A 72089-nucleotide genomic window follows, 5' to 3' on the forward strand; every position below is an offset into this window, starting at 1 on the left:
CAGCTCCCAAACTGCATCATTATTATTTCTAAAAATGTTGCACATATGCTTTTGAATAAATGACTCTGCAATATTATATCTTCATTGAGTTCTAATGCTAAAGCATAGCTACATAGCATATGCAATTTTGAAAGAATTTTTAAGATGCACCCAAGCATCTTAAAAGCAATGAGTCGATTCTTGTCAATGCACTGCTATGAATGAACTATGGAATGTTCATTCTTTACATTTAAAATGTTTCCTCTAATTATTGACTATAATAATCTTCTTATTCTGTGTATAACTTTTTCTTTGTTTCAGAACAAAGAGCTTTTAAGAGCATGCAGTTTGATATTCTATACATATACCTTCTTTTCTGGCCAGGTCTTCTTGTTTTTAATTGCAGCAGATTGTTTCCAATTTTTAAATTAGTAATGTGATAGCTTTGAAGAGATGCGTAATGCACCACAAAGATGGATGAGATCAAATAAATGTGAAGTAAATTTCAAAACTGTGCTAATTCTTTCTGCTGTTTTGGCAGGGTAGAGTTAGTTTTCTTTACAGTACTTGGTATGTGGCCATTTTGGGCAGTTGTGCTGGAAACAGCATTGATAATACAAAGAAGTTTTAGTCACTGCTGAGCAGCACAGAGTCAAAGCCTTTTCTGCTCCTTACCCCACCACACCTGTGAGGAGGATGGGAGGGTGGCACAAGAGTTGAAAGGGCACACAACTGGGACAGCTGAACCCAGCTGACCCAAGGGGTATCTCATACCCTGTGCCATCATGCTCAGCATATACTTCTGGGAGAAGAAGGAAGGGAGGATGTTCAGTGATGGCATTTTTCTTCCAAAGTCATTGTACCTGTGATGGAGCTCTGCTTTCTTGGGGTTCCTGACACCTGCCTGCCCACAGGAAGCAGTGAATGGCACCCTTGTTTTGCTTTGCTTGTGTGCATTGCTTTTACTTTCCCTTTTGTACTGTTGCCTATTAAATCTATTAAATATAAGTTTTCTGTCTTACTTTTCCAATTCTCCCCCCAGTCCCTCTTGGGGTGAGGAGAGAGCAAGCAGCTGTGTGGGACTTAATTGTCAGATGAGGTTAAACCATGACATGCTATAATGCTTGACACACAAAATAGTCTGAAGAATTGCATTTTTATTTTGCTGAAGACAATTTTTAACTTCCAGCTGATATTTAAATTTTGAAATGATAAAATTGCAAAATTAAAAAATGGAACCAGTACTTTGAGAAACCCCTGTGTGTTTTCTTGTTATAAACAGGAAATCCAGCAATAAGTTATATTTCGCTAAGGATGTACACATGTTGTAAGTTGATGCAGAGATTTTCAGAGAGGAAGTTTCTGAAGCACTGAGTCCTACAGCTGCCTTGTTTTGAAAAGAATTTCCCTTAATCAGCAAATAGTTGGAAATTTAAGTCTCCTTCTGGCTGAAAACATATGGGCAAAAAAAAAAATCCTTCTCAGACAATAAACAGTTATGGAACACTAAAAAATAACAGTAACACTTGTAATAGATTTAGTAAGAAACCTAACTGTATGGTATCCAGTTAATGAACCTTGTGGGGTATTCCTGAGGATTTTTTACCACAATGCTTAGAAAAGAGACGTGGAGGAAAATCAGCACAACAGCTTAAATGAATGAACCCAGTCTGAGAACTAGAACGTTATTTTGTGCTGCCTGCAAAAACATCCTGCAAAGCAGAAAATGGCTTGTGAGAATATCTGCTTATTGGCCAATCTCATCCAGGAGAATTCTGCGTGTCTGAAGTTAGGATGCGTGCTGTGGAGGCAGCACACTGTCCCACACTTGGTTTCCTCTCCCACTTGCAAGCATGTGAAGTTTATTTTTCTTCCTTCTCTAGACAACAGCATGAGAAACTGAACACCTTTGCATGTTCCTGCACTGCCTGAGATGTATAGCAAACACTAATCTGTGGGAAATTATTTTTTGTGCTAGAGAAACAGAAGGGTGCAAGGTAAACAGTCAGACAAGCACTTTGTTCTGTCCCAGGTGCAATACGTTGTGAGCTCCCCTCCCTCTTCTTGAATACTCTGAATAAAAAGTTGCTGACACCCATCAAAAAACAAAAAAATCCATATCATGGATATGGTACAAATCCATATACATGAAGCAAAACACCCAGCTAAAGCTAGATTCAACAAAATTACAAGGGAAAAGAAAAAGAAGAAAGAAACTTTATAAAAAATGTTCATTTTCCATTAGGGAAAAGCGGAATGTAATGAATTGAAATAACCTTGGTTCAGGATTTATATCTGCAATGTAAGCAGAATATTGGTTAAAGAAAAATTGTGAAAATGTTGAACAGTAACATCTGAGAAGTTTGGGAATATCTACTGCATATACCTGCTTATATAAGGAAAACCAACAAATTTATGGAAACAAAGCTTAATTCGTCCAGCAAGTGCCATGTGTATCCTCCAGAAAACAGCTGAAAATATAGCCTGAAATCAGTGAAAAGACAGTATTCATGCTATATATTATGTTTAGTTGTCAGAATTCTTTACCTGGAGATTATAAATTTTCAAATGATGTTGGTATTCCCAGGATAAAAACAAGACTCACAATTCAAGAAATATCGTGGCATTTTTCAGTCCTACCTTCTGCCTTGATCTATAAAATTCTAAAATATTTTTTTTCTTTATATTGTATTTTCCAATAAAGTTGCTTAAGAAATATTCCTTGGTCATTAAACACAATGTATTTTAAAGACAGTTATAGTAAATCTAGGTTAAAAAAAATCTATGCTAAATGCCTTGTAAAGCAAAAGCAGTCATCAAAAAGAGACCAAAAAACAGTCTTCAAATACTTTAACTACCTCAGATAAAAATAATCCTTCTAATTTTTTCAATTGTGAAACTGTTTAAGGGTAAGACCATGCTAGCTTCTTTACACACACACACACACACACACACAACCCCCCACAGACACCCCCCACACACACAGAGCTGTAATTACAGTTTTAATAATGGTAGTTTTTTTGTCTTTCTCTCTATAACTGTGTATGTCACAGAGACAGCAGTGATGCTATAGATATCCAACTACCTCAGGTGTGTGCATATTCCATTTTAAGTTGTAAAGCAGCAGTGAAAGTGCTCAGGAAAATAAACTGCAGGAGAAATCCAAGTCTAAATAAAGGTGGAATAAGTGGAGATCAGCAGACTGAGTCTGAGAAATCAGACCTTAAGGATTATTACAACTGCTGCTTTTCTAGGTGTCACAGTAAGACAAAAGGAATTAATATTAATCTGTAATGTGCTCAGAATCAGATCTGCGCCAAGTCTTAAGATAAAGTCATCTTGTAACCCTTTAATCCCAGTGTGTTTCATGGTCTTATTAACCTCTAAATATTTTTGGCTATAAGTCATATAGTGGCTTGTCAAAAGATCACCAGGGGACCTGTGAAAAGGTTTTTTATTCTTAAATTTTTATAATTGTTCTAGAAAGTTGAGCCAAATTTCTCAATACTTTGGCTAATATATTGATCCTGACGTAATGAGGATCATTTATTCAGGATAACATCTTAATAATTTATCAAAACTCCCCCTTGTGAAGGAGAACAGCATCAGTACATGTTTTGAACAGATCTTTCTAAAGGCATATAATTTTTACTACATAATAAATCTGAGCTGTGATAAAAAACTTTCATGCTGTAATGAGTACAAAGGAAGAACTCAGATAGACTCCTAGTATTCGTAACTTTGATAAAGTTATGGTTATGAGTTCACCTTACAGATAAAATTAATGTAATTTGCCATAGCACAGAGTAAATTGCTATTCACCAATCAAACCTTATGCTTAGTTGTCTGGACTTCGGAGCAATTAAAAATGCTCTAATATACCAAATAATGACATTTATTAAAAATAACTTCTAAAAAATATTACATAATTTTATAAATTAAAAATATGTTATAGATACACATGGAAATATATATGTATACACATGTATGCATACATAATTTATAGAAAATCTATAACAGTCATATATGGATATATGGGAGTTTTTGTATGCATATATTTAAATATTCCAACAAATAGTTATGGTCACATAGGGCAGAAGCATAAAAAATGTATAGGATAACTGGGAATATCTTTTGATTGTTAATTTGAGAGCCTTTTCTGCTCAAATGCCACATCTATGTCAATTGTTAATACAGTGAGTAGGTTTATGTGTGTGTGTGTGTATTTTTACATATTTGTAAATTCCCTTTTTTCACATATTTTGTGATAACTATTCTTGAAATTTGAGCCAATGTCTAGTTGTTCAATAGTTTGGTGGATACATTGCATGAAAAGTCACAGCGGAGCAATTAAAACAATAAAGAATTAGTTGTGCCTGCCATAGCTGGCTTATGTTTTTTTCTGTTCTACAGATGACCCAGCATGTTACTGGTTCAGTAGTCAAATTTCCTCTTTAATAGCTAAAAAATGATCTGAAGGAATGAAGGCAATAGTACAATACTCTTGTTTTAATATTTTCACTCTCTCACTGGAGACTTCTTTCCACTTTTCCAAAAAATTATCTCCTGGAGGCATTCTGATTGTAGATAATTCCTGCTAACTATCTCTTCTTTGTTAAAGAAACACACAAAATTGTCCATGTTATAAGAAGCCACCCATAGGTCCATTAATTCCCTTGTAAAAATTTATTTACTATGTTCATATCTTGTTTGACATTGTCTTCTTTTAAGTCTAGTAGTGGCATTTTAAAAAAATTAATTTAAGCACACTGGTTTCTCTAAACATTCAGATATATTTTGGGGACACAGCATCTGTTTATTTACATTTTTTATTACTGGCACTAAGGAATTGATGCATCATCCTATAATATAATTTTGTGTATAATATTTAATGCATTTAGTAGAGAGGATAAATGTGGGCTGTGCTGAAATAAAGTCGGCATTTTTTTCCAACTTAAAAGTTTTAAAAAGTCTACAGGTAAAACTTCATCCCAAATTTTATTAAATGCAGTTTTTTTAATCATTAAATTCAATGAGTGGTTATACAACATTTCCTAGCATTTGCCAAAATAGTTTCCTGAGGAAAAACCTAAACTGCTCTATCAAGGAATGTACCCCAAACCCACTACTTGCTGTCTTCAAAATAGTATTTCTTTTCCAAATGTGCAAATGTAAACTTTTTGCATTTATCTCTAAATGCTGAGGAACAATGAAAATTAGTTACAACTGCTGTCAAAGAGTTTTCTCAGCGCTTTAATTTTAAGAGTGAATTGTTAGCATTTAATTGGTCATTAATTACATAGGATCATTAATGGTTTTATGATGCTCCTTCTCAGTGAGGTTTAAAATATTCATCAATGGCACCAGTAAAATGTCTTGGCTTCCTCTTTCTTAACCTCCAGCTAATTTAGCTGGTTAACAGACTGGATTTGTCTTAGTTCACCACGGATTTCTAAAACTAGTATTTCCAATGGCACTAAACTGGGAGGAGCTGTAGACACCTTCAAGGGCTGAGAGACTTCAACAAATCAGAGGATTGGGCAATCACCCACCATATGAAGTTCAACAAAGAAAGTGCTGAATTCTGCACCTGGGATGGAGCAATCCTGGATGTACAGACAGGCTGGGGAACGAGATGCTAGAATGCAATGTCAGAAAAAGGGGCTTGGGGGTCTGAGTCTACTTTATACCAGCAAGTTGAACATGGGTCAGCAGTGCCCTGGCAGCCAGGAGGGCCAGCCCTGTCCTGGGGGGCATCAGGCACAGCATCACAGCCAGGCATGGGAGGGGTGTCCCGCTCTGCTCCACAGAGCTGGGGCGGCCTCACCTCAAATCCTGTGTGAAGTTTTGGAATCCACAGTATAAAAAAGACATTAAACTGTTAGAGAGCATCCAAAGGAGAGCCATGAGGATGTTGAGTGGCCTTGAGTGGAAGCTGAATGAGGAGCAGTTGGTCTGAGACCATTTGGTCTGTTCAGCCTGGAGAAGAGGAGACTGACGGGAGAGAGAACTCATTGTGGTCTTCAACTTCCTCATGAGGGGACGAGGGGAGGCAGACACTGATCGCTTCTCTGTGTTGACCAATGACTGAACTTGAATGAATAACCTGAAGTTGTGTCAGAAGAGGTTTAGACTGAATATCAGAAAAAGATTCTTCATCCAGCAAGTGGTTGGGCACTGGAAAAGGTGCCTCTGTTGGGAAGTGGTTGTGGCGCCAGCCTGACAGAGTTCAAGAAGCATGCAGACACTGCTCTCAGGTACATGGCGGGGTTCTTGGGATGCCTTGTGCAAGGCCAGGAGTTGGACCCAATGATGCTGATGGGTCCCTTCCAACTCATCTTATTCTGTGATTCTATGAAATGAATTTACATGGTAAGTGTTAGGAAAAGAGGGAATGCTTTTAAATGAAAAGACAGTTTTAGATCAGATGTTAGGAAGATTAACTGTGAAGGTGGTGATGCACTGGAACCTGTTGCCAGAGAAGCCATGGATGCCCCATGCCATGAACTGTTGAAAGCCAGGTTGGAGGGGGGCTGAGAAGCCAGATCTAGTGGAAGGAGTCCCTGCCTATGCAGGGGGGTTGGAACTAGCTAATTTTTATGGTTCCTTCCAACCCAAGCCATTCTGTGATTCTGTGAGTCTATGATTCTTTGAAATGCTACAAATAAATAATAAAAAAAAATGCTGTCCGTTTTGACTGTATGGCTTCATAAGAGTGGCACATCTGCATACAGACCGTGAAGATTTTTGAGCTGCCTCTTCCGTGGGACATTTTAAAAGACTTAGTGAGGTTCTGAGCTTCCAGTGTTTGGTGTGACTTGATCTTTTCCTTTTTCTCACTTTTCATTCTCTCTGTAATAAAAGTTCACATTGATGTAGCATGATGAGCAAGCAAATCTTTAAAATCACCAGTTAAAGTAATTTTATGGCTTGCAACATGCTCTTGAATGCTCCTGGCCAGCGCATGCATAAATATTTGATGTTGTATGACAACATATGAATTAGGAACATAACATTAGTTTGAGAGTAGAAAAATGAGTTTGTGTACATTAAAGCCTGACTCAAATGCTAAATTGCACGATTTTCTTCTATGTGAAGTGGAGCTGTAAATTATTAATTGCACACGACACTGGAGCTTGTGTTAGTAGCCTGCATATCAATGTCTAATTGACCAACTTCTCCCTTCAGAATAAAGACATGACATAAGTGCATAAAAAGGGATTGATGGACTGTTGCACATAATTTCTGATTCACAGGTGAATGACTAACTAGCTGTTAGCTTGAATATGTGGCTCTCTTAAATTCTATGGCATTAACCCTCTGAAGAAAATTTTGAGAGATTATTCTTAGTCAGAGAATCAGTTCAGTATTTAGAGGAAATTCACATTTCCAAGTCGAAGGTATATTTAGTAATTTCAAATCTTGTCAGATGAATATTTAAGACTGAATGCAAATTTTCACAATAATGACTCTTTAGATACTATGGTTGATTTCCCATTGTCAAAATTTTCTGCAACTGTTCACGCTTAGCCAAGAACTTTAATGAAGAACATATTTCTGTGTCTTTAAAAAAGAAAAATATTCCTTTTATGAGAAAAATCACAGTATCTTACAGTGCACCTAAGAAAAACATAGTAAATTTTGCATATTTTTTTTCTCACAGATATAGTATCATTTTCTCTAACACATTACTTAAATTAATTGCATACTATTTCCATAAGCTTTTAAAATATTTGTTAGCTCACTGAAAAATCCATATTTAATGCTGAATATTGAAGATTTATACGTTAAAGTGTGTCGTTCCTATGCTTTGAGTGAGTGAACTCAATTTGACTGTGAGAAGACATGGTTAAAATAAAAGCAGAGAAAGAAATTCTTTCCTGAGAAAATAATGATTCAGGTAGACACTTGAGAAAATGGAGTGAAAAAACACAGACCTTTTTTCCAGTGGGAAGCATAAATGTGGATTTTTGTGTGAAGTTCTAATGGCTGAAGTTGTGACCCAGATGCCAATTGTCTTTCTGCTCTCAAGTTCCTGTTCCAAATGTCAAGCTACTGCTGCATTAAGAGTATCTCAATAAGTAAAATAATCACTAAATTTTAATCTCTCGAACAGCTGAAATATTTGGTGGAAATGTACCAGAAAATCAATGCTGAGGTAAATACAGCTTGAAATTTTTGATCAACAGATTTGTTTACTGGATTCTTTTATTGGACAGACTCACTAATATGTGAATATGCTTATAACAAGAATAGTAAACATCTTATATTAAGCTTACTTCAATCTATTTACTTTTAAAATATTAAACCTTTTAGAATGTCCCCAAACTTAAACCAAGACACTAAAATTAAGCAAAATCCAGTAAAAAATTTTTAAGTTTCTAATCTAGATTAAAGTTTATTTCTATCCATGTCAATCTTTTTTTACCTGCTTCATCTATGCCTATAATTGTTTTCAGATAAATTAGAAAACTGTAGTACTCACAAATCAAGTACTATTGTCTTCAATTTCCTCTGTGCAGAAAATAATACATTTGAATTATGAAATATGTGGTTGTATATTCAAGGTTTTTTATTTCTGCCTTCATAAGTTTATTGTCAACTGATTAACAAACATATATAGAAGCTTCATCTCTGCCTAAAAAGTAGGTAGAGATGGTAGAGAAGGTAGACAATAATATCAATGAATCTGTTCCACAGTTTTCAAGACAGTTGTGCTTTACCATGTTACATTCATGTTCAAAGCATTTATTTCTCCAAATTGTTGCACATTGTGTATGACAGTGGATGTTCTTAAAAACTTTCATGAAAGATTAAAAGCCTGCAATAAGGTTAAAAGATTATATGGCTAAGGAAAATTTTTCCTGCCCTATTACCCACAGTTTTTGTTCCTTCCCTACTTTTTACTTGAAACTGAATTGTCATATTTTACTTTCTCAGTAAAAGTCTAGATTTTTCTACTATACACAATACATATATAATAATATATAATCTAGTTATGATGATAACAACTTTGTGTTCTGAGCCTATAAGAAATGTATAACTACTATGGTAGCACACACGGTTATTTTGTATTTAGCTATTCTTAAAAACTTTATGAGCAGAGCTATCACTTAGATAAATGTTTATGATAGTGGAGCCCTGGAAAAAGTTAAAGATAGAATCTAAAATGTTAGGCTTTGTGCTTTCCCAGATCAACTGCACCTGCGTAAGCAGTATGATAAATTATATAATTGTTAGATGTGATGATTGTTTAGCAATTAAATGTAATTATTATATAACCATAAGAAGAATAGTGAGAAACTATGTTGGAAATTCAGAGAGGGGCTAAATTTATGTATACAATAGAACAATATAAGTTTAATAATTAACATGAAAGTTATGTAACGATAGAGTATAAAACATGATCATTTCGGATGTATGGTCGGAGTCAGATTTGGGTTGAATATACCCCTATTCCCAGAGCTCTTAATAAAAAGCACCGCATATAATTGCTCCGTGATTATGTGTTTTTGAACGCTAACATTTACACTAGAACATGTGCAATTTAAAATACATGCAGTACTAAAGCACCATAAATGAGTAAAAATCTAGGGCACACTTTTTAGGAAATTTTAAATAAATTTAATTTGCAGATTCTGAGATTCACAGAATATTCTGAGTTGGAAGGGACTTGCAAGGATCATCAAGTCCAGGTCTCAGCAAGGATGTGAAAAGCAAACAGAAGAATAATCCAGAGACACAGGGCTGTGAGGAAAGAAGACAAGAATAGATTAATAAATTTATGCCTAGTGTTTGAAATCAATATTTTGAGTTTAAATAAAGTAATGTTGAGAAATACTACATTTTAGTTTGAGAAGCTGCAAATATTAAGTTAATGACAGGAAAAATCATTCAGGTAAAAGTTCCAACAGGACTCATACAATTCTAGTAAACCTTTGCTATCACTTGGAATGAACAAACACTCGGGTTTAATACTTGAGTACCTTACCTCTAAAATTATGCCTGATTTTTTTCTAGTTTGAATATTGAGAATGAATTAAAAGATTCCAACTCCTAAACTATTTTTGGTTGTAAATAAAAAAGTACAGGTTAAGTACTTTTTGACGATTGATTAGCTCAAGGATTTGTTATGATATCATTATATGATAAGATGCAAAGGAATAAAGACTTAAGAAAGAGAAATATTCAGGAAAATCTGTGCATGAAGCATGACAGAATCAGGTTTTTTAAACCTTGATCTGCAACAATTCGCGTACTGAGAACTATCTCTACATCTGCCTTTTATTTTTTTAAATATTATAAAATGTTAATTATCTGCAGAAGAAACTGCAGATGTCTCACATTTTGTATTACATGTTAAGACCTTTCTAAGAGTTATTTAGTATTTGTTATCACAATAGTCTACTTCGCAACAGCATCCTTATCAAATTTCATTGCCCTTTACTGACAGAGACAGTAAGATCTCTTTCCTGAGAAAGTAGCCTTACTCCATTCGTTGATGCTTTTGTTTCTCTTGGCAATAGCAATAATGACCACCTCCGACTATTCAGACCACAAAACCCTGCTGGAGATAGACACAATGTTAAAATCTTTGAGAGTTTAAGGAGAAATCCCAGAAAGCCATAGCTTCGTAAGGCCAGAGATGAAAAAGGGAAGGATCTATGTTAATGTCTGCGAAGACCAGAAATCAGGAGTCATTCTTTCATTAACATAATATTTCCTTCCAGTAAAATACATGTTGATTTATAAAAAGCACTTAAAATAAATTGTTTGGATCTATTTCAACTATATAATCTCTCTGATATATTGTTAGCTTTAAATCTCTCTCTTGTCCCATTCTGAAAGACCTCATATTTATAAAAGTGTTCAAAGGTTCAAATTTAAGGTGCAACAGCAGGCACCTGATTAGTTCTGGACAGAATCTAATGGGTCGATTCTGAGCAATTGTAAGGAAGATTCAGAGCCTCTGAATCAGATTTCTAATATTTAGTGCTCTCATAACTCCTGCCTCTTATTTTAATGGAAGTGGCAATATTAATTCAAACAGGCTCATTACAGAATGAACTCACAGCACTTTTAACACTCACCACTGTACAGAAAGAACAGTTATTCCTTTGGTGCACCTACATTTTTTTCTTTGTAGTGAGATTAATTGTTCCGAGGTTAATATAATTAGAATGTGCAGTACATATTTCCCTATGGACAACAAAATGATGAAAAAATATATATCCTCCCTAGAATATGGAACTCATGCCACGCTAAGAAAACAATCTTTAAACCTAAAATAAGTTTCTTAGTAAGTGTTTTGAGTCAGTCCCAATATTTACATTTCAAGTGGACCCTGGCGACCAATAGGTGCAAGCGTGACATATACATGCATGTATATACATATATGCATTCTTTCTATAAGGCATAACAGCAAAATTAAATGAGAAATAAGATCCTTTCTTAAAAGACTGGGGTTAATTTAACCAGGAATCCTTCTCTGCATTTGTACTGGTAGAGAAGATTATTAGGTAGATACTAGCATTGCATTTGTCCTTCATACTGCTTTAGATCTATGCTTAATGCTTTTCCCATTTACTTTCAAAGAAAAAAAAAATCTATATCCAAATATATTATAACTCTGCCAAACTTTTTGCACTCAGCACTGAGCAGAATTTCTCTCAGATAATTTATATTACAATTGCTGAATATTCTAACAAAGCATCTGGGCTCTGATGTAGATAACTCAGTGGCATATAAACACTTTTGGAGTTCTTCAAGTTCCTGGCCTCTGTGTTCATCTATGGTAGCATCAGAGAGAAAAACATTTTTCTTGACCAGGAAAGGAACAGCAGGTCCATATATCATGGTGACTTTTCCTCTGTTTCTTTTTAACAGAGCTGTACTAGTTCTTTGTATATAACAAAGGGATATCTATAGGTAGTTGTAGCAATGTTGGAAACAACTACTTCACTAAGAATTGTAATTACTTATTCAAAAGCTTTTAAAATATTTTATTTTCAGTCAACAGGGGTTTATTGCTTTGCCCCAGTCTGAATTCTGGAGAGAATGCAAAGCAAGTAAGCTACCTCAGATCTTGTTTAAGCTGCAGAATTAATCAATTAACACGTTAAGATTTACGATTCAGTATAAAAATGATTCTTAGACACATGATGTACTTTCCCCTCTTTTTACCTTCCCCCTCTCTCCATTACTCTCTGGACAAACTCATATTGATTTATAAATCAATAGTCACGTGTTTTGAAAACAGAATAGAGATGTATTTTAAACACCAGTCTGTTTTTAAATCCTTAGATGTCAACAGAATTTCCTATGCTTAAAATGATTATTCCAATTCCACTGGTAGTATCTTTAGAACTAGAATAAATTTTTGATGTACATCCACTATTCTAGATATCCACAGTGAAGTTCTCTGTAAGCTTTACAGTGGCAAATACACAGCAATTGAAGACAGCATAAATCCTCAGGTTCACTTAAGAGCTTCTTAGGCACTCCATTCTGTATGCATATGCCTTTCTGGTTTTCCTTTGTAGTTTGAAACATTTTTGTGCTGTGTGGAGTTAAAGAAATTATATTATGCTATGTATATGAAAAGCATACAAAAGAAATAAAGGCATATATGTATATAAGCTTATGACAAGAGACATCTAACCATTATTGAATAGAAATTTGCAAGCAAAGTATTTGAATAAATACTGCCAATCTAAATGCACATACAGAGAACTCAAATATTTTAAAATCCAATTCCAACTGAAGGATCACTGAAACACACCAGGAAAATATGATACATTTTAACTTTTGAAAATAAATTAAAACATAATGAATGTGCTTGCACAGCTAACCAGATTAGTTTTCCCCCGGAGGAGGAAAAGTAACAGACCTGAGCTTTTATCCTCAAAGGAGTATATATAAATATTCAAATATTTCACATTTAAGTAGCTTACAGAATTGCAATAAGAAAATCATACTGAAATACATAAATTAAAGATAAAATTAAACAAATCTCATCTAATGGCTTACAATATTTTTCCTTCTTTACCATGATATTGTATGTAAATATCCCTCCACATATGAAGCAACACTACTGTGGTATAAATGTGGTAGGGATATTTATTACATCATTATTAGCCCATTACACTTGTTCCATCTGTGTGATTTTAAAATAAGAAAAATGTTTTATTTGTATATATAGAATAGGTAATCAAGCTACAGAAGTCCACACTGATATGTAGTATTAAATCAAACATAGAAACAGCAATAAAAAGAAAAATTGCTATGTCTAACAAGTTCTGTTTACCTGTGCTAAGAAAAATTTATCATATGACATGCTGAAGGACAAATGCTATGCAGAAGCACAGGACCTAGATTAGCAAATTGTTGCATGAGTGTTATGATCCAATTATAAATGATGCCTCTGCTCAAATTAAGGTGCAAATGATACCATAAGCCAAAGTCAATAGTACAGATTTTATTTAAGAGTAAATGGGAGGTAGAGAGACAGGAAGAGAGAGGAAGAGAGAGTGGGAGGGGGAATAGAATGTGAGCAAGAGAGAGAGAGACATTAAGCAAAATTAATTCCTGCAGTGTCCAGCTGGTCCTCCTTAACCCTGGCATTCTTGGTGGTGGGGGTCCCCAAGTTGTTTTTCTGGAGGTACCACTTTTATGCAGTCCAAGTCCTGGGCACCCTTGAGGCATAGATGCCACTCACATAATTTTGGATAGCACATGTGTAAGCAGTTTCTTCCTTTTTCCCAGTTTGCCACTGGGTGAATTTTTGTCTGGATAGGCTACCCAGATCTGCCTCACCAGGCCTGAAATAAACCTCTCAATTTTGTTGCCATCTGCCCTCATCTCAAGCTCTCTTGTGGTGACCTATCTTATGGGCACAGCATTCTTAAGTCCTCACAATGAGTATTTGTTATGGGACAATTACAGCAGGGGTTGTGGAGTTCTTAGCAGCAATTCACAGCAGAGGAAATCTGCAAAGGATCAGTCTTTGCAGTACAGCAGAATCCCTATGTGTTGCAAATGGAAACCTAGATAACTATTTTATGCCAGTTTCATGCATCCCATCACATTAGATTTACATTTCCAAAATGTTCATGTTCAAGATCACTAACAAAAGTAATTTCATCAATTCCATCAAAAAACCATTATATCAATGGTTTAATAAGGAAATTTTAGCACATGAAAATCTGATGCAAAGATGAGTCAGTATGCTAAGAGGGTAATACTTCTTATATTTCCACGAAAAAAAACAGAAATAGATAAATTACCATGAATTTTTGAAGGAAAGAGAAAAGCCTGGCTTGTATGTTTTTATGTGGCATTGAAACTAAGACAAAATGAGAAAGAATTTCCAAGAAAGACTGTGACACAGAACTAGTTTCTAGGACCCAAGGGAACAACACTAATGGACTATGAGTACTTTTTGCATTAATTTCTTTTGAGTATTTGTTGTTGTTGTTAACGCTTATATTGAGTGAGAAATTCTATTTCTACAATGACAAACAGTAGTGCTAAGATATTAAATAAATAGCTCAATATTTTTCATTATTCCTTTTTCATAGCTATTAAAACATTATTTTGATCTCATTTAGGAAGGGTTATAGATAATGAGGAAACATAGACTTTTGCTGATATATTTGAATTCATGGATTTATTTTTGTTTTCTAATAGCAGTAATCTAACCTGGAATTTCAAAGTCAATCCCTCATTATTTCTTATTCTCAGATGCTTATATGCCTAGGATTTTACCCCATGGAAATGCAGCATAGCTGTGATTTTAAAAATGAAAAGAGATTAAGCAGCTTCTGACACACACAATACAATTTCCCTTATGCTTTTTAATAGTATTTTAATAGATAAACTAACTTAAAAAAATTATCTTTATGTTTGAATCATATCATAATCTAAAAATAGCTGTAAAATAGCAATGACTATTGCTCAGTTGAGGCACTGGGAATGAGGCACTGGGTTATGCAAAAGAACAACAATCTGCTTACAGCTGGGGTGTGCCTCTTTAGGCCCTTTCCATAAAACAACACTTTATTTCAGTTATTTAAAAGGGAGATACCTAAATTTAAACTAATCACTCAACACTTCCTGTCAGTCAGCTGAGACAAGAGGGTACACACAGAGCTGAGTCATTTGATTTATTTTAGATGCTATTTGTGTGAATGACTCACCTTCTTACAACAGGTATTTAAGTCCACTGACTATAAGGGCATCCTAGGACAGTTAGTTCAGACTTTGATGTCTGATTTTTTGATATTTGGGCTTGAGAAGGACTCATCTCACTGTCTATGACCATAACACACTTTCTTTCTCACCTTCCCCACAGAGCTCAGCCGTTCATGCTCCGAAAATCAACAGCACAGCTCTGATGTGCTATGATTATGTGCCTTTGGCTCAGGCTGCCACAGAGACTCATAGATTGTGGGAAACAGCTGTGAGAAAGCCTGCAGAGAGGAGCCTTGTAAGTTATGACTATAGAGTTACAGACAGAGGTAGAAACATAAAGATGAAAGAGCACAAGTAACTGCAAGAATGAAGACTAAAAAGCACCAATGTGGAAAAGGGCAAAATCTGAAATGGGAAAAAATGAAATAAAATATGGGAGCATGTGGGTACCATTGAATTTTGTGGATGCTTTCAAGTTACTGATACTACAGATCTGCTCCTGGGAGCAGTGGAGACAAATTCGTCTTCTGGTTCATAGCTGCCTGGCCAATACAGACTCTATTGTCTATTCCTGATAAGAAACTGAAAGGTCTTAACAGTGGGATGAGAATCTGTGCTACTTTTTTAGTAATCCAGTGAAACCTAGATATCTTTTGTATTTACAAGCTAGGAAAAAATCACAAACCAAATCTGTTCTGTATTTTCAACAGAGATTTTTTTTGTGTATGGTTCTAGATGCCTAAAAAAAATGGCCCAGAGAGGAATCATAGTAATATGATTAACGAATATGCTGTCTAAAGAAATGTGTAAGGCAAACTCCCTAGTTGTATGGTTGAAGCTTATTTGACACTTGCACTCTGAAGCTTGTCAGGCAGAACTTCAATGGAGTAAGAAGAATGGAAGAAAATGTGCCAACATAAACAAATAATCAGAACAGCTCTCTCCCCCTTTTCATACTGATCTCCAGTTAGCAAACTGACATGAAATTGCTTCTTGTTCAACCTTCTGAGATGAGGCTTCTGAGAGGCTCGCGACTATGTCACAAATGCGATGTACATGGCTGTTGGGAGGAACACAATTTTTAAGAAACTCTTGAAGACTAAGAAATGGTGCACACAATGAATACTGAAGGACTGCAATACAAGCACTTATCCCACTGGACTGTAAAGACACCGCAATAGCATATTTGTACAAAGCAACTTGAAAGGTTATGAAACCTTTCTATTAACTAGTTGGTATGAAGGAAAATGTTAGTGATATCTGAAAAAGTGAACCTTGAAAAAAATTCTACTGATTGCTCAGCAGTTTCTGTCCCTTGATAGTTTTCATCTCACTAATTTTTGGTCTGGAAGTTTCTTTTAATGTTTATAAGCATATGTATCTTTTAATTTTAAATTCTTTAACCCCTTATTTTATACTATATTGAATTCTGGAAACTTCACTGGACAGAGAAAAATGTTGGCTTGCCAAACAAATACATTTTGTTGATTGTCATGTTGATTCTCAGCATTTCCTGGCCATCCATTTCTTAGTGTTATAAAATCCTCCAAAGCCAATATTTTTTGTCAACACCCTGCCATACTTTAAATATTGCACTGTTAAAAAAAATAAATAAAATAAAATTCATTCTTCTTACTAACGGTTTAAGTGGAGTAATTAGTACTAAATTTTTAAGAAATATGAAATATTTATTTAATATGAATAAAAACAAAATATGAATTTTATTTTTTTAATAAGACTGCACAGCTCACAAGATTCTCTACATGTCTGTATTACAATTTTATTTAAATTAAAAATCCCAAATCTGGAGTGGTTTGTTTGCTTGGTTGGTTGGTTTTGTTGTGCTTTGTGGGTTTTTTCCCTTGTTTTTTCTTGCTTTTTTTTCCTTGCTAAATGTCGGTATGAGTGATTAGTTCTGCGTAGCAATACAAGCAGTAAGTCTTTTATGATTCACAGGTTTGATGCCTTTTGGAAACAATTAGTGTGCCACTAATGGCATTAATACCAAAAATTGGAACTGCTGTATTAACCTGCTCAACCCTCATCCCTTTTTGCATTTGCTTATGTTATTAGCAACAAAAATTTTATCCCCTATTTTGTTGTTGAAAACTCATGCAACTGCTTTATGTTTTGTTGGATTTACATAAGGGAAAGAGGTTGTGCAATTAGAAAAAGTAAGTACTGAATGCTGTTAAAACACAGTGAAAACATTTATCTGAGCTCATAGGTATGATATATCATCATTTAGGTACTTAATTATTGCAACATGCGTTTGCTTTTTTTTTTAATATCATTTGAAGACTATTTTTTGTTACCAAGGTCAGATGTGACCTGAATCTTCTAACCTCATATTTTCCTCATTTTAGAGGAACATTAGATCACTTATCAAAATTGGTATTCTTTCTATATTATAAATTATTTAATTTATGATTTCATTTCTTTATGAACTTCCCTTCAGGATCAGGAAGTACAGCTGACTTGCTGGTGAATTTATTAATTTCATCAGAGAGAAAGAGAGAAGCTGGACATTATAGCTGAGTGTTTTATAACATTAAAATAAAACATGATAGTGTGTCTGTTCCAGGGACAAAGAGAGACTGATAAACTGCCTGCCCTTTTATTGTATTAGGGGTTTTATACCATCTGTACTTACTCTCCCTGGGAAATAAAAAATGATAAGGGTCAACAAGGTACATCCCAACTGTATTTCTTAATTATGGGAAGCATTTTTATTAGTGTTACTGACCTTGGGTATAATTAAAATCTATACCCCCACAACCAAGAGTCCTCCCTAAATTCCCTGAGGAAAATTCTATCTAATCTGACTTTTATTATTGTACAGCTGTCTTGACTTTAAACCCAGAAGGGAATCTCAAAATCAACAGATTCTGTTGGCATTCAAGGAAGCTGTTTGGGCTGGATGGAGCATATAGAAATATTTTCATTCCATTTTGTCTTAATTTTATCATCATTTTCCTTTTTTCTTTTAATTTATTTTTAGTATTTTTTCAGAATTAATCCATTTCTACAGCTTTATTTTTCTTTGTGGTTTTTTTTTCGCTTCACAATATATTAAGATTTCACTTTCTTTCGCTTTTGAAAAAAAGCCTGTCAAGTCCTTGCCTTTTATTCAATCACAGTCACATCTGCTTTACTAGGATACTTAGAGAAAAAGCAAAAATTTCTTCATTAGTAGTAATATTCTGGTCTATTCTAGGTTCTCCTGGCAGTATTAATGCAGAGACTGTAGTTTAGAGATTGTCATTATAATGTAGACTGATTTAACAACTGAAAAACTGATTTCTTTTAAACCTTTAAAAGTATCTGAGGCTAAAGAATATTGAAACAGAACTTATTTTCTATGCTGGCGAGAAAAATATTACAAGTAGGGTAGCCCTTATTACCAATTAATAGCAAAAGAAAGATGTTTGATAATGGATTAGTAGCTTAGTTTTGAGTTCTTATGAATTTGGATAGGATCCAACACTCTTGTGGAAGTGTATTTTAAGAATTTAAGGGGTTGTTAGCCAACACCTTTTGAGTCTAAGCAGTGGGCTTGCTGCCAAAGTTAAGGCAATGTAAAATGAAACATAAGAGTTCCTGATACATCTTTGTTCGGCAAGACAAGAACTTACAATTAACATCAGGCTCCCATGAATGAGTTGTGACAGTTGGTGGCTCATTTCTCATCTTGAAATTTGGTTTATAGTGAGTTGTTGGTGCCTGGAGTCTTACACTGGGAGGAATGTCCCATTCATGTTGGTGATTTCTTCCACACTCTGGGATCCACTTGGATTCCTTTCTGTCTTTATGTTTTCACACTTTGCTTTCTCCTCACTGACCTGCAGCAACATGTTATGTCTAAATTTAGTATATACAGTGCCTTTCACATATGTCACGTTCCAATACTGTTACTTCGTTCTCCAAAATAACCCCCAAACCAGTTTTGTCCAGATCTACATCTCTTCAAGGTGACCATTTGTCCTTTTTTACATCTCTGTGGTCCCCAGTGCCACCCTGACCATCCCACATGTGTGCTCCCTGTGCAGTGTCTTCTCCCCCTGCTTGAAAATCTCTACCATCGTGCCAGCTCTGTAGATCTCAGAATGGCATCACAGTCACAAAACCATGGCAGCACCATATGAAGACAAGAAACAGTGAAAGAAGTTGGCCAATTAGAAAATTAAAATTAGTCAATTAGAAAATTGCTGTCGCAGGAGCTATGAGTAAACAAAAAAATGCTGCAGGCACTTCAGCAGAAGGTTCAGACAGAGCAGACCTGGGAACCTTCAGTCCCAAGGTAGTGCAAACTCAGTATGAACCTGATAGCCTGTTACTGGCACGGGGCAAGGTGTGAGAGCAGAGCAGATTGTGCCAAACATGACAAAGGTCACTAATGTGGAGTGCTGGCCATGGCCTGTTAGGGGCACAGTGGTAATTGGTATGTGTTACACATGTAACATAGAATGTGTCCCAGAAGATGGGACTGAAATAATAGCATCTTTTTGGAGGATCAGGAACGCTTAAGAAGTTTGTTTAAAAAACAATCATTTAAAATTCAAATGAAAGTGAATAGAATATCTTTTGATCTGCTTTATGGTGTAAGATCTGATTTGAACTTGAGGCTGAGGGCTTCTTAGAAACTTAAGAAAATAAATCACACAAACCCTGTATTAAAACATTTGTCTGTATTCAATTACACGCACAGCTGTAAAAATCCAATATAAATGTTGTTCAATCTTAGCTTTCTGAGATTTCACCTAAACAGACAATTCTTCTAAGAAGCAGAAATGTGCAGTATCCTTGAAAGATAATGGTTACTGGAGCCAAAATACCCCCCTACAGCCCAAGATCACTGTTTGCTTCAAAGCAAAGCAATCCACTTATCTCAGGCCACAAGCTACCCCGAAGAGAAAATGATAGAGCTATCATTGCCTAGAGATGTTGTGAACACCCCATCTCTGAAAGTCAAGGCTAGGTTGGATGTGGCTTTGAGAAACCCGGTCTTGTGAAAGTTCTCCCTGTTTGGGAAAATTTAACTATTTTATGATCCTATGATTAGGACTCCAGTGAAGAAACATTGAATAATGAAAGTAGTGGAAATGTTACTAACAAATAAATGGTGTTTCTAGGAAAAGCAGAGGGTAGATTTAATCTCTGAAGGCATATTAGGAATTAAATGCAACTTCTGCATAGTTTTTCAGGTTTGGAGAAACACCTTCTAAAGGGGGATTTCTCATGCTACATATTTAATTTTTTGACCATCATAATCCTGAGCAGCTGCCACAGAAGAGAAGTTCAAGAAAGCCTCCTTGTCCTGCATTCTTATTATGACACTAATAAATAATCATAAAACCACAATAAATATCTACTTGAGAGCTAACTAACAAGTTAGCAGTAGGTTAGATTCTTCTATTAGGCTGTCCAAGTAGAAAAAATAGAATGCCTACAAGGAGACAAAGAAAAGTCTGGGAGCTCCAAGAAGGCCACATCTTTCCTCCTTTTGATTGGAAAAAAGGAAATAGATTATTTCACAGTTCTGGATGGTACAGAGCTGAGGCTTTCTTTCTTACCTTGCACCTGCCCAGAGTGTTACTTTTGCCTGCCAGAAAGGGAGATAGGACATAAGCCTTAGCCCTTTTCCATCTCTTACATTACTTCACTCTTTTTCTCATAGGAAATATCACACTTCTATGAAGTGTCAGACTTCCTTCTGTCAACCAAAATAATGAGGAGAGATTTTACCCCCAAATCACTGAGCATCCAAGGACAAACCAGTCCTACCTGGCACAAAACTGTTCACTAGAAAATAATATGAAGTAGCAGCTAGAAATAACTTTCCAGATAGAGAGATCATTTGTATATACAGTATCCTAGAGCTTCTCAGAATAGGGCATTTATCTTCAAATAAATAAAGCTATGAAGAACATCTTGTAGCAATATATAGCGAACTAGTAAGCAGTTATTTTTCTCCAAAAGCATTCAGTTTATGACTTCCAGCTGCTTATTTCTTTGCAGCAATAATAGAGTGCCAGGCTTTTATTTATGGCTCAGCATGCAGCTTTTAGCTGTTGATAAACAGTTATTAATAATATTTAAGAATAGACAACCATGTAATATACACATTGTTTTGTGCCAGAGAAAAGGTGGAAATACCACACAAGAAAAAAGTGGTTTTGTGATAAATGCTCCAGAAACAGTGTCTGAGATCAAAAAGTGAGTCTGATTCTGATTTCAGAGTGGTGAGACCATGAATTAATATTGGAATATATCACCTCCATTCTCATGTCAGATATGAACAACAGAAGCAAGTGCACCAATATTGGCATAAAATATCATAGCAGTGTAAAAACCTAAAGAGAGATCAAGAGAAGGTCTTAATGCTTCAGCCTTAAGATATTATTTTGTCATACCTAGAATGGTTTATGAACTGAACATTATATTCTAGGAATTATCAAAACTGTAGCATTTAACTGCATTTTGTTTGAAATTAATTCAATTAGAACTGTTGGACAGTCTGTTAAAGATTCAGGTAAAATAAATTTGACTATGTACTTAAATTTTAAAGATCATACACAGAGAAAACAAAAGTTCCTGATTTGGTGAAGTTAGATGTTTTTTAATATGCACATGCATAAGTAGCCCTCTATATAGATTTTATAGCTAGTCTTTTTATTTTTGTTATTTTTAGATGAGAAAGATACACTTTACTGGTAAGAGGCATCATGTGAAATTTAAAACATATTAGATAAGGATGTGAAGAAATCACTTCTTGGCACAGTGGCCAGAATTCTCAGTTTGAATTCTTGCAGTTTAAGAGAGAGAAGTTTCAAGAAGACTCCTGTAAATCAAACAAAATAAAATTAACAAAGAAAAAAAATCAATTTAAACTCCACATGCAAGAAAACTTTTTTATTTAAAGCACTATTCTAAAATATTGGATATAAAATTATGTAGATTTTGCATCTCTCTGTGTTTTTCCGTACCCTTCACATGGAGTCAGATTTTTTTCCATTACTTGTTTTCAAAATTCCCGCTGAGAAAGAATTTAATTGCAATGACAATTCTTCTCTGTGAGAATTAACTTATTATGAAAAATCAACAGGAAAATATGTATAAAACAAGGCCTGGAGTGGTTACAACAGTGGCAAAAAAGCTGTATCATACCAGCAGATACTGCCATACTCCACTCAGTGCACAGTGGGTGGCAACTGTACACTGGACATTAAAACCTCAAAGGGCCAAGGTCCTAAGAAATAAATAAGTGAAAAAAAATTGCAATTAATTTTTAAATTATTTAATTGAAGAAGAAGAAAAAACAACCATTAAACCACAGTGTGAAAAGTCTGACAGTATGGATTCTTTGTAATACTGCAATCGTGGTAGCTCTGCTGCATAGGTATGTCACCAGCAAGAGATAGTGCAAAAGCTGGATCTCGGACTTGGCAGATAATCTGCCTGGATATTAGATGTAGTCTGGGGAGAGTTCTGGTAAAGAAATGCTAATCTGTGGAGCTGATTAGGGTTGCCACAGCAAATTTGCAGCTGTAATGGGAAAAGAGAAAGTTCTACCTTTTTTTTTGCTTGAATTCATGTCAAATGCTGTTTACTACTTAGCACAATAATCCATCAAGTGATCCCTGTAGTATTTTCTAAATCTTCATTAAGTTTAACATGCAGAATGGTTATGGAGCTTGTAAACAGTTATGTTAATTCCCTGACACAGCACTGTTTCCTTCACAGAATCCCGTGAGAAGCATTGGTGCTGCACCTGTGAGAAGAGACAGAGATGCAGAAAGGGCAGGGACTCACAAAGTTCTCAATGCACAAGGGTAGGAATCAATTATTTTCTCCAAACATTTGAACAACACAGGAAGAAAAAAAAAGCAGATAGGGAAACATTTTTGCTACCTCAAGTTTACTTCTGGTACTCTTTTGTAAGGTTTTCTATAGCTGGTTTAACAACTTACTTCAGCAACCTGAATCCAAAACTGCAAGGCAGAATCAAATGGGTATTAGTATTCAAGGAAAGCATTATGTCCTCATAGGGAAATTGAGAATCTTCACAGATGACCATGAAAGGAGTGAATTTCATTACTTTTTCTCAGACACTATGATTTTGTTTCAGCTAAAAATTATGAAGCATGCACTGCTATTGTTCCTGCTATTCAGAATCAACTGCATGGAAATTGTCAGACAATATAAGGATTGCAGAAAAATAAAAGGAGTGTTTCTTTTGAAAGAAGTACAATTGCAAATGCTTCATGGAACAATAAATGTGCTATTACTGGTAAATATACCACCCAATCAGATCCACACACATCTAACACAACACAAAAGAACAGCCATTTAAAAACTATGAAAGAGCAAGGATATTGAATAGCCAAAAGTAAAATTTCCCCTATGACCAAGGACTGTGATAGCAATTAAATTTTAAGTAAGATTAGGCCCATTGTCAGAACTTCAAACTATTGGAAGAAAAAGTTCAGAATTTCCCTAGATTGTAGTAGCATCAGCAAGTACAAAAGTCATGTGAAAGACACAAAAAGTAGAGCTAACTAAAATACAATACAAAATAATTGCAGTATTATATTAAAAGTAATGCTTAGAATAAGGGAAATTCAGGAAACAGGTTTGTGAACATAGGCAGGATTAGTGTTTCAGCATATAACAAAAAACATGTTCCAGGTGAATAGTAGGGGCCTTCCCTGATATTGTAGAAAGTTTAAACATCTTCCATGCTATTTACTAAATATCAGAATTCCTTAGCTAAAAAGCCACATGGGTCCATAAGTAGTTTCATTTAATCTAATTACATTTCGTTTTGTTTCTTTGTAAACTTTCTTTTGTCTGTAACCAGGAAGTTAAGCTGGGCTTTGTCTTTAGTTCTGCTGAGACAGCTGCCTGCTATTTTCAGCCTTTCCCAAGAGGTAAAGTGTTGTAGTGTGTTTGTTAAGTTTATTGTATAGCTCCCCCATTTTGTATTGTTCCCTCCGTTTTATGTAAATGGATTTGCCCTTCCCAGTTTTCCCGCCATTGGCATTAAGTCCGTTAAGTTATATAATTCCTCCTCCCCCTTATTTCCTTATATGTGGACTTTCTTTCCTCCCTGGGCCCAGTCAATCACCCCCCACACCTCCCAACTTTCCAGAATCTTCTTCCCTCTGGGGGTTGTGGTTGGCTGTGGTCCCAGGGCCCCTCCTTTACTTTGTATTCATTGGTTTCCCCTTTATGTCAGTTATGTTAAGTTCATCCCTCCACCCTTCATGATTGGTTCAGTGTAAACCCCTCCTTTGCACACCCACCCCCTTTATAACCTTGTTTCACCCCTCCCCCCCCCCCCCCCCCCCCCCCATTTCGGGGTCTCTCCCTGGGGTTTTGTCTCTGGTTGCTGTCTTGGGTGATCATTAAACCTGACCTGACCCCATCGAGAGTCCAGCTCCTTATTCCAGTCACATTGGCGGTGAGATCGGTCCGCAGGCGAGCACAGTCCGAGGCCCTCAGACGCCGAGGGGTGCTCGCATTGGATTGCAGCTGGGTGTCAGCCTACCCTCTGCTAGCCGGACACTGACCACCCAGGCCAGATACACCCTCGCCGCAGTAAAGCAGAGCACCATGTATGTTCCTTTGAGAACTTCACACAGCCAGAGTGCAGAGGCAAACTCATGGCCAGTGTTGTCATGGGGTAGAGGGAACTGGACTTCTGTTTGTGCAGAAAACAGCCCAACAGCTGAGACCTTATAAAGTGAAAGCTAGTGAGTTACAAGCTCTTTCATTTTTGGTAGTGCCATTACGAATAAAACCCTAAGATGATTTGTAAGTATCGTTACAAATTCTGCAGTACATGTTACTGACTCTGCTGAGTGCAGCAAAGATGTGAAATCCAGCATTGTATCCGAACATCTCAGCTAAAAATAAAATTTGCTAATATTTACTTATCAGTATGATTTCCAGCTAAGAATTAAAATTTACAGAGTAGATGAAAATGAAGATGAGAATTTGAATAAATTAAGGTTGCTTGATAATTCCAAGGCTCTTGCTGTGAAATCTGGTCCCACTGAGCACGACAGTATAATGGGTTTAGAACACAGCCATTCTGGATTGCTGTAAGACACACTGACACCTACATGGGGGATGACAGCCTGTCACACTGATAGTGCTGATGGCTGCCACCAAGAGAGTCTTTATTCACAAGCAATCACAGACATCATTAAATACAATGGGTGGGCCTGCTACTTTTTTCAGGGCCAAATGGAAGGCGCAATTAAACCCACAGAGACACACATATGAAGTGTCAGAAGCTGTACAGAAAAAAGCATAAAAATATGCTAGCTTCCTTCCTAAAACAGGACTGTATGCAGCCAGCATCCTGTGGAGAAGGTATATGCAATGTAGTGAAGGATGAGAACATGAAATGTTATTACAGGGAAAGATATTGGAAAGATCTGCTAAGAATGGCACATTTTCAGAAACTTTTTAAGGCAAAAGGACAGTGATGGTTCCATCTTGAAACTATCTGACATTGGCTTTGTTAGACATGAGGGAAGCTTCTGGCAGCTTCTCACAGAAGCCATCCCTGTAGGTCCCCCCCTACCAAATCCTTGCCATGCAAACCAAATATACAACCATGAAAAGTGGTTATATATACCATGAAAAGTGTATAGGTATATACCATAGAAAATTATAAACTGAATTTTCTCCACATTAAAAATAGAAAATTATGATTTTGTATCAGTAAAGATAGCTGGAATGAATTCACAAGAGTTTCTTTTAAGCTACTGTAGAGAAAACAGATGTATAAAATAGAAGAAATCCTGTCCAAAGAAGCAACTTGAAAAATACCTATAAAAAACATCATCAAAAGATATGGAAAATCTGTTATTTATATTTGTATATATACACAACGAAATCCTTCATTCCAGAAGTAAACACAGTGGTCTCAGATTGGCAACTAATTTCATGTGTAAGAACAAGCATTCTACTATATAATAAACAAATTATCTTGTGGAGATACCACCAAAAGTGATAGTGTACATGCGACAAGTACAACACAAAAAACTCTAGAATATTTTTGGGATTCCTCAGAACACGGTTCTAAAACTCGATTTGTGATGACAAGAGACCAAATAGATTATACTTGTCCTGGACCATATCTAGCAGGGAAAAACCACAAATCTCTGCTTCGAAACAAGAAATTTACAGCTTCGGTACTGACGCACGGTTCTTTTCAGCAACAAATATACTTAATTTTGCATCTAATTTGCACTCTTAAAGCTCTTATTTACATAAGAAAGAGCTGAATGCACTTGAAAGAATGTGACATCAGAAATGCCAAATGCCAAGCTAACATTATAAGTTCTGGTATAAGACATTCTCTGGTAGTCTTAAACAATAGTCATAATCCAAATTGAACATGTGCAAAAGAAACAGTAGGCTATTTAACATATTATTAAAAAGACACAGTTGAAATGAGCAATCTACTTTAAGCAAAAGACTATAGCTGCCAATATTGCTAAATAAAATAATACCAAGAATTGGGCTCCATGAACATAAACTCCTTAGTAGTCACAGTCTGTACAGATCAACTCCCACATTGATCTCAGAAAAGTCCAATTACCTTTCTCTGGAATTGGAAACTTGGAGCAGTTCAAGAGTATGACAGCTCAGGGAATTTTCAGTTGCTGAAGGTTTGTGACTAGTTACAGAGAGCTCCTCTTGTTATTTTAGATGGTCTCTCAGCAGAGGACATTCTCCAGTCCCTTCCCAAAAAATTTATAGATTTAGGGAACAACATAAGGCTGGGAGTAGTTCTGTGTTTATTTCACCCATTATGGAGGGATGCATGGATGGGAAATAAGAGAGCTTTGTCTCTCCTGTTGTATGACTATCCAAAATAGTAAGGTAGCCTGCCAGGATTCGGGACAAGTCGTATCTGTCCCTATTATGCCAAACTATATGCAATGTCCTGTCAAGAGTATTCTATGAATCCTGTGGTTATCCATGAACCACTATGCCTATGTCTCTACTTGAGCAGCACCAACATAATAGGCAGCTGCAAAGACCATCAAGGACTTCAAAAATAGCCTATGATAATTACAGGATTACATCATTCCACTGTGAAACTCCCTGACCTGGGGGAGGTACTGAGCATTCCTGCCTGAATCTGAGCACATATATGAGGTTTGGGGACTTGGACTACCATGACCAACATTGCTCAATGGGCTCAGAGGAGAACCAGACCTTCCCCAGGACCACCACTTTCCACAAGAACTGCAACCATCACTTCAACAGGACTGCAACCACTGCTAAATCAGACTGCAACCACCACTCTGAGCAAAAGGGTGCCAGGTTGTACTCTCTGGGTTTAAACCTGTTCTTCTGTATCATTGCATTTATTATAATCTTTCCCTGAAATTGTAACTCTGACCTGAAATATCTCTCAAGGTATTTGTGTGCGATTCATTTCCCCTGCTGGTTTACTTTCAAACCAGCAGAATATAGTAGATGAGGTAATTGTCCATCTGTGAGCACATGTGAAAAAAAAATGAACTCTTGAGAAATGAGCAAGGTTATAATACAGTACTTGCCCAGATCTATAGAATGGACCCGTGCAGTCCAAAGATTAGAGAAGAAAAAGCCAAGTGAAAAGGAAAAAGAGAAGGTTGAGAAAGAAAGGAAATTAAACACTAACAGCAGTCAGGAATGAGGGTGGATAAAGGGATTACATAGAGCAAACAATAAATCCACATCTAAACAAAATCTTCTTTTGCTCTGTATATAGCACTAGGTTTTAAGTAAATACAACCACATAAATGTTAGCAATGAACTTTATTGGACCCCCATCAAGGAATTAGACTGCACCCTTTAATTACCTCGACCCACATTTTTTACTGAAAAATAAATTGAATTCTCAGTTACATAAAGCCCTTCTTTCTACCATGGAAAAGTTTTCTGCCTTTCCTTTTTAGGACCCCCTAAATGTAAAAAATGTTTTTTTACATTTAATCTTTACATGATGAAGACAAGGTTCATTATCAAAATCCGATTTTTCAAAACCAACTGTCTATTTGTAAAGACAAATTTAGCCTGTGCAAGCAACAAAATCAACATGAATACTTTTCAAAATATTACTGGAATTACAGTAATAAACTAAATATATATGGATATCCATCTTTACAATTTCTGAACAGAACAGAGATTTGGTTAGTGTTATCTTCGGTAATTCAAATCCTACAGTAAAATGATTATTTTAGAAACATCAAATAAAAAAAGTTTCAAGCATTGAAAATTCATTTGACGGAATGAGCTAGCAGGGGATAAATGCTAATTTTGTTATTTACTCTCAGTTAATGCCTTAGAAGATTTACTTATTTATGAGATTTTGATTGTACAAAGATATCTAAAAAATATTTAAAGTCATAGGTGCTGTTGATAGGGAATCAAATTTTATATTTGTCAGGGATGGAAGGAAGCTATTAAATTGCTCTATAACTTATTCAAATTCTTGATGGTAAAATATAACTAACTACTGCTAAGTTCAATACTTCTGTTGATTCTCATTAACTGTGGTAAGTGCAGAGGGACATCAGACCATGTTTTTTGCACATATGTAACTTACCATTCTAGGACATATAATGTGCATCTAATAGCCCAGCCAAAGAAAATCACAATTTTGGTGTGCAAAAAAAATTAAAGGAATCACTCCATACTGCAGGAGTAACAGTCTCCTCTCTGACTCCAGGTTAGTGACAAAGGAAAGATGCTTTTCCTTTCTAAATGTTTTGTTACCAGAAGGAAATAAATGTAATGCAAGGAACTGACAGAAACATGAAATTATTATTACCATAAAGGAAGAAAGGCAGATGTTAATTGGTCTTATTCAACAAATATTTAATATTTCTAAACAGTGAGATCTAATGGATTTCAGTCAATATGATACCAAAAAAAGTGTGTAAAAAATTAGATTAAATTAAGGAAGAATTTTTCCTGATTATTCAGAAAATATTTCAGAACACAATATTTGAGGACATAAATCTGTATTTCAAGTCATAAATGAGGAAGCATCTCAGAAACTAAAGTCATCCCACATGATAACTTTAGAGAATATTCATTAGTGACCAAACAACAGAAGAAAGTCTCAGGGGTATGCACAGACTTCTGAAATCCCAATGAGGGACAAGAGCCCTAAAGGACACATCTTTGAACAGGGTAAGTGTTCAGCCCCAGGCTATCAGCTACATGCCTTTTGCAGTGCTGCAATTATGTGCTCCCCAGGATGGGGTGAGGGTTATACATTCACTATGGGTGAATAATCTCTTAGAGAGGGAGACTGTGGTAGAACACAATGTATTTCACTTGAATAAAATCACCCATGCTTCAGAGCATGGACTTATGAGTTACAAATTTTTAGCAACTGATGTCTATAGTCACAGTCTTGCCTTTTCGAGTTATTTTCATAGCTGCAGAAATGCATAATCCAGAGTTAATTTAATTGAGTTGATATATAGACATTAAATTCATATATTTATTATAGTGTATAAACAACTTTTTGCTAATGTGAAAAGCAATGCTATTATGTTAAATGTGTTGCCTATATTTCAGTTAATAGTCTTAAATATTTTAGTGTAAGAATACATTTCTTTTTTTTTAATTAGGCTTGGACTAGTAATGAAAAATTATGATTGGAAAATGTTTAATGTAGAACAACATTGGTAAAAAGGGCTCATATATTTTACACTGAAAAGTAGAAACATTCATTTTGTTAGAACATTAATTGTAAAAAGACAAATAATGAAATAGGAGATTTGATATTAGAGAAACAAGAAAAATAAACATGCTGGAAAATGCACAGAGTTTGTTGCTGGTTACGAATGTTGCAAGTGGAATTCAATAGATGACAGACCTAGATTTCAAGGTAATTATCTTCACATTATCTTTTGATTCGCTTTCAGAAAAAACAAAGCTCAAAAAGAATTTAGAATGTGTGAAGGAAAAAAAATACAAAGACTTATAAAATATGAATAATAAATCATTTGAATAGTGGAAAGATAAAGCAATTCCTGACCAGTCTATGAAATAAAAAATGCCGCTTCTAAGTTTAAAGTGATCTCAAACTTTTGCTGCAGAGTGAAGAAATTGAGAACATCAGTAACTGGCCTCTTCAGAATAGGCAACAAAAAAGGTATTTCAGAACTCAGCATTGGGGTCTGGATCTACTTTCCTGCTCTGCAGAAGTAAGAAAGTCTGGAGTACCTCGCCAGAAGACACCTATGCTAAGTTTTGGCAACTGGAGAGGAGACAAGCCAGGGCGAGGATGTGCTTGACTGGTGGCATTCAGCCAGCTCTGGCTAATTCAGGAAAGTAAATTCAGATTATTCTGTGGAGGTCTGGGAAGAGTTGATGCCTGCAGAGAAAAATAGCAGCAAGTTTTTGGAAAAAGTGAGCAATGCATTTTGACACAGCCAAGGTCTTTGCTGAGCACCACAAATTGTGAGCAACAGTGAATGCGCATCTCAAGGAACTCTATTCCCTTCCAGACATCTGCACCTGAAGGTGTGAGATAACCAGCACACTCCTCTGTGGGATCAGCTGCTGTGAAAGACAGCAGTTTTAAAAAAGAAAACATCCACCTTCCATCATCCTCCTGGTGCACTGAAGACCTTAGTAGAAGGAGAATTGTTTGTTTCTCCATAGTATATCCCTGCTACTTCCTTGACTTGCTATAAGGCCTGGGCAGCACAGATGTGTCGGCAAGTTGTGTTATGCTGCAAGTGAACAACAGAACTCAGGGTCTGTGGGGATCCCTGTCTCTTTTGGAGGAAGAAGCAACATATTGGCAAGATGTGAGAGTAGCACGAGGGATTATGAGGGAGATATGCTAGGATTATGAGGGAGAAGTACCAGGTGTTGGGTGGCGAAAAAGGCTGGGGTTTTTGCTTGGTTTAGTTTTTCCTCTGACAAGAATTTTCCTCTTACTCTGAATTTTGAAAGCATAGCTTGGCTAGGAGTAAAGGACATCATTGCATGGCTATTGGCAATTCTCTGTCTCAGTGCAGAGTTCACAAAGCAGCACTTGAACTTCCATTACCTCCAAAACCTCTTTCTAACTTTCTTGATAAATGGACAAGATATGCAGATGTTTCCTGAGCTGTATTGCTGCATTCATGTGGTAGTCCCATGAAGGATGACCTGAAAAACAGTATATTTCCCCACAATACTTCTGTGTCCTTGGGAGAAAAGGTTTTTGGGACCTCCTCTAGCAGATAGAGGAAATGTAGTTATGGAAAAGTTGTGAAGGATGGTGAAACTCCAGCCCCACTCATAACTCCCAAAACTCATCACTACTCCTCCAAATCCATCCTTGGTTTCTTCCATTTACATAAATGGAATGCAGATGTTACTAAGTTGCATTTTACACATATCTATCAACTTTTAGAGGAAAATGCCTCTTTTATAACAGCGTTCAGAAAGAGTGTTTGGTAAAGCTTTTCAAACTATCCCTGCATTGCACTTTGCCCCACACTGTGCATTTTTTGAACCAAAAGATTCTTCTACTTTTTGGTTTGATTTTAAAAGAGTCCAGGAGTATTTTCTTTAACACTGGACATTCATGACATCAGAAGAAATTAACATCTTAAGCATGCTTCAACCTTCCCCATACTCCTCTATGTAATGGATGTGATGTGTCTTATCTAACAAAAAAAAAAAAAAAAAAAAAAAGGGAAAAAAATCAGCCTATCTTCTTTTTAATTATCTCTGTATTAAAGATATTTATTTTTAATCAGTTTATTAGCAGGACAGAGATAAATTGTGGAAGTTATAACATAGAGTGATATTAACAGAACCACAAGGAAATCTTTTCCACAAGAACCAAATGCCACATTATTGAGCTGCACAACATTTTACTTCTTCTAAATCATGATAGATACTTGCCTGAGTGTATACACTTTTCCTGAATTTCATTCCTAAGAAAAGCTGATGTCAAGTGATTCTAAATGCCTCATTCTGCCATGAGAAATTATTCAAACATTTTAATTTAGTACAAATTATGTTCAAAATCTAATGCATTTTAAATACAAAGAAAAGGAAAAAAAATCAAATTCATTCTTGAAGATTTTCTCCTAAGTTAGTTCACACAAGAACTGTTCCAAGCAACAGTAAAAGGAAGCAGGAAAGATGAAAATGCTATCTAATTGCAAAACAACAAACTTTGAGGGAAGACCTTAAGGATACTTGATAACTGATTTTGTCGGGTAAGTACAAGTATCTATATTCAGTCTACATTTACTTCCTAAGAAAATCTCTGTGTTTCTGTGCAGCTGAGACCCAGAGCAAATTGGCCCATTTGCTCATTGACAGATTTTATGGCATTCTTCTCCTGAAACACACACACAGTATTTTGTCTTAGAGACAAGTGGTTGGGCAAGAGCTGCATGCAGTGGGACATAGCAGGTGAGGGAAAGAGAAGACTAAAAGCCACAAGACACCTCAAGTCATTGTATCTACAAGAGATACAGCTCAAAGGTGGGCATTTACTTTGAAAACATCAATGCAGTGTCATCCTATTTTGCTTGGATAGGGTCATTTGCATTATGTGGCACACTCAGATAACACCTGGAAAAATATTCCATGTAACCTCTGAAATACCTTCTAGGTATTCCAAAGTGGGTCAGGTAGTGCCATGTGGGAGGTGTCAGTGGCTTGGTCAATGATCCTGGGCTTTCCAGATTGTGTGGAGCAGCTGTACACCTGGCTCTGCATGAATCAGCCTTTCCAAGAAAAGTGAGAAAAAGATAGGATAGAATAAAATAAAAAAAAATAGAGTGTTTCTGGTCAGTATGCCTTTTTCATGGTGGTGGCAGAACTGAGACTGAACACAATACCAAATCTCAATTGCATTCTGCTCATGAACATCTTATAAAAAGAAGTAGTTCCAAATTGCCTATGAATTGGCCTGCTACCCAAAGGACAGAAGAAACTGATGTCTTTCAAGAGATATGTGCATGCAGAGTGTAGTGGCATGCAGGGTACAACTGAAGTATACACAAGTAGCAATTGCATTATGTAATTTTACCTTCCTCTATAACCTCTCAATGTCTGTGAGGCTGTTTTATGAACTTAACAAAGGAATCTTTCTGACTAAAAGAAATAGCCCCAAAAAAAGTCTGGTTCATGCTGATTAGTTCCTTACCTACTTCAAGGAGCAGAGGCATAAACACTTTTTTTCTCTTCATGCAAAGAAAATGTACAAAGAAAGAGACATTCATTCACAGGTCCTATAACAGTTTAAATCTGGCCTGGATACTGGAGAAGGAAAATATTGGAATAGACAACAGCTATTCTGTTAAAATCTGGTTCTGCAGATTTTAGGTCCCACTGCTCCACCTAGAACTGGTAGATATGTACCTCGGTTTTGGATTGATACGTGGAGGTGAAATTTCTAAAACACTTACTGCAAGGTTAATTTTCCAGCTAATGTTTTGCTTTTTGACAAAAAACAATACAGGATCACTATAAGATTGCCCCATTGCTACTGCTAGTCTTTTAAAGGCAAATGACAGGAAACCTAGACATTGTGTTTTCAGATGTACAGGGGTATTCTTCTGTGAAGATCTTTGGATTATCTTCTAGATAAGAAAATTAAACTTGGCTAATGTAAGACCACTGAGCAAACCCAATGTACTAGATTATTAATCAATCGCGTATCACCTGCAGATGAAAATTATTTTCAATATTCTCATCATGAGAGTAGATTACTTAATGTGATCATTCACACAGTTTTACACTCTTTGGGCTTCAGAGGAAAAAATGTTGTAGCATCCTTGATTGTTCCTTCTTTAAAATGAGATGGGGCAAGGCAGAAAGGAGAATCTGACGTGCTAAGCTCAGATTGTGATCTCAGACTTTGGGCCATACCTACCATCATATTGTGATTTGATAGATTGTATTTTAAGCCTTCTTCTGTAAAAGTCCAATTGTCATCTCTTTGCTACTGTTACAGACATAGCATGCACATTTTTTCATACCTATCATTCACAATTTTGAGCAAACTCCTCTTAAAAAAACCCAAAATCTTTTATCCAAAAATAGAACAACAGAAGTGAGAGAGAAATTAGTGTAACTGATCCAATAAATAAGAGTGTTAGATAGGTAAGAAGTAAAGTTAAGGCTGTTGTACATCATTAGGCCAGAAGGAAATTTCAAGAGAACTACAAAAAGTACATATACACTACTTGATGACTCAAAATGAAGATCACCCAGAATGTTCTATAAATAGAAGTTTTCAGACAAAACACCATGAAGCCTGTAAAAACAAAGAAGTTTCTTCTGAAGAAAGTAATTATGTGCTCTGACGTATGAGCAGATTTTCTCCAGCACAAAGAATAGGAGAGGAACATCAGCAATGTACAACATGTCAGCAATGAATTCCATCACAATGGTATCCTGCCATAGCAAAACACCTCTGAAAAACTGCACTCATTGAATGCTTTATTTTCATATTTCAATACTAGTACTCTACTATTAAAGAGCAAACAAATGAATTCTTGAAGGAATTTCCCTAGCAGAAGTACAACTCTTATCCTGACAGTGTTAAAAGAATTACAAGGTTGAATTTTAAACCATAGAAAAAAGAAATACGACCTTTTAATCTATAAGCTTTGCTAATTATTTTTAGCCATAAAAACATTTTCATTCTTTAAAAATGGCCATACACAACAGTCATTTGTCAATTTTGAAACAGATTAAGCTATCTTGAAGTACATTATCTGATCACTTAGAATCAATTCAACTAATCAGTTAGTGCTTTGTTACAGTTCCTCAAAGCACTTTGTATTGTTTAAAATTAAAATTGACAATTAGAAATTTGATCAAGCGGAAAGATATTGTTTGCTGGCCTGGCACTACCATGATTCACAAATCATGGACTTCTATCCATTTTTATAAAGCAGTTTCACACCTGAAAATGCAGTTCCCTAGGCTTAGCTGGCTCAATTGTTTTCATGACTCACACTCAGTGCTTAATGAAAGCTCTGTGTTGATTTTCTTTATGGAAATGTTTGTATGTCTAGGTAGAGGAGGATGTCCTGCACTAATGAGCAGATATAATAGCAGATATAACAGGATGGCAGGATGAGGATGACTATTTTAAATGTGAACCTGTCATATTTATGGGGATGAAGATAAGATCAGCTGTTCTCACAGTTCTTTCTTAAACTTGGCAAATTCATCAGAGAGTTTCACAGAGAAGACAGCAAATCTGCCTAGCAGAAATTAGGGATCCATTTTAAGAGCAGCTAGGTAGAAGAGTTTCTTACTGGTATATCACAGGTGAACTTTCCCTCCCTTTGGAAGGCCAAGTATCTGACTTGGAGAAAATGAATCTTTGTTGAAATACTCAGAATAACTGGAGTTAACAAATTCTCTTCTGTAACAGAGATTTCAAGCTGTCACAACTAATGAAATAGGGTGAATGGTTTTTAATACTGTAAACAGCTCCCACAGGTACTGACAAGTGTTTCAGACAGTTGCTAATACAGCTCCACTGGTGTTATCATACTGTTGGGGAGGATGAAACAAGAAAGCCTTTTAAATATGACTGCCTGGCAAAAGATTTTGAGAATATAGAAACTATAAGCGAGATTGAAATGAAAGCAACCTTTGAGATACCTTAGATGTGACCAGTTGAATGCAATTCCCCCTGGAGAAAACAATTCCCTCTGCAAGCAGGCAAGCCTAAGAGTCAGAGCAAGCCTTGCAGCTTGGCAGATAGGGCCCAAAGAATAAGATTTAAAGTTTAACACGTAAACATAGTATGGTAATGTAGTGATTCTTATAGGTTGTGTAGAAATGTTATAAGATATGCATGCTGTAGTAGATTAGTTAATGAAAATCTGCATATTCAACACTGAAGATGATTTATTGTGTTGTAACGGGAGCTTCGCTCTCTTTTTGCTCTCTTTTGGGGCTTTCTTATCTCTCTTCTCCCTTATCTCTTTGCTTGCTGTCACGCTCCTCTTCACGTCCTTTTTTCTTTGTCTTTTTGTCTTCCCTCTGCACTTCTTCACCCCCTCCTTTCTACATGCTCTCTACTCTTAAACCTTTGCCGTTGACTCTCTTACACTTTAAGCCTCCCTTCTCTCGGCCCTGCTCCAAGCTGCGGCTGGCAGCTCGCAACAGGGCCCTGCACCCACGCCCTTTGTAATAAACTACAAGTTATATGACTTAGCTTCAAAGAGATCTCATCTCCGTCCATCCCTACCATGCGTGATCCCCATCACTCCTACATCGTACCTACTCAGTTCACCCAGTTCTCCTTCCATGACATTGTAATAAATATACCTTTTGGCAAATTTGACTAAGGAACCTCTTTGAAAATGAAGGCACTGCTTCAAGACTGATTCCTGACAAATGAGGGGTGGTGATGGTGGTGTCAGAGGGACAGAAAGAGATAAGGAAGAAAAAGAAACTCTTACTAAAATTTAGTTTAAAAACTCTAATTAAAATAACAACTCTAGCCATTAGCACTTCAAACTCATGGGCATAAACTATATTGCCTGTCCTAGACTAGGCATTATTCCTTGAGTATTTGCTTGATAAGTTCTTCTTTCAGAAGCAATAATAAAAATAATGCAAATTATTGCCATTAATCTTACTCGACTATGAGAAGACTGGGCAAGTAGATTCAACTCAGTGGCCTAAAAATAAACTTCCTGTGCCAGATAAACTCTGTAGATAGGAAGCAGAGCATGAAGAAAAGGGGTACTTTATTAAAGGTACTCTGTCTAGTTCAATAATTACTGAATATATACCCCCAGGGATAATGAGATGTATGAAATTAGGGCAGAAACTTGTAATTGAATTATTGGCTTAATATTAGAAACAGATATTAATATTAAAAACAGATATTAATATTAAAAACTAGAATGAGTATTTCAATATCTTAAAGAGATATTGGTAGGTTAAATCCCTTAAATCTAGGTAAACCTAGTAGCTGACAAATTCTTCTGAAGTCAGGAGGATTCAGAGTCAGAGCATGAGACAATTTTAAGCATTTCAGTATCAGTCAGGGTTGGAACAATGTAAGTTGCAAGAGTGTATACAGGTCATATTCATGGCCTGTATTCATATTTATATTAGTAACTGGAGGGAAAGTAAAAGCACTGGAGGAGGTATCACACTCTCTGGTCAGAGAAACAAGGATGTTTCACCATGGTGACAAGGCAAATGAATGTGGTTACCTGTTGCAAAGACACTCCCATAACTAGAACTGTGGTATCAGCACTCCCTTAACAATTTTATACTATAGAGAACCAGGTCTTGCATGACCATCATGTGAAAGTCTACTTCATCCATATCAGTCTGGTTCTTTGCTTCCAACTACATCATTGAAACAGAAGCACTTCATCATGAAGGTTTATCCGTATTTGAAGGGAAATACTTGTTTCTATAAGAAACAAGACTGTCCTGGGCCTACAGAAAAGGATCTGGCTTGCAAAAGTAATCTGTCTCCGTATAGGAGATGAGAACCATGCAGAAGGCTGGGCATACAGTATTCAGCCTACGGTTCTGGAAGCTTTCTGCACAAGACTAGAGAATAAGCTTAATTTTGGCATAGTCTATGCCCTTTGAATATATGAATATTTAAATGCATGGCCATTCTGATTAGCCAGTCTTGAGTACACCTTATAAAGAAATAAACTTTGGGGCTTAAAAAGAATTTAATTGTGGCCGAACTGTGTCAGTGGCACTACTATTTATATTGTTAGAAAGGCAAATTCTGAGAAGTGTTTAGAAAAACTGGAATAATTAGTTGAAAGGAACCACACATATTGAAAGATTAGTAAGAGGGAAACCTGGTTTAGATTTTTCTGGAAAGATTGCAGGGGTTACCTAATTATGCCATGTACAGAACTTCAAAACCCAAACCTGTGAAGATTAAATAACTGATGGCAATGGCAACGCTGTCTTCCAACCATCTAAGCAAGTTCATACAGGCTGAGTAAACAGTACAGTTGCCCTGTCACATTACTTCAGACATATGAGTATAGATCTGTTCAGTCTGGCATCCTAAAACGCTTATGATACTAATGACAGAGGATTTTTATTTTTAAAAGGAAACATGTTTATTGCTTCTATTTAATCTAGCATTTTGCCTTTGAGCCTAGTTTGCAATGTAGCTGTAATAATGCTTAGGAAACAGAATGGAGGCATTAATATATATCTTTATTAAGAATAAACTCTCACTGGAGCCACAAGGGAACATTGTCTTTTCTAAATTGTAGAATAATTTAGTTTAGGATTAACCATTCAAGTTCATCTCATTCAACCTCACAACGGAATCAGACCTTATTGTACTAATATATTGAATTAGCATTCATTATGTTATGTATGGCAATAAAGTATATGTTTTCACATTTAGACCCTAATGATTTTCAGTTAGAAACTGTACAAGGGAGAGAAACATGTTTTTATTCTGATGCTTGCACAGCTAGGGCTGTTGAAATAGGACTTAGATTCATGAGTAGGATCTCTAGATGCTACAAGGATCCAAGTAATAGAGTTAAGGAAAGACATATAAGCAGGGCATTTCACAGGTTGTCTAGCAATCCAGTTAATGCTCTAGCAACTCCTAGTCATATTGCCCGTATCTAACAATAGTTGGTCCAGCCCCATATAGATGCAGTAAATTGTCTTTTCCCTCATTAGGAAGACCAGAAGTTTACATGCTGCTACAATAAAATGAAGACCATAGAAAAACTACAGTAAATGATAAACATATTAATATTTAAATGTAATTGAAGCAAATCTAATCTTCAGGGTAAATCTGTTTTCAAACAATGTGTCAATGATATACCAGACCAAAGTTTTGTGGATGCTTTTTGCATCATACTCTAATACATAAAAAATTTGCTTCATTTTTAGTAAGCTTTAGCTAGTTAGTGGTTTCCAGCCCACAGAGAACTTTAAATACTGTTGACAACAGTGGTCAAAAAGCCATTATTTTTAATTCAATTGTACCTTTTTGTTCTTCTATTAGACTACAAGTAGAACTGCTTCTTGTTAGCTTTGTCTTTTCTTTCATAATCCTTCTTTTTGTTCTGATATTTGCTAAACTAGACGCATAAAAAGGAGTACATTCTTCTGAGAAGGGTTGTGCTCACACATGCATATATTCCAAGCTTGGAGGGAACTGGTAGCTGTGTTCTGAACTGAAGGTACAATTTTTCAGCCTTGCTGCAAAGAAGAGCTTTTTCAAGTTCTTTTAGCATAAATTCTCCCATGAGTACAAACACGTACATGTTACTTCTAGAAGACCAAACAAGAGCAAGAGCCTTCTACAGAGACAACAGCTTCTGGAAATGAAGTTTTGTTGAACAACTTCATTTATTTTATTGTTCACAGCAGGGTGTATTATTCAAGGCCAGTCAACACTGTTTGTAAGATACCATCCCCATCTTTGTCACAGGAAGAGGAGGCTTGGCAATAGCTCCTCTAAGTCAGTATTCTACTCCAGTTCAGGGAAGAATATTTATAGGATAGACAAACATGTTTACCTCTGAGAGCAGCACCAAGTGTTTCTCAAATTAGAATATACTCCCCGTCTTCCCTCTCAGTCAAGGAGGAAGATGTGATGAATATTGTGAAAATGAATTTAAATGCTCCTCAATATTGTCAAGTGAGACTGAAGGTGAGGCAGGAAGGTTTATTCATGAAAAAAAAAAAAAACTTTTATATGTAAGAAATTTAAAAAATAAGCTTTTACAATTCCTTATTTTTTTGTCAGCTTGCCGTAACAAGCAGTACCATGTGGGACAGAGATGACCAGATTATTACGTATTTCATCATGCAGAGCAATCTCAGTTTCCAAAATGGGAAGAAAACAGATGCAAGTGATCATGACAGGAAATGAGAAGCTGTAGTTAGTGTAATGCTGCCTGACAGCAGGTGGCCATAAGCTGCCTTCACATATCATCTTTTAGTCTAACACTGTTCCAAAGCCATATTTTTCCCAAGAGGAATAACTGTTCAAATGCAGGAAAAGAAATGGAAGTGCTGAAGAAAATGCATATTTGGCAGTGTAGTGACCTGTCAAAATGGCATTCAGTGCTGTTTATAGAAATGTACTCACAAGAAAATAAAAGCATAGAAAAAATTTGGTACATATGATACCAAGAAATCTGTGTTACGTTTCAGATTCATGAGATGAGCCTCAGGACAATTGTGTGAAATGATAAAAAGAAAAGATAACAATTTAGAAATTCATCTGCAATTAGCTGGAATCAGCTATTGCCAAATGGTTACACAGATAACACGTCTTCCCACCTACCAAAGAGAATTAAGAGGTGAAAATTTACAGCTATTTGGTGCATTGTTTCAAAATGTTATTTTTTTAGCGTGTTTGACAGAACAGGTTCTGACATTCTCTTGCATGGCCAAATATACCAATAGGACTCTGACAACAAGATTTCTCAAAAGACATTTTTCCTACTTCCAATGTAGTATTTTACAAAAAGTTTTGTGTGCCAAAAACATCTCTAGCAATTTTATTCTTCCCTGTTCTTAACATGAAAAATCTGTAACAACTAAAAATTAATATAAAAATAATCCTACAGGTTTTAGTAACAGCTCTTTAAAAGCCTATCGTGAAAGAGTGCCTAATTTTAATAGTTTTTTTCTGCAAACGACAAGAAGCAATTTAAAGAAAATTTAGAATCAAGTAAAATTTCTCTCCATATCTTCAGTGTTTCTGATATTAAAAAAAACCCAAAAAACAAATGGCATTTACAGTTATACTGAGCAAGGGCAAGAAATACGTATCATTTATGTTGGCCCTAATTTTTACTCTAAAGACTCACACTTTTTTGCACTCACTTGCAAAAAATACATACAGAAGAGCCATCAGCCAAAATCAGAAAGTTTTCCATATGTTCCTTTTACTTCAGTTTCTTCACAGAATATTTTTAAGCAGTATTTGTAAAGCACTAGGTGAAGTTTGTCAAGTCTTTTTAAGAGAAATTTTCCCCAATAAGGCAACTTTTGTGGAAACTAATGGTAAGAATTACTGAATATAAAGTACATATTGGAAGAAAAACACTCTTAAATGAAGGATTCTCACTAGAAAACTCATCACAGAGTAACCAGCTGTGGAACTATTTTAAGCAAAATTAAATAAATTTCTTTTTTTTTTTTTAATAATATACCCCAAGAAAAGTGGACAGAAAATTCAGATTAAAGGCCTGAAATTAGTCTAAAGCTAATAATGATTAAGAAAAAAAAAAAAAAAAAAACAAAACCAAAAAGAGAAAAAGAGTGAGTCAGATTTTTCTGACAGTTCTGTTAAACAGAGGCCATTAAACAATTAATTCTGTTGTTTCATGTTAAGTGCTTATTAGTTTCAAAAAAGTAATTTTCTTAGCTAATATAATTCCTGGAATTTTTGCACCATTTATAGGCGCATAGCATATGTATTAATTAGGTTGTTTTGATTTAATAATTAGAATTTTGTGTCAGGACAAAAAATTCATCTTTGCCATTTTTTACCATTCCACAAATGATAGTGAAAAATTATCTCAGAGGATTAATAGATATTTCAGTTCTTTAAGATTCCTTCAGCATTAGAGCTTTTCATCAAATAAACCTGGCTACAAAACAGAAGCTCCAAACAATACAGCCTTTTTTGCTCAGTTAATCGTACTGGGGAAGAAAAAAAGAAAGATCTAATAATTTTCCAGTCTTGCTCGTATTCTGATGCATTGCCAGACTGTGCTTTACATATCTCAGCTGATGAATGAGTATGTGTTCATTTGGATTTTATTTATAAGACAAATGCTTTCCAGTGCTCTATTACGCAAATGCTGATGTACTCAGAGTGATTTCTCCCTAAGAGAAATTAAATGCTTGTTTGACATTATTTATAAGACTTTCATTAGGAAGCACTGGCCAAAGGGAAGAGTAAATCAATGAACAAATTTCCATGTTGTTGCAACCAGACATCTTTTGGTACCCAAGCAGTACTTTTTTGAAGCTCATGCCTTACAGTACATTGTGCTAGGGAACAAACACAGCTAATCTCAATATAGGAACAGGAAGACAGCTTGTCTTAGCAGATAAGCCAAGAACATGAAAAATTCTTCCAAAATGCTCCTAAACATGATTGCACAGCACTAGGCATAGTCAGACAGACAAAGAGTTTTGCTGTTTCATAATTTGGTAGCACGGCTGCTAAAGTCCTCTCAGCTAACTACTTCCCTGTTTAGAATGAGAGACCAACATTCAGTATGATTGTTTAGTCCTTCTGTTCCTACTGCAAAAAACACCAATGAAAGTGGATAGCATTTTTAGAATAGGAAGAACACTAATTTTATTTATTGAAAAAGTATGCTTTTCACTCAGACAAAATGCAAAGTGTCTAATGAAGAAGCCCAACTAATCCAAAGTAGAATAAACACTGTAAGTATCAGTTGAAAACTAAATGCAATACCTTTGCTTTTCTCCAGTTCAAGCTTTCTAGTGCTTTAAAATATTTTTTCTAGGATAAACACAATGTAAGAAGGCATAACCAGATCCTCCCATCCACGTGACCTGCTTCAGGGAAGTATAGAAAAAACCTTTTACTCTCAGAGTGCTCTGTTAACAATTCACAGTCTCATGGGATCGTTGAGCTACACAAATGACAGAATCCTTCTGTTTTGAGCAGGTGACTGTGTTGCAGCAGTGATTTGAATTCCTTCTCTAGCAGACTTCTGTTAAATTAAAAACAGATAGATGAAGTGGGAACGAGCCCTTGGCTTTCATCTGTGCCTCTGACAGCTGTCACCACCCCCAGGGCAAGAGGGTCAGATCAGCTCATGAGCAGCCAGTTATCAGACTAACTTATTAAGCTAAACTGAATTTCAATACGGGTTCTAGGGTTTTCAAATAATTTCAATGAGGCAGAGAACATATCTGGAATAATAATATTAAGCAGTGAACTAGCCAGCTGAGAATGGAATATAAAGAAAATTGAAATCAGCAGGGAACAAAAGCATACAGCATTGATTCTTCTGAACATGAACTTCCATAATAATTCTCCCAATTAGAATCTGTTCACAATCAAAAGCGTGTTATGTTAGATTGGCTATAAAGTTCTTAAAAAAAATCAAGAGCATTTGGATCCTGAAATAAAAAGATGGTGGAGGTTATTTAATTAATGATGGATATCATTTCAACTTCACCCAATTCTTGATAAATGACTGAATTTTAAAAGTTTTAGAGTATCAGTAGAATTTATCTTAAAGCTCAAGTAACCTAGTTTTAAATTAATTTAAATTACGACTGCAGTCTCCAAAGGACTCACTCACTATTGGTGAGGTTGTATAGAAAGTGTTTCAACTCTGTTGATAAGGGAAAAACATTGGGGTTTTTTCCCAGCTCTACAGAATTACGCTATGTACATGAGAGCAAAGTTCCAGATGAAACATATTTAGTGCAAGTCCCAAAATCATTGATGTTCTTCAACAAGAAAAACCTACTTTATTCCAAATAATTTTGCTATGAAAAAGACAATATACTTTTCCCTTCTTCCTTCTAGTGATTTTGGGAATGATAATCAAGTAAAGCTCTTTCCTGAACTCAAGTCCAATCAGATATTGGTGAAAGTAACTTGTCCCTAAGAAAGGCCTCATCATTATAAATCCTCATATTTTTTTCCCTAAGCAGAGATTAGGAAATGCTATGTATTGGATAAAACAGGAAGCTTCAGTATCTTTAAACAGTATTTTGAACCATTAACCAGATGGAAATTACTTTCACATGGCAGGCAATCTGTGTTACTGTCCAGGTCCAAGCCAGCACATGCCAACAGCAGTGTATCCCTGTCACTGCAGTCCTCAGTGACATTCATGCCAGGTCATGAAATCCAATCCACATGTGGCAGGTGATAGGCATTGTAGTTGTAGAGAGACATTCATGCCATTGTATTGTACAACAGAAGTCAGGCACTGAGGTTCTTTCAGCCCACTCTATTGAAGCAAACCAATATAAACATCAAAAGATCAAAAATAGATCTTGTCCTGATGTGCTTCCACACCTCTAACTCATTTTCTTTCCTTTTAACAGAAGAGTTTGAAGAATTCTGACAGGCAGGTAAACTTTGATTGTTTGAGCTTGCTGCATATGCCGCTTGCTCTGTGATGCACTGTGGTAAGCAGGTTTCTCTCTCATGCAAGCAAAATAGGTTCATGAAAATCAGGCACAGATAAGTATGGGACAGAACTTCAGAGGCAGGACACATTCATTGTGGAGTCAAAATTCAGCCACTGATTTACTGCCTTATTTTCAAATACATTCTCCTGCTGGAAAAATGTTAATGTTCCTGCATGAAGACGGTTTTCATTAATCAGAGCTGGAAGGAGTCAAGATCATTTCAAGATGACAAAATGTCATAGTTCAATAATTAAAGTAATTTGTACACAGACTATTAAATAAAACAATATTTTGGGTCACAATAGAAACACTATGACAGTGATGCTTCATTTCTAAGGATAATATTTACTGTTTTCCATTGTTGCATGCTCTTGTGCAAGTATTTCACTGAAAGAAATATAGTGCAGTTCAAATTGCTCAATGCAAAGCAAGGCTTTATTTCATTTCATGCATAAGTTTAGAGTTTAGCAAGAGAGAATACAGAGAATTGTTGAGCATTCCTCCTTGCTCAAGATGTACAGATACAATGCAACCAGCTGCTTGTGCTAAACAAACCCCAGCTTGACTAAAAACCTAATATAATTAGATTATTCACTAGGACTTCCTTGAATCTATGTTCACAGTCTCTACCCTTTGACAGCTACAACTGTTGAGTCAGCCTAGAGTTGCAAAAATGGCACCTTGTGAAAGCTGCTACTACAGGAAAAGTTACACTAGGTGTTTAAACACCCCAGGGCATGTAGTGACATTTTCAGCACCAAGAGTATCCCTGTTCTTCCCACAATGTCACAAGATTTTCTTCCTGAGAGTTTGGGTTGAGCTGAGAGCCTGGAAATTAGATTTTAGTGGAACAGTAACATTGTCAGGATTGTAGGCTCTCTCCTATTCACATCTTGGAGACAGCACTAACTAAAACTTAGCAGAAACAAGAACAAGCAGAGAGAACCTTGTATTTTTTATAAAACATATTATCTCCTTCCTAAGAGCTTTAGCCAGGATAGGAGCAGACAATTCTAAGGCACATTTGCTTTCCATCTAAGGAAGTGACTTGATTTTACAAAACAGGAGAAACAACCAAAGGCTAGGACAGTCAAATGTGGTGCAGAGGTGTAGGCCCTGAAAAGGCCATCTTACAGCCCAAGGAACTATAATGCAAAAATCCAGTTTGCCATCTATAAATGCCTTTTTCTTTTTTTTTTTTTTTTTATTGGCTGCTTTTTTGAGTTCCTTTAGGGGTGTTTTTATTTGTTTACTTGTTTTGGTTTCTTGTTTGTTTTCAAAAGCTTTCATTTCAGTAAGCATAAACAGCTCCTTCTGAGGAGGTGATAGGAAAATGCACTCTTCGATTGTAGTCTACCATCTGAGGAATTTGGGTGTGAAAATGAAAAATACCTGGTATAGGTAGTCCACAATCAAAAAGAATCAAGGCAAAAGAAGTCATGCTTTTAGTTGTGTCTATTCTGTCTTGGAAAATTGCAAGATTTACATATTTTGCCCAAAATGTCCATCTAAACCTAACACTCCCATGCTTGCTTTGGTTATCCCACAACCAAACTTGCTCTCCTTAAATGTCTTAAAACTGGAAATTCTGTTGATGCAAGTGAGTGCTGTGGTCAATACAGAAGAGATCATGGCACATGCAGTGCCCAAAAATGAGGATGTCTACATTTTTAGTACTGCATTTGTCTTGAGACATAAGGCAAGGTGTCATGTCCAAACTAATTGCAGTTGCATTCTTTAAGTGCCTGAAAAGCAGTGCTTAATTCCATCTAGACTGTCAGTATGTCATCCAGGCCCCTTGCTTCAAGACTTTAATTTGGTTTTGACAACATACCAAGACACTCATGTTACTGGATCAAATTCTTTCAACCTTTTCTAAAGCAATCCTCCAGTTCTGTAATGAAATGAAGTCCAGTGTAATTGGTGTCTGCAGAATTTAACAGTTCCTTTTCAGGTCTCCCAGTACTGGAGATTAGCTGTGGTGCTGCACAACTATTGCAAATGGAAGTTGGCATTCTGGGTTCTGTGGTAGCATTTGGTGAGATAGTTGATGAACTTGGGACTGTGAAAGGAAAAAGTCACTATAAATATAGCTTACACAAATATTTGGCATAACTAGTGTCCCCAAAGTGTGGATGCTGAGAGACAGAAATGGCTAGTTTACCAGGAAACATTCTGGGAAATCTGTGAGAAGCTCAGAGAAAGGAATTAAAACAATTCTTATCTTAAGGCTCTGCAGGTGGTGTTTTGAACAGTTTTTTCTTATTTGATGTTTACCAAAGGGTGGTTCCTAATTAACCAATAGGTGACAGGTGTTATTAAGAACTAGTCAGGTTATTGGTGAACTGTTGCAGAGTGAACAATGTTGGTTATAAATATCAGGAGTTTGTAAGAAAGTAAGTTTTTATGCTTTCTGAAAATGCATGGGGTGTGTTGCATTCCTTCCCATTCCTGTCTCAACAGTGACACCAAAGTTCCTGCAGTATTCCATGGAAGTGAGCTATGAAACTGCACCAGTCTACCCTAATTCCTTGGTACAGCCTTTGCTCCTCTGGTTAATGAAAACAGTGGGTGTGCTGAACACCTGCTTATGAACTGCTTTATGTTGAATTCGTGACCTTTGGAAAACCTTGGGTTTTGGTTTGTTTAAATTAAAGTCTTATAATAAGTTACTCAATTGCTTGATTGCAATGCAAATAAAGCAAACCAAAGGGTCATGGCCTACATCATGCTTGCAGTAACCAAAGTTGTAAATGAGACCTTGTAAGCAGAACGGCACGGTATTACTTCTTCTCCTACTTATGTGCGCATCACACTGCCTTCAAGCTTTCATTCAAAGGAAACACTTGTGTCTCCACCAAGCACAACTAAAAAGGCTTTCTAGACAGTTCATCCACTCAACAGAATCAGTCTAAAACAGAATGTATCTGAAACAGTCTTTTCCTGAATAATATAATAGTGCCCAGTACTGTCATACTGGGTACAGCTGTTGCCTGCTGGAAAAATAACTGGGTCAAATACTGCTAAACTAAGACATATGAACCTTGCAGCTAAGGTGAGCAATGACCATTTCTACTTGTTTAAAAGGTCTCTGTTTAGTCCAAGTAGACCTTCAGACATATACCTCATCTTTCCTCAGAAATATAATTGGTATACACCAGGCATCCCAGACCCTGACTTTCACCATTATTTAGAATAACTTCTTTTCCCTAGTACCATGCATTCCCAAGGTTCAATTGTCTTCCTTGGACTTCCAAAGCTTAACATCAGCTAGATGGCCAGAGAGATGAGGGAGATTTCTGGAACAAAGGAGCAGCTGCCAATGAACAGCTTAATGAAGCAGCTTGGCAGTAAGTGAGCAGGATCATCAAGGGAAAGAGGTGGCTGGTCTCATTAGGCTCTACACCAAATGCAGAGTATTCATGTTATTCCCAGCCAGACTTGGAATTAAAAAACACATGGGCTCCTCACAGTGCCACAGAACACCTGTCATCAGTGGCAGTAAGGACGCTGCAATTTTCTGCAATTGACATGAGCACACAACAGGAAGGGAAAAGCCCTTCCTGTTGATGAAGAACCAGGGATAGCCACTAAACCAGCCAGTGAAATTCCTCCTTACCTCAGTTCTTCCATTCTCTTTTCCATTTACCTCTACTCATGTATCAAACACCCTTAAAACGGAAACAAGTATGATGTGAGACCCATCTGACACAAACATCTGACGGGACTAAATGTGTCATTCATTACTGGCAATTAGACAACCTTATGAGCAATAGCTATCTGGGGGTGAAAACTGCTGACTGAGTACATGGCATACAAACTCATACAATATAGCTGTAATGCGTGGCCATTTATGAAAGTAAAAATATGACCTCTTACTTGGAGCACTGTGTGTGTGATATTGTACATCACCAGTGTTACACTCTAGTTTAAACCATACCATTAGCTCTCAGCCTTAAATACTATTTACAGATAGTGGGAGGACTAAGTAGGCCCATGTAAGCCACATGCAAGACACAACATTATGATACATTAGTCACCTGGCTGAGTAACTGGACAGGAGAATCCACTCCCTGCTGAGCCCACGTGGCTCCTTAGAAAGAGTCTTTGAAAAGAGGGAAAAACAAAGCACAGGTAAGAGCATGGTTGTTTCTTTTCCCACGTGTTGCACTACTCAAAATAGCTTTGTGGTATTCCAACAGAAAGCGTCACTTCTGTCATTTGCCCACAGGCTGCCACACACATCCAAATGTCCCACTCAGGGTTGCAATTCACTTATGTTTTTAAGTGAACCCTCTACAGTTAAGACAATTTTACTTGTATTCAGGACTCACCAAGAACATTCACTACCTATTGCTTCCAAGAATCCTACTCTTCAAAGCCATATAAGTTAATATGGAGCCATAAAAAGTTTCTTTTTTCTAGCTGCATCACTTGGCTACAGCTAACAAATCCAGTTATAGACTCCCATTGAATTTCAAGTGACAGATTAGCTAGTATACTGTTAACTAAGTCTAGAAACATTACTGAAGATGAGAAAAAAAGCATTGCTGTTATTTTCGTTGAAGCTAGGAAGGTTCTCATAAACAATCACCAGAGAAAGGTGCTTCCATTTAAGAACTTCAAACATAAAAGTTTCAGGACAAGACAATAGAATCAGAGGTGAAGAAAATAATTTTCAAGTATCCAAGCTAAATGATTAATCAAAACAATAAATTCTTTCTTTACTCCAAAAACTGATATAAATTTCCTCTTTCACATCCTACAAAAATAGCCCCCACCTCCCCAAGTAATTTTAGTACTTTTTCAAATATTCATCAGTCAAAGAACTTACTCAAATCCATCCAAGGATCAATACAGCAGAAAATAACTTATCTACCTCTATGTACAGTGGAACTAAGGTCAGATCTGAACTTAAATGGAGCCACCAGCATGATGGGCACTGGGAATGTATGAGGGTCCTGACTGAAGCTGATCAGGACAATTAAGTACCATCAGGACATTGACAACTGGTTGGCATAAAATGAAAGAAAACCAAACAAATAAACACCCTCTTAATCTTTGGAAAAAAGTTAGTAAGTCAATTATTTAGTATTTCAAGTATTTTCAAATATAGTTTCTATTTCATTAAGAATTTGAATTTATGTATGCACAAAAATGTATGCAAGATGAGATAATCTTATCTTTGACTATCTGTATACAATTGCATTATTGTGATAATTAGTGGTGGAAATCATATTAGGAATGAGGGCAGGAGAAAAAGGGCATACTGGTTAAAAATAAAAGCTAATATTCCTTGTGTCGGTCTTGCCTGTGAAAGTAAAAGGGGATCTTCAGCAGGAGAAAACTTTCAAGGATATAGTCAAAAACTTTTAAGGATAGAGCCATGTACAGCGTTAAATTGGGGTGTATGTTTTTATCAGTAATTTTTCATATATGAATAAAAATATAGTAGCAACATAGCGGAAACAGCTTGTTGTCTTGATGATCTCCTAAAGGATTCAATAGTTTTATCCTGAAAAATGTATGAAGTTAATATATACAGTGAAAAACAGAGCAAAAAATTTATCAAGAATTGCAACAATAAGACACAGTAAGGTATAGAAGTAAGCAGAGTCTGCATTTCAGAGAATCTCTATTTTTGCAAAGAAAAAAAAATCCACTGGTACAACATGATAATATCAAGGCTGAAAGGGAAGGACACAGCTGACAAACACTGTCAATTGGTATCATACTGAAAAATGCAAGAACTAGTGGCTGAAATCATGCTATGACAAGCCTAAACACACTTCAGATGTAAGAGTTTCTTCCGTGATGATGACCTAATTTAAAAGCGTTTTACAAAATCAGCCCTCTATCTGGTGAATATTAAGAAAATATGTGAAAAAATATTCTTGAACTGATATTTATTACTGCTTATAAAATAAAAAAGGATGTCTAAACTGTATCTGGAAGAACAATAAAATAAAAAAAATAAAGCAAACAGCATATGTTTTGTAATGTCATTTTGGCCATGATACAGGAATCAATACATCTGAATAGTCTTTGAAAGAATTTTAGTTTAAATTTATAATGATATGTATAAAATTTTCATACAAACTCCATTTATCAGAAAGATGTTCAGAAGCTAGATATGTTTTTACAAGTGAGGAAAGAATGAAAAATATGCTTTAAATGCCACAGAGTGAATAAAATTCTAAATCCTTCCTCTGAATACGGACTTCAGTGTTTATTTAAGTTTTGTATTCCTCCTGAGATTTAAATAATTTTATATTGTTCATTTAAAATGCAATCTTTTTTTTTTTCTGAAGTATTGAGGTGATTACATTGAATTTTAATGATACTTATGATAATACTTAACCTGGAGGAACTCAATATTCTCTTTAAATGTTCTGAATTAAGTATTTTACAGAATTTGAAACCTATGTGTTAATTAGTTTTCTTTAGAAGAAATGCTGAAATTTTATTCTTTTTGGAGCATAATTTCCCTTCAACTCCTGCATACTATTTCGGTCACAGAAATGGTTGTGGTGTTACAAACGTTCTCCATGTGGAAAATACCAATGAGAGCTCAAGTCCTATTCACATGAGCACTTAAAATGTACTGTGAATTTGCGCAAAAGGTCCCATGGTGGCTGCTGCACTTGCAAAGGGCTGCCTTTCATGCATAGATTTAAGTCAAGGGCAGAGGTTACTCTTTCTTTACCAGACATGACTTGTGGAAGTCTCTTCTTCCCCTTCCTGATAGCAGGAAAAAGTAAAATAAAACCAGGAAACATTATTTCATTAGATTAGAACTAAAGTGCTAAACTGATGATGATAAGTCACACCTGCATAAGGACCTACCTTGTGGTCTAAGCAATACTTGTGGCCTAAGGAAAGAGGAGAGGATTAATGGGAAAAAAAATTTTACTTTGGTCTGGGGGTAGAATTTGAGATCATTTTGCAAAACTGCTGAATTTCAACCTGCCAAGTTGTACTTTAAGGAACTTAAAGTAAAAATTAAAGTTGTACTTTTTACTTTGTAAATAAAACAAAGTTATGCATTTTAAAAGAATTTCTTCTCCTAGCATTTAGAGTCTGAAGGACTAACTTGCCCCAAGTTTATTTTCTGCTGAATTTATAAATATCTGTGTACCTTCTCACAGCTACAGAAATTGAAGTGCTCTTTTTCTGCTCATTTTGCTGATTAGACCAGCTTGTTGGAGAATCTGGTAACTTCCTATAACTGCCAGGACAATTAAGGGCTACACAGCTGGACAATTCAAAGTCTTAGTTTTTGTCATCTTTTTTTAATTCAGCTTTTTCTTTTGCTTTCTAGATGTATAAATAAAACAGAAAACCAATTTTGAAGCACAAAGAACAAAATATATTTTAGTTTTATACAAATAAGCATACTGTCTTATCAATGAATGCTTAAGGCAAAACACCGGGCATGCTGGATTAACTCTTCTTGAGTTTAAGAAAACTTTATTTTCTCTATTATGTTATATATATAATGGTTTGGTTTTCAGGTTTGTTTTTTTCTTATTTTGTTTTGTTGGTTTTTTTTTTATGCTCTATTGGGTTTTTTGACAGACATCTATAATCACAATAATTTTACTCAGATCTCTAGTTAGTATATCCATATTTGCATGCATATTTATACATCACCTACCAATTTGTTTAGTTAGGGATATATTTTCTCTCTTTTGCACATGGTAAATCTCTAACATGAAATGGTTTTTTTCATTAACTTTTGTCTTTGATAAACAGTTTGGTCAGTTGATCAGTCTCCCATTGCTTCAACTGCAAAGTCATGTAACCACCCCCTCAATCTTCCCACTGCATATAGTGTTGACTAAGATTGCAATTTTTTTTTATAATGCTATGATTTTTATTAACATGGAATAAAGATTGTCAAACTAAGAGGATTTTTTTCCCTCTGGGGAATTATAAGTATTTTTTTACAAAAAGAGAAGGAAAATTTATAAGAAACTACAAATTGACCTTTTCAAGATGTGTGAACTGGCAGCACCAAAAAGTAAAAATACCAGCAGGATTTGGCAATTACAAGGAACAAAATTTAAAACAATATGAGTTTATTTTAATTCCTGACTTTTTATAGAACAGTTTGTAAACTGTCATGGGTAGTTTGTATGCTATTATGCTTGGTTGTAAGAACTGATGCAACAATGATTGATAACTACCTCTAAGCAAAATTCCCAGCCTCTTTAACTTCAAAAAGGTGTTATTCTAATTTAAAAAAAAATCACCAAATTAGGAATGAAAGAATGAACAGGAGGGCCAAAAATTTTGCAGAAGTGAAGAGATAATTAAAACCATTTTTCCTGAAAAGCAACAAATGAAAAACAGTTCACTAGTGAGAAAACTAAATTGAAAGAAAGAAAATATAAACACCATTCTTGTTCTGTTTTCAATCATGCAAGACTATGAACAATATATTGAGAAGAGAGAAAGAATAGCGTTTGTATTACTAACTAGAATAAATCACCATTCAATCCATATCAGTTCCTGCAGGAGGATGTAAACAAACTGTTCTGCCAGACAGGTTGCAGTTTTTTGAACAAATTTTGGGAAGCAACAATCAGATAAAGCCTTTTGTGATGCACTGGCAAATATGGTCTAAAATAAAGCCTGAGCATCTCAAAACTTCTTTCAATGCATGAGTCTTGACAAATGTGCACACACTTGAAGTATCGGAACATATTGAAATTAAAATCAGATTCTAGGCTGCTTCAAGACTGTGGCTATTGAGTAGGTAGAAGACTTCAGAATTGTTCTTTAATGGACTATATATATGGATCTGGATTTTGTTTATACTCAAAATTGCAGGAAATATCATAGCTCATGCAGGAGTGTTTAACAGCATGATCTGATCACTGATATTTCTGTATACCAGAAATATCTATAGTCTTTCTAAATTTGCTGAATATTTATTATTGCTTCTTTACAAAAACACTGCATTAAAATTCAAATTCTTTGGAATTTAACATTACTATATCTGTAAGCTTGAAGAGTGCTAAATGCACATTTGTTAATGTATGCATTCCTCTGAGATCACTCGTGTGTATTGGCCATTAAAATCCTAGAAATATGCAGGAAGACAATATAAAAAAATACAAATTTTTAAAAGTTTAAAATTAATGTTATTTCATTTAAGATTAGTAAGATGGGTAAAAAAGCCTTTACTTTTTAATTCTTTCAATTATTTTTTAATATAAAATGTTTCTCTATATTTTTATGAGAGATTTTTCTCTGGTCTCAAAATGGTTGAAACACTTTGAAAATATATTGAAAAGAACTGCTTGTAAGAAAACAATTCACTTGGAATGGAAATAATTTTTGTAATCTCTGTGTAGTTATAAGAAAGGAAATTTCTGAAATGAGAGAGCTGGAAAACCTATAGGGCAGTACTTACAGACAAAATCACTAAAAGTCTGCTGGATACATATTTAGGTATTGTTTATTTAAACACAGGTGAATTAATTGTTTATAGATAACAGAAAGTGACATTTAGACAAAAGCATGCAAATAGAATATTTTTTAAGTGAAATGAAAGACAAATGAAACTTAGAGAGACTGGGCATGAATAATTTTAAAATGCTAACTTAAAGTGTTATTGAAATGATTATCACACTACCCAAACTGGTCAGAAAATTTCTTAATGCTTCTGGACAGCCAACCTAAGAAAAAAAATAATTGCTGATATTTTGCAGTAAGATGAATACAGGTACTCTCTGTGCAGGGGAGGGGGTTAATTTATCTGGATTGTGTCACATGTGTTTGTGTTATGTTAGCTCCTGGGCTAGCAAATCAGAGAACAGTCAGTCACATTACTTCTGTCTGGGGATTATCTTGAATTACTTTTGAATTCAAGCAAAATTTTTAGCTGATTCTGAAATGTCCAGCAGCAAGGAGGAAATTACCTGTTTCCCAAGGACTGCTTTCTGAGATAAAAAACAGCTAAAAAATAGCACTCTGCACATTTCTATGAACAACAAAGTTGCATCTGCCAAAGGTGCTGCTAGTAGCTAGTAAGTATTAGTCTAGGGTCTGCAACTATCTCCTTGAGTTAGGAGGGGAAAAAAAAAGGAAAAGTGAAATATAAAGATTATATATATAGGAAAATTAAAAGAATGCATGAAAATACTATGCAGAGAAGGCAAAGTACAACAGATATATGATTTAAAGATGCAAAATATCGAAAGCGATACAAGCAGATATAAGGTCAGGATTGTCCAAGAAGTGAATTTGTAGATGTTTGGCACTGGCGGCTAAATGGAAAGCTACTCTCAGCACTTCTTTGTACAGTCCATAGATCAGCTGAAAGGTTTGCTCTGGTAGCTCCTGTGGGTGCCATCACTGTCAAATAGCTCATGCCTGCTCTGTGCCTAACGAATGATTTCTGGTACTTCACATCCACATTAAGTTTTGATTCAGTGGAAGTGAGTTCACATTGTTATTTTCAGACTTGGTTCCCTGTGAAGAAATTCAAGTGCATAAAGTAAAAGTGCTGAGACCTGAAGCAATATGAGACAACCAGGGATGATTTGAATTCATATCAAAGGACTCAGACAACTGGTATAGATGAGGAAACTGATTATCTTGTGAAGGAAGCAAAGACTATGTTAATTGCTGCCGAAGTTGTGCTAGGTGCTGAAGAGATATTGATTAAAGAAAAAATCTGGAAATTTTATGGTACATGTAGTGTCTCATTTAGTATCCTTTACAAAAAAATGTTGTTCTATCTTTTGGCAAGAATAAATTGGGAGACCTGGCAATAGAGGAATTGGAGCACCTTTCAAGACTATCAGAAACTTCTTGCATTTAGAATTTATTTGAAGGTTTAAGAAGAAAATATCAACTGAAATGGTGTTTAGTGAACTCTGAGCACAACATTTAACAGTAGTGTGGAAAAAATTCTGAAAGCTGCTTTTCCATTCTGATCATATGATGTAGGAGTTCTCTTCAGTTTGAAGCTGTGATGTTGAGAAAAACAAAAATATCTAATGTGAAAGATATTTAGCATGGCTAAAGTACTATTTTTCAGATCTGCTTAGTGTACAGTATGTGGAATTGTTGCCACCTGAAACATCTTTTCAAGCAAGTACCTTGTCAGGGTGAAGAGAAAATAAGAATCAGCACTTTTTGGCAAAAATTGTGCCATACTTGCCTTAAAATTTGAACAGAAAAATATGATAGAACATTGCAGGAATTTTAGGCCTCTTGGAAAAAAAATCAGTCATTTCCCTGCATCAATCAGAATCAAAGCAATATTCATGTAAATATTAGAATCCAGGTGAAATATTTTCACCATATTCTGAACATGACTTGTGCTGAGACTGGTTTTGCAGCTGGGTAAGCCTTTAGGCGAGCTTTGATCTAAACAAGAGTCTGCAGTATTCTCATTTGATGATATACACATAAAAATGCTGGTAAATTTGAATTAGTTCTAAACTTGATTGAAACTTCTAATTTCCATTTCTCAGGCAACATTTTAATATAAAATTTATGCCTATGAGGCAGAAAATTTTTACAAATGCTATACATCATGGAATTTGCAAATTGACTCAGGAAAATACTTGGCATCTTGTGGGAAGATTTCACACTTTGTTTACACAACACCTTCATAATGTTCTTGTTGAAGCTTGCTTGAGAGGCAGAGAGAGTAAAAATAAAAATATCATCACTTTAGAGTCATTCCTCTTGAACTTTTTATTTCCTTTTCAATAAGGCTATAGTCACCACTCAAATACTTTAGTCAGTGCAATTGACTGTTTGCTAGAAGCTGTGATCTGCTAAGTGACAACAACAACCAAAGCTAGCTGCATGACTTTATTTGATTTACACTAGAGAGTACAGATTTTTTTTTCTTTACAAACTACCACTGAATATAATAGACTATAGCTACACCACCTTCGCTAGTTTTGACCTGCTCAGAAATATGAAAATATAGTTACTAGAATTACAATATTTCTGTCAGTCCCTAGCTGTTACAATAGCTTCCTTCTCATCACTTGGATCATTGCTTCCATCACTGATAACGAATAGGAGTTTCACAAAATGTGCAGCAGCTCTATTAGTGCAATTGACAAACCATTTTGTCCAGATGCAGAAATACTGGTGATGTAACTGTCCAAGATCATGGCTTTGTAAAGTGATCAAGTACTTGCAAAAGGAAAATTGTGTTTTGCAAGGAAAATAGAAAGCAATATCTCAGTCTCAATAACTGTCCTAAGTGACAAGTGTGTTTATCATACTAGAAATAAAAGGAGAGTACTGTCTTTAAATCTGAAGTAAAATAGCACTCCTAAAAATGGTGGCAACTGCAACAGAGCTCTGAATCCTTTTCTGTTTCACAGTGGTCTGTAGAGGAAAGGGAATGTTTCCTCTTTTCACATCCATGAATGTTTTGTTAATATTGCTACTGCTACTTGTGCTGTGTAATGAAAGTCACTGATTTCTCAAGGTTTATTTGCTATATGTTGTCAACCCATCCTTTATTATTCAAAAACTCAAGAGATAAAACACTATGTCAAAAGATGACTTGTAGAAGACAGCAGCAATTGAAGAAAATCATGGTATGAAAGCAGATTCTGGTGAGGATTTTGTGCCTCTGCTAGGGTTGAGACAGCATTCTATTTTTTGAGGTGTTTGAAAATTACCTGACCACATCTTTTTTATATAGTACATCGTTATTATCTTGATCACAGAATCATAGAATGTCCCGAGTTGGAAGGGACCCACAAGGGTCATCAAGTCCAACTACTGGCCTGGCACAGGACCCCCCCAAAAATGTGCCTGTGAATATTGTCCAAATGCTTCTTGTACACTGCCAGGCTGGTGCTGTTACCACTTCTCTAAGGAGCCTGTTCCAGCAGCCAATCACCCTCTGAATGAAGAACCTTTTCCTAATATCTAAGCTAAATCTGCCCTGACACAGCTTCATGTTATTTCTTCTGGTCCTGTCACCAGAGAAGAGATCAGCGGCTGCACCTCCACTCCCTTTTATGACTAAGATATAATTGCCATGAGGTCTCCCCTCAGTCTCCTCCAGGCTGAACAGACCGAGTGTCCTCAGCTGCTCCTCATATGACTGCATCTCTAAACCCTTCACAATCCTCGTGGCCTTTCTTTGGAAACTCTCTAACAGCTTTTTACCTTTCTTAAATTCTAGCACCCAAAACATCACACAACACTTGAGATGAGCACTCCACTGTTCTATGCCCACACAAGCTATACCACTTCTATACCACATTTTTGTTTCCCTGATGCCTGATAAACAGAGGAGTATTCCAATAGCAAGTTCTAGTATGAAAGCTCTTCCTTTCCTTTGCTTTTACTTTACTGAGATCATGCTTTCCACAGTCATTCTACATTCAAAATCTTGATTTTACTGAAGAGAAATCATTAAAAAGAAAGTACCAGAGGGAAAGCTAGAGGAAAACAATTTTAATTATTAAAGACACCTTGGGGATGTGTCTATTCTAGTAAATTAAGCATTACCAGGGACATTTCTTAAGAATAGAACATGAATATTCTAGGAAGCTTTTTCTCTGGCAAAATTTGTTTCAATCCAGCTAATATTTCCCCTAAAATTCTCAGGTCCTGTTCACATTTCAGGGATATTTCTGTTTACTAAAATAGATATTACTATGTCATTTTGAACTGTGAGGCTATTGCTTCTCAGGGTATCCTTCAAGCTTTTTGTCTGCCAGGCTACACCCAAGGCCTCACTAGACACAAGCACTATGCTATAAAAGTCATTTTTATTAAGAGATGGCAAAGCTGCCTTTACACCCTTTTTTTTTTTTTTCAAATCATGCAAGATTTGAATATATATATATATATATACACAAGTATAATATATATATAATATATATAATATATATATATATATACAAGTATAATATATATATAATATATATATGAAGCAAGCATACATATATATAATATATGTATACTTGCTTCAATATGATTTTAGAAGGCCACCAGATGAAATATCCAGGGCTCTGACCACAGGGAAACAACACAGGATATATACTTGGCAGGTTCAGTGCTAATCACTAGCGTAAAGTAAAATTATATATTAGGGTGATCACTATATAAGAAAATAAATAAGAAGCATTGTAGATAACAGAAGATTTAAGATAACAACTCAAGAAAATTGCTGATCAATGAGAAAGATAGTGAGGCAACCGCAAATATCAAATAAATAACAAAACTGGGGACAATGGAGAAAGATTAAACAGCTACAAATATAGGTGTGGTTTGGCAATATCTTTTAAGCAACCTTGCACTGGTGAAGACACACAAGGAAAAAAAATTCTTTCTCAGGCTACCTACATATGCCTTTTGCTGTCAAAGGAGAACAACTTTTTTCTACTAATGCTGATTAAAGAATGCCTGGACAAGAAAGACTGAACTTCTTAATAGTGCCCTTCATATCAAAATAGTGTGAGCATTGGTTGCTTTTCTCAAAGGCAGGAATTAGGAATGGAGACCAATACCAACACCTTTTTATGAGGTATATTGATCTCAACTTCTTTCGTGGTCAAAAGCACCCATTGACTTTTTCTCTCAAGTAAGATGTTCCGACACTTACTTCAGCCTATTCAAAGTTGCCTAAACGGGTGGAGGGTAAAGCAAGGCAGCTGGGCAGTGGGATCCCTTGATTTTTTCAAGAATAAAGAGATTCTCTACTCATTATATAATGATACTGCTTAATGAAGTAAATGGTCCTAATTTTAGCTTCCCATTCTGAAAACATCTGTGCACTTCTGAGTCAGACAACAGGACCATGAGCTTCCTGGTTCCTGTCATAGTCCTGATTAAAAAAAGACTCAAATTGCATTGAGTAAGGATGCTATTGGTAGGGTGTGGGAGGTGTTATTTAAATTTTGAGCTTCATAGTACTTTCTTGTGCTGAAATTAGACACTGCACCATCACTTCTGCTTAGTTATACGTTTGCTTAAAAACATGCGTAGCATATAAAGTTACTCTGAGTGTAATCTTGAACGATTGTATGTTACCTTACATGAACCCTAGAGATATCTGAGGAGATCAATATTTTCCAGAGAAAAAAGAAATTAAAGACCAAGAAATCTGAGAATTTTAAGAGGCAGGAAGTTTCCTTTGCAGCATAAAAAATGGCTACCATCCCAATTGCAGCAACTATTCTCTTTCACAAAATTATCTGTGTTCTTATTCTGAGTTTGCCTGCTACCTATATTAACTTCCAAAGTTGCTACAAGGTTATTTTCACATTTGATTTAGTAGAATAGATAATAATAATAATCTGTGTTCCACATACACTGTGACTTTGTAGTCTTATAGTATGTTTTTTCCATGATATAACTAGTATGGCAAAAAGAATATTTGATTTGCAATTCCAGAGGAACTATTTGCCTCTATTCAAGCTGAAAATAAAATCCAAAGCTGCCATTAGGTAAGCTGGGAAAACTTCCTGGAGTACTCTGCATCTGCTAATATAGTATTCAAAAAAAGATGTTTGAAGAGTCATGGAAAGCCTTCCCAGCATCCTACAGAAATTAATTTTCTTGGTGCTACTGCTCCTCACAGACTAAATTCAAACTGAACATATGGACCATGTTAAGAACAAAATGCCTCACTTAAGGATATATATACATGGAAGAAGTTGAATTAAAATTATGATCTGTTCTTATCTGCTGTTGAGTCAACCTGATGGGTAGTGGTTAATTTGAGTGAAATATATTGCCACTTCATTTTACTCAGTGTTCTTTAAAACAAACAAGTAAAGTGACTTTTTCCCTTTTTTTGTGCTTAAGGGGATGGGAAATGTTCTCATTTCCCCTTAAAGTGGAATATGCATTTACTTCAAACTTGGAACCAGTGTCAGTAGCATTCTATAAAGAGCCTTTTTTCTTTAAAAGTTTAGGTATTCTGTTTTGGAATGTGTATTTCAACTGTTCAGAGCATAATTTTTAAACTACTGTTTTCTCTTCACTTTTCATTCAGTTTGCATCACTTTTTCCCCTTTAATCTCTGCACTTTTACATGCTGCTGTTAGAGCCCTACTTAATAAATATATAGAATTCCTATTAATTTCAGTGGGACTTCCTCATGCCAAGATTTCATCAAAGTTTTCAGAGTAATCTGTAATATATACTGGAATTAAAGAACATCAAATACACAGTTTCTGCCTGTAGTGTGTGTGCCAGCCTGTGAAACAAATATATGTACTATTAACAAACATGCATAATCAAGTTGGGGTTTCTTTGCCTATTTTGCATTACATTATCTCAGAACCTCACAGTCACCTCTTACAGAAAAAGTAAAAGCATAGGGCAAAAGAGAAATGCTGTAAAATGAATGAGAAACCTCAATTCTGAAAGGTTTTTTTTGTAATGCTAGAAGTTCAATAATTCCACATCAAAGGATTTAAAATACCCAGGTTACAAAAAGTACACTTAAAGTATATGAAATACACACAAATAAGAGCTATTTAAAGTTATGGAGATATTAATCTAACATATTATATAAAATGATTATTGAACAAAACAATTTGCAGTTGCTCTGCATTAAAGGCAAAAAATGTCACAAACTTTATTTTGAAAGTCATTCCTTACGTTATTCTGACTGAAGGAAGTTCATGGGTCACTACATTTTGTGTTCCATCTGATAGTAGAATTTGAATAAAAACATTTTTCAAGCCAGAAAACTAATGTGACAGACCTAATCTCAAAATTATTGCCTCCTAAAATCATCTGAAAAGAAGTTATGATAATATTTGTATCTATCTCTTAAGCTTTTTTAGGGTACTGCATAGTGCTACCTTATAGTGGCATTTCTTGAACAGAGGAAGTCATCTTATGAGGCAAAGTAATTAGTAAGTGTTTGCTGAGAAGCTTTATAAAATGGAAATATCTTAAAAACAAGATTCTTGATTTACTTGCTGACGTAGACAATCTTTCCCACAAATGTGGGAAATGTTATTTCCCCCATTTTAATTGATTTTGTTGCTTTTCTCTTGTTAAGAAAAACTTCAAGTAGGATTATTTTCAGCTGTATTGATATAAGAGAAATATAGTTTATCTGTCAAACAAGTGAAATATACTTTCCTCAGGAAAAAGAAGAATCTTTTTCCAGAGCAGATACAGTTTCACTTCTTCCTGGGTGACTTTTTGCCTGCATTAACACTTCCCTGCCAAGGCAGAATATCTGATAAAGATTTTTAAAATACAACCATACTTCTACATCCCCATGTGTTATTCTATCTTGCTTTAACATAGTTTTGATCACTGCCTGCCCAAATTCCCTCTAGGTCTCTAAGTCCTTCTCTTGCTGCCCGTATTGTGTCTCAAGTATGAAAAGTTTACATGATGGCAAACTTTAAAACATGCCATAATCATGGTGCCTCCTGTGGCCAGCTGAATTCCCTCCTAAAGTTTGGTGAACCAGAGATTTTATTCCACTGAGACTCTCAACTAAGTAATGGCCATGATCATTCCAGGTCAAACAAGTAGCAATTTCCTTTAACTGAAATGTCATGTTGTCTCATGGCAAAATCTGTTCAACTTTGATTTGTTAACGTTAGGCAGGAAATGCAAACTGGTACATGATGAAACACAATTTTTATGTGCACTTTGTTTTACCTAAATGGCAAGGCAATAGGTCATTACAGATGTATTCAAGGACGTCAGGTAGGCACCACTCCTCCAGAGGGATCTTCAGATATCTTTTACAAAATCTTCATATGGGAACGAGCCCTGGTATTAAGGACAGAATAAAAACAGGAAAAGTGTCCTCATCTGAACTGGTTCTGTTACAATTCTGAATAATCCCTTCCAAAGATGGATAGATTTTTGTTCTCATCTTTCACATAATACCAGTCTTACTCAAGACCTAATAAGTGTAATAAGCACAAAAAGTAATCCTTCTGGTTTCTCTGAGCCCCAGAATTAGATAGCTCCACTCTTTAATAAGAAGTCAGTATATCCCTTGACAGTACAAGTCTTTTAGCTACAGCTTTAAAATCTGCGTTTGAGAATTGGCCAGACAAAAGTCAGCAACATTATGTGTCTATTTGGCCATCTATGCACTTTCTTGATTAGCAAATACCTTTTGCTACCTTTCCAGGCTTTTTTTTTTGCAGGGACTTGAAATCACTTTGAAACTCTTATCTCATTAAGGACTAAACAATTTACTTCTGAAATCCTTTTTTGCTGGAAATCCCATATGAAGAGTAATGCATGGTTGCCTCGACAAAATCACAATATTTGCCTCCTGTTTAAAGACTGTATATCACTATTAAGTTATCTTTTGAAGATGTAAGACTAGTTAAACTACTTATCTTAACATCTGTGTACAATTCCCAGCAATCAGTTTTGGGGTTTTTTTCTGTGTAAATCTGTCAGGAAGAAATTTATACTCCTGAGGGCAAAGAGACTCTAAGTAGCTCTACACCCAACTGTGTATTCAGTGTGGGATTATCTCAGCAAATGCACTTCTTCCATGACTAGAACTGATGTTAAGATGAAAAAACTTATTTCAAATAAGATTTATAGCTATTTGAGAAATTAAATACACTTAATTTTAAGAGAGTGGTAGAAAACCTGTTTCTAAAATTTTGCCATTATCACATTAGGCAGATTGACATTGGAGCAGAACCATGCCAGTCATTGACCTAAAACCAAAACTTTGTCAGCTTGGCAGGATGGACCCGGTGAGTGTATAATAATTCCTTTTCTGCAAAAACTCACCTATACACCGAACATTCAGACTGGAATAGCCCACAGGGTTCTTGGTGCACTCACAGCCTTTGAGTTTTTCTTTTTGCTGTCTTTAAATGTGTTGTTCATTAGATGGTATAGGGAATTGATGAATGCACTTCCCAGATTACATAGGTTACACTTTTGAGAAATGTGATTGTAAAACTAATAAAATACTAGTTTAATATAAAAGCTGTAAACAGAATACATAACCAATCCTCCCCTGCTCCCCAACACATTTTTTTTTAAATTGAGCTGAGTAATTCATAAGCAAAGATGTCTAAAAAGAGAAATTAAAGTCTTCATTGTGAATGTTTATTTTATTCCAGTTGAACCAAGTTCCTTGTCTCTGAATTCCTTTACTGAATGCAGCTTGATAATTCAGTATTAAAGACTATTTTTCAGGAGAGACCATGAATTCACTATGCACAGCTTGCAAAATTAAAGCAATATTGAGGCATTCATATAGATTTCTGCTCATCAGAAATCAACCTCTGGGAGGTTTCACCTTCTCCAGTTATGCTGAGGTTGTGTAACACAGCAGTCAAATAATACTGTTCTGTACTCCAGAGACAGCACAGTCCTGTAGGACCTATGGATTGTCCCATAGGCCAGTTATAAACAATTTTATGTGAGAGCAATTTTTTCTCAAGCACTGTCATCCAGAGGTCTCTGCCAAGAGCTAACACTTTCCCAGTGTCATTAGCTGATCATGTTTCAGACGCCAGAGCCTGTCATGGGAACTGTGATAATAATGTTCTACAGCCTTTTTTGTGCACCTATTCTGACTTCTGTCAGTCATCAGTCTCTCTGGGCTACAGCAACCTACTGCTGGAAAGGTGGCAATTGAGGTCTCTCAGGCTGTCAGTCAGTTCTCCCTCTTGCAAAAGGTACCCCTGGGGAGCACTGAGTCACACAAACCTCCGTCCTGACACCAGATGTCTGGAGCCATTTGCAAGGTTTCCATTCTTGCCCTCTGAACTTTCACTGCGCCTACTAAAAGCATTCCTGCTCTATGGTCACACAAGGCTTGGGGCCCATCAACGGAGATTTATTTATTGTCTAATGTCATGATACCCATGTTTTCTGGAAAAATGAAAAAAATTTTAGCTAGCAACCTCATTCTTCCTATATGAATCAGATCTCTTAACAGGTCTGAATGCCCATATGAGTCCTGAGAAAATGTGTCTACCCCATGCTGGAGGGATAAGCCCTGGACTGCTCAGGTCGCATGGGTTGTTCAGCCAAGCATTATCTGCTTAAGGATGGATGGAGGTGAAATGTGCATTTGGTCATCTCACTGCTCATTTTGGGAATGACATTATGTTCTATCAAATCTAATGATATCAAGCCAATTTAATACTGCCTTTTCACTCCGCGAGGAAGTGAACTCTCTACCCAGACAATGCTCATTAAGTACAAATACTCAAGCTACAATTTTTCCTCCCTCCATTATCTTCTGCTAGCAGTCACAGTACCCAGGACGTCATAAGTTCCTGATGCATTTCCCTCTTAGAGGAATGTAGGTTGTACCAGAAAACTCAGCCATTTTTCAAATGTCCCTTATAGTGGTTTAACAATACTCCTATGATCTTTTCTCTCAGTACAGCTAGGGCTGCAGCTACACATTTTAGCAAGCAATTTACATTTTCTCCCCATGCATGAGAGAGCACTCGGCCTTGTTTGCTGATCTGTTGCTTCACAGTTTGTGGTTTATTTCATAACCTGCTAGTCCCATTTCAAGTGAAATCTTTGAAATGAGCATGTGCTATGTAGACGCTCACCACTAGGACTTAGCAGCACCAGCATGGTGATTAACTTTTTTTTATGCATTTTTTTACCCATCACTACTTAATGCTAAACTGACAACCTAATGCATCCTCTGACCTCTCCATGTGTAGAGACAGAAGCCTGAAGCAAATTCTGCCCTTTTGTACAAATCTGCTATATGGTGTTGAGGTCCTCATTTACAACTGAGAACTTTAACTTGGGTTTAGGATCCCTTTACCATTTTTGGGATGCTTTGAGCTCTTCCATTTGGTAACCAGAAACCAGAGAGAACTTCTTGAGATGGAATTATGACTACATCTCCAGCGTAACTCAAGTTGTAATCTGCTGTCCTATAGACACTCTTCCAGCAGAGGTACAGACATGTAAGATAACAGCGATGTTGCCAGCTGACAAGGAGAGACTGCTTCCTTCCACACATTGTCTCATCATTTATTTCCTGGCTTAACATTCTGCCCTGGTTTGCTAGCTTCCCAAATGAAGAAGAAAGACACAGATGTCAGCTGCAACTGCAATCTAAGGGGATAGCTGCCTTTTAAAATTATGAAAGGAGACTATCTGCAAGATAAAATTGTTTCTGCATCTGGGACACCTGTAATCACTACTATTTGTACTGAGTCATGCTGGTTCCCTTTACCTCTTAAAGCTGTAGAAGGGAATGGGTGATACTTGGTTTACTGTATATCCTTCTAAGGGTCCTGATTGCTGTTCTGCAAAAAATATTACACTACTATACCAGTTAATCTGTAATTGATAAGTTCTTCTGTCTTAAGGAATATAGAGGCTCCATAAAATGCATATGACCCAGGAATGAATGTCAGCTGCGTAGGCTGATACCACAAATACCAGCAACACCCTGCATTCTGCATAGAGGCCAATGTAGAAGAGAATTCTTATTGCACCTGCACAGAATCTGTGTAACATTTTTATGATAGCATCCTCAGCAAGTTCACTAAATAGATGTAACATTGCCAGAATTATATATACCTAATAAAAATTATATATACCTATACAAACCTCAAATAAGTGCACACTTCCGCACGGGCTAATACATGCATGCTTGCAACCTAAGCTGTTAAAATTTTAAACTTTCTTTTTCATGGATGTAAAGTATCATTTGCTGATTTATAAGATTTTTATGTATCTCAATATCTTGTTGAAATGAAATATTTTTTTACTATGAAATTTTGTTATGATTCTACAAAAGTGGCCTGAAACTAAGATGGTTTTATTACGTTGCCAAATACACTTATGCTGATAAGGCTTGTCATACATTGGACATTGGTATGTAGGACCTAAACTGAATAACCAGCTCAATAGCATGATATCAAAAGACAACAGGTTCCTCCGCAGCAGAAAGACAAAAGGAACTTCTGACAAGCTCCGTACTATCCAACAAAAAAGAAGAGTGCATACCAAGGGGATTGTTCAAGGGATTTTTTTTTTTGTGCAAATCAGTAAACAAGCACATTTATCACCAGCGCAAATTACTAAAACACAGATTCTATTTTGCTATACACTTATATAATATGTGATCATTAGCAACAGTTTCTGCTGCCCCTATCTTTCTTCTGCTGTTGTCTTGATCACCTAAAACAACACCTCTTAATGTAATGGTGCTGTAAAATACTGACAACTTAGACTTTTAGATTATGGTGCTGAGGATCTCTATCATTCTTGCAGAGCTGTGGGATGGGCTGCACTGTGCTGAGGCTCACAGCAGGAGTGCCTCACAGTATCCGCTCTTCACACATGCAAGTTTCAACCATCCTGCTGCTCTCCTCATCTGGCAGCAGAGAAGGATACTGGTATTTAGTCTTTCTAGGCTGGAACCCACTGACTAGCATGAAGCATATCAAGATAATCGTTATGTGGGTGGTATAATGTTATTTTCTGCAGAGGTGCCTGCTCAGCCATCCACTAGGCAAATGAACATGTATCAAACCACTGAGAGCTCAGCTTTTGTTAATTAATTCAGCAAAGACAATTGGTAAATGTGTGACTAATTTAGTGTGTTTATTCAATTGGTACTAAAACTTCAAGGTAACAAAAAAAGAAGACTGCAAAGTCTGAAAAAGCTCCAAAAGTGAAAACTCTGACTTCCTACATTGCATGTCCTCAGGTGTAGCTACATTTATACATTGATGGAGGGATAACCAGAGTAAATATCAAAACTAAGAGCACCACTGAGACAACCACTATGATGGGGGAAAATGCAACATTTCAATACCGGTGGAGCAGACAGTTAAATATCCAGTATGTATTGCTAGATGCCAAAAATACCAATCATTAACAGATGCATAGAAATTCTGAAAGAGAGCAAAATTTAAAAATAGCAACTTGACTTTTGAAGTAATCTAAAATATGTGATAATCACTTTGCTCATAATGTGTAATGGAGAAACTTCAATGCACTGTCTAACATTACACATGTATCACTTCAGGGATTAGTGGAGCATCAGGGTATCTAAAAGAATTATCATCAGAGAGCTTATATATGCATGCCTGTTTAAATGTTCCATGTTTGCATGGTGTGGTATCATTGTTGTCATTGTACTGAGAAATTCATACCTCAAAAAATTTAGTGGCTGTTGTTACTTCATTAACATAGTCCCTGTCATGTTTAAGGCAACCTGTTAAATGCTTTTTCTGTTATATTTGTTGTTTGAAAACTCCACACCATTAATTTGTCCCCGCAAAATTCTAATTGGTTTCTATTTGTCTATCACCCTAACTGTTATTGTTAAAAGCCTTTGAAAAAACAGTAAGTACTTTAAAAGATAGCAGTGCAATGTTTTACGATACATTAAATAAAGAGAGGACCTGGAGGATGGGCAGTGACATGTATGGTTGAAATTGTCCTTCAGTCACATTTCCATGTTTTTCACTTCCTTTAGAGAAACAGGAAAAAACACAGGGAGGGACTGTAAACTAAACATTTTTCATTTTGGAAAAATTCAGAATAAAGTGTGTGTGTTATCTGTTTAAGGAATTTTTATGAGGTTTTTTCAAGATACAAGAAAAGGTAAATGCAGAGTTTCCAAAAAATAAACTTATACACGCCTTCTACAAACACTGATGGTGTTGTACTGATATGTTCACAATACCTTCAAGAATGAGTACAGCAATTTGAAAGAGATCTACTCAAGAACAGCTGGAATGACTGGAGGAGTACAGCCTCTAACATTTGATGACAAATTAAAGGAGCTAATCATGTGTAACCACAAATAAGAATATGCCAAGGACTATTTTGCTCTGGAGTACAAATAGGTGAATAAAGTGTCTCACCTACTAGCAAATGTAAGTGTAAATTACTAATGAATAACTTTATTTCTGCAACTAGAAAAGTTTTCTAACTATTCAAAGCCAGTTGGCTTCCGAGAAAAGTTGTAATTAAAACAGGGTAGAAAAAAGTACATTTAGTATCGAACTGGAGCTTTGTCTTAGAATTTACTAACTTAAAGCAGTGCATATCTTAAAACTTAAGAAGCAATGACCTATTTAAAGTAAATTAATCCTAAAATTAGCTGGACTCTTTATAATTAGACAGTTTGACACAGAGTTACAATGCATACCCAAGTCCCTAGTCTAAGGTGCAAGTAAAAGTATGTATTAAACCAATACAATACCAAACTCATTGGCAAGTCTATTTTAAAGATCATTAATGCCTTAGAGAATGACTGTGGATAAGTTTCACACATTCTCATCATGCACTCTACTGCATATTGTACTTTAGTGACTGATAGAGCTTATATCAGTAAGCCCATTTTCTCAATAAAAGGGATGCAGTTATGGAAATAAGTTAAACTACATATTTCACGGTTGGCAGAGTTTTTAAAATTGAAATACCTATTAGCAATAAGATAATTTCCCAGCAGTTTTGGGGAACCAGATCTCAATAATAAATATGGAAGGGATCACAATCTCTTATTTAGATATTAATGAAGTTTCTGCATCACTCTGATGGTTATGTGATGAGGTTTTCAGTGTTCTGGGGAGGCAAAGACGTAGAAGAATTTTTGGTTTAATTTCATTGTTTGCATTCCTTTTGATGTGATCTGAAAGGTGGGAAATAGTGGAGCATTAGTCACTGAAATAAGAGCTGAGAGGGTACCAATATAGTTTCTATGTCTTATGTGTGCAAAATGGAAAACTCCACAACTGTTTAACAATCACCATGCCTCTCTGTATTATTCAAAACTTTCATCCATCATTAGAAGCAAAGTCTTTCAAAATCCTATTTTGACTAGAGTTTGCAATAGGTGCTGCTATTCAGCCTAGATATATGTGATTATTCATTGCAGTTGAGCCTTCAGCTGAGTTAAATGAAGTGCACTTAAATGCTCCCTCTTCCCCTGTCATTAAACGCTCTACGGCAGCCTCTAGTTAGGTCCTATAGATCAATGTTTCTCAAACTGCAGGCTATAAAAGAACTCAAAGGGGATTTCCAACTGTTAGACAGCAACAGTCAGCAGCAGTTCAGTTCCCTAAGTCTGCAGTAGATCTTTTTTCACAGTAGTGGAGAATAAGGAAAATATTGCATACTGGCTGCACACATTTATTCTATCCAGGAAACTCCTAGCTACCTTTGGCTGCTGTCAGTGCCTAATTTCCATCAGAGTAGAGAGTACATAATAATGGGTTTTCAATCTCTTGCTGTAGAAGAACTGATCTGTTATGAACTCTGGTGATTATACTGAAACAGTAGAGTAAACTGTAGATACTTGACATATTGTATTGAGCGTGGATTGTAGTGCCAAAAGGTTTGGGAAACAATCTGGCCTTTAGATTATTCTTGGAGATAGTGCAAGACTTTCTCACTACTACTTTCACCACCTGAATGTCTCAGGAGTAAATCATATGACTCCACGTTTCTATATGAGTATTCAGGAACTCACTTTCTTCTCTTGTTTCATTTTCTTCTTCCAATTTTTCACAGCATACCTCCCCTACACAAGGGTCTTTGTTTCAGCATGCTGCAAATAGACCATCCTCCTTGCCACACAGGGCACTGCACTACAGGATTGTAATATGGTCAGGATCATTTTAACACATGTTAAAAATGAGCTCAGTGACACATTATCTCATTCTTTAGTCACCTGTCATTCTGTCAGTAAGTGTATTGACATCTTTGGTGAGAAAAGCAGTGCATTGCACTGCTTCCCCAGGAAATTTCCAGGTTGAGATGACCACTTCTGCTTTCTTCTCTTTGGTGATAAATCCCACAGTTCAGGTTTCTCTTTCTTTCCTCTAACTGCACTCAACTGGCACATTAGCCTGCAATTCTAAGCAGACACAAAAAACAGATATGTCTTTAACCATCATACTGTGAAGGAGAATATGCTCATAATACAAAAATTCTTGAATTTTAGGACTGCAGCTTTTAACACTCAAGATGATGCACAAGGTGAAACCAGTACTGCCTGCAAAAAGAATAAAAGTCTGTGAGGGAGTGTGGCTTGTAAGATAAATAATCTGTTGTGACTAATAGGAAAAGGTGGAGAGAGATGGTCCTTAATTACTCTTCCTGAAAGGAGCCACCTGTGGGTTGAGCACAGCGTGTCCCCATTAGAAAGCGATCACAGTGGGAGCAGGACACCTGCTTCACTGCTGTCTGGAACTAGATCGTTTGTCCTCTGCCAAGACCAAGACCTGAAACAGCACGGGGCATCTGGGGACAGCAGAGGGATTTGAATCAAACTAGTTCCAGATGAAGCTGTGAGGTTAGACATGGAGTGCTAGCAGAGCAGCAAACAGCAATCCATCACCAGCACTGGCAGAGTCTGCCGGAGCTAAGCTGTGCCCTCCGCCATCCTTCAGGCTCCAAACCTCAGCACGTCCTTCCAAGGGCTCGCATTTGCTTAACCTCTTGTGCCCATCAGTCTTTGTACTGTGGGCATGCTGGTGCTGTAGGGGGCAGCCAAATGGGGGGAGGAGATGTGAGCATGACCATGGTACAGCTTTATTAGCATTAGAAGCAGAAAGAATTGAGAACCAGCATTAGGCATTTATGAATGTCAGTTTTGCTCTATCCAGGGAGTTGATTAATGTCCTAATTATCTCAACACAGCAGGATTCCTCTAGGATTCTCCCTCCTGCAGCTGAATAGCTTTCACATAATTTCAAGGTTTCCTGTTTAGTACTAGAATTTAAAATTATATTTTTTCCTTCTATCAAAGAGGAGGGTAAAAACCTAAAATTCATGCTGAACACAAAAGATTCCTAAGAGGTTCTCTATATGCGTTCTATAATTCTTCTAATTGTTCTGACACTGAGATCTAGGATGCATCTCAGAGGTTTTTCTGAAATAGTCATACTGCTTTTTTATCTCATTTGAAAAGCAGGGGGTTTTCCTTGCAAGGAATTTCACCAGTTTCCTTATAGTCAAGCTTGAAGATCTGAATATTCTTTTATTTCCATGATTCAAGCATTGGATAAAAAGATTTAGGGAACACAGGAAAAAGTTTTTCTAGGTTTTCTTTTCCTTCACATTGGCACATGTGGTACTTCATTCTTGCAGTCTAGTTTAAACATTCACACTATTGTTTTGGATTACAGTTTTGTCCTAAAATTTTCGTTGCACATTTCTGGACATGGCACGGGAAACTGCCAAAGAAAAGTTGTCCTTGAAGGCAAAGTAATGCAATGTACCAGTCTGGATTACAGAAGTAAGGAAAATGTCCAACTTCAATTTTTAAGTAGGGCAGGTTATTTCAATATTTCTTGTTTAAAAAACCCTGCTGTAAGCTTATCTTCAGGTTTGTTTTGGGGTTTTGTATTTTTTCCACTTACAGTGAGATAAAGTGAGAGCCCAGATATCACATTTTTCTTTCTTGCAGATGAAAATGTACAATACTGAGAACTGATTTTGACTATAAACCTTCCATATGGCATAAATTAAACATAAATTATTAAGTTCCTGAAAACAACTAAAGCAGATATTGAGCTTTTGAAATATTTATTTGTTTTCAAATTACAGTAGTTTTCACTATTTTTTGCTATTTTTTTTCTAATTTGAATCACTATACCAGAGCAACCCCTTCAATTAAAAAAAAAAGCAACCAAAACTCCCAAACCCCTAAATAAAACCCACAACTCTCCCAAACAAGCAGAAAACCCCACAAAAAAACCAATAAATCCCAAGCAAAACACATAAACACACATGCACACACACACACACACAGCCCCACA

Source organism: Melozone crissalis, unplaced genomic scaffold (genome assembly GCF_028551555.1).
Source record: "Melozone crissalis strain CALT ecotype California unplaced genomic scaffold, PUWL_Pcris_2 ptg000042l_1, whole genome shotgun sequence".
Taxonomy (NCBI): domain Eukaryota; kingdom Metazoa; phylum Chordata; class Aves; order Passeriformes; family Passerellidae; genus Melozone; species Melozone crissalis.